Raw genomic sequence first — 69596 nt, forward strand, 5'->3', positions numbered from 1 at the left:
TCAGTTCCTGTCTTTGTTACTTATTGTAAGTGTGCTTCTGTGTTACTGGGTGTCAGTTTATGTCTTTGTTACTTGGTGTCAGTGTTTGTCTGTGTACTTGGTGTAAGTGTGTGTCATTGTTACTTGGTGTCAGTGTATGTCTTTGTTACTTGGTGTCAGTGTATGTCAAAATACTTGGTGTAAGTGTATGTCTTTGTTACTTGTTGTAATTGTCTGTCTTTGTTACTTGGTGTCCGTGTGTGTCTGTGTTACTTGGTGTCAGTGTATGTCTGTGTAACTTGGTGTAAGTGTGTGTCTTTGTTAGTTGGTGCAAGTGTATATCTTTGTTACTTGGTGTCAGTGTATGTCTGTGTTATTTGGTGTAAGTGTATGTATTTGTTACTTGGTGTCGGTTTATGTCTTTGTTACTTGGTGTAAGTGTTTGTCTGTGTTACTGGGTATCAGTGTATGTCTTTGTTACTTGGTGTCTGTGTATGTCTGTGATACTTGGTGGAAGTGTGTGTCTGTGTTACCGGGTATCAGTGTATGACTTTGTTACTTAGTGTCAGTGTATGTCTTTGTTACTTGGTGTAAGTCTATGTCTTTGTTACTTGGTGTCAGTGTATGTATTTGTTACTTGGTGTAAGTGTGTGTCTTTGTTACTGGGTATCAGTGTATGTCTTTGTTACTTGGTGTCAGTGTATGTATTTGTTACTTGATGTAAGTGTGTGTCTTTGTTACTGGGTATCAGTGTATGTCTTTGTTAATTTGTGTCTGTGGATGTCTTTGTTACTTGGTGTCAGTGTGTGCCCTTGTTACTGGGTGTCAGTGTATGTCTTTGTTACCTGGTGTAAGTGTATGTCTTTGTTACTTGGTGTCAGTGTATGTCTGTGTTACTTGGTGTAAGTGTATGTCTTTGTTACTTGGTGTAAGTGTGTGTCTGTGTTACTGGGTATCAGTGTATGTCTTTGTTACTTGGTGTCTGTGTATGTCTGTGATACTTGGTGTAAGTGTGTGTCTTTGTTACTGGGTATCAGTGTATGTCTTTGTTACTTGGTGTCTGTGGATGTCTTTGTTACTTGGTGTCAGTGTGTGCCCTTGTTACTGGGTGTCAGTGTATGTCTTTGTTACCTGGTGTAAGTGTATGTCTTTGTTACTTGGTGTCAGTGTATGTCTGTGTTACTTGGTGTAAGTGTATGTCTTTGTTACTTGGTGTAAGTGTGTGTCCGTGTTACTGGGTATCAGTGTATGTCTTCGTTACTTGGTGTCTGTGTATGTATTTGTTACTAGGTGACAGTGTGTGTCTTTGTTACTTTCTGTCAGTGTGTGTCTTTGTTACTGGGTGTCAGTGTTTGTCTTTGTTACTGTGTGTCAGTGTATGTCTTTGTGACTTGGTGTAAATGTGTGTCTGTGTTGCTGGGTATCAGTTCCTGTCTTTGTTACTTATTGTAAGTGTGCTTCTGTTTTACTGGGTGTCAGTGTATGTATTTGTTACTTGGTGTCAGTGTTTGTCTGTGTAAATGGTGTAAGTGTGTGTCATTGTTACTTGGTGTCAGTGTATGTCTGTGTTACTGGATATCAGTTTATGTCTTTGTTAGTTGGTGTCTGTGTATGTCTGTGATACTTGGTGTAAGTGTGTGTCTGTGTTACCGGGTATCAGTGTATGACTTTGTTACTTGGTGTCAGTGTATGTCTTTGTTACTTGGTGTAAGTGTATGTCTTTGTTACTTGGTGTCAGTGTATGTATTTGTTACTTGATGTAAGTGTGTGTCTTTGTTACTGGGTATCAGTGTATGTCTTTGTTAATTTGTGTCTATGGATGTCTTTGTTACTTGGTGTCAGTGTGTGTCCTTGTTACTTGGTGTCAGTGTATGTCTTTGTTACTGGGTGTCAGTGTATGTCTTTGTGACTTGGTGTAAGTGTGTGTCTCTGTTACTGGGTATCAGTGTTTGTCTTTGTTACTTGGTGTCAGTGTATGTCTGTTTTACTTGGTGTAAGTTTGCGTCTTTGTCACTTGGTGTCAGTGCATGTATTTGTTACTTGGTGTCAGTGTATGTATTTGTTACTTGATGTAAGTGTGTGTCTTTGTTACTGGGTATCAGTGTATACTTTGTTAATTTGTGTCTGTGGATGTCTTTGTTACTTAGTGTCAGTGTGTGCCCTTGTTACTGGGTGTCAGTGTATGTCTTTGTTACTTGGTGTAAGTGTATGTCTTTGTTACTTGGTGTCAGTGTATGTCTGTGTTGCTTGGTGTAAGTGTATGTCTTTGTTACTTGGTGTCAGTGTATGTCTTTGTTACTTGGTGTAAGTGTGTGTCTGTGTTACTGGGTATCAGTGTATGTCTTTGTTACTTGGTGTCTGTGTATGTCTGTGATACTTGGTGTAAGTGTGTTTCTTTGTTACTGGGTATCAGTGTATGTCTTTGTTACTTGGTGTAAGTGTGTGTCCGTGTTACTGGATATCAGTGTATGTCTTCGTTACTTGGTGTCTGTGTATGTCTTTGTTTCTTGGTGACAGTGTGTGTCTTTGTTACTTGCTGTCAGTGTGTGTCTTTGTTACTGGGTGTCAGTGTTTGTCTTTGTTACTGTGTGTCAGTGTATGTCTTTGTGACTTGGTGTAAGTGTGTGTCTGTGTTGCTGGGTATCAGTTCCTGTCTTTGTTACTTATTGTAAGTGTGCTTCTGTGTTACTGGGTGTCAGTTTATGTCTTTGTTACTTGGTGTCAGTGTTTGTCTGTGTACTTGGTGTAAGTGTGTGTCATTGTTACTTGGTGTCAGTGTATGTCTTTGTTACTTGGTGTCAGTGTATGTCAAAATACTTGATGTAAGTGTATGTCTTTGTTACTTGTTGTAATTGTCTGTCTTTGTTACTTGGTGTCCGTGTGTGTCTGTGTTACTTGGTGTCAGTGTATGTCTGTGTAACTTGGTGTAAGTGTGTGTCTTTGTTAGTTGGTGCAAGTGTATATCTTTGTTACTTGGTGTCAGTGTATGTCTGTGTTATTTGGTGTAAGTGTATGTATTTGTTACTTGGTGTCGGTTTATGTCTTTGTTACTTGGTGTAAGTGTTTGTCTGTGTTACTGGGTATCAGTGTATGTCTTTGTTAGTTTTTGTCTGTGTATGTCTGTGATACTTGGTGGAAGTGTGTGTCTGTGTTACCGGGTATCAGTGTATGACTTTGTTACTTAGTGTCAGTGTATGTCTTTGTTACTTGGTGTAAGTCTATGTCTTTGTTACTTGGTGTCAGTGTATGTATTTGTTACTTGGTGTAAGTGTGTGTCTTTGTTACTGGGTATCAGTGTATGTCTTTGTTACTTGGTGTCAGTGTATGTCTTTGTTAATTGGTGTAAGTGTATGTCTTTGTTTCTTGGTGTCAGTGTATGTATTTGTTACTTGATGTAAGTGTGTGTCTCTGTTACTGGGTATCAGTGTATGTCTTTGTTAATTTGTGTCTGTGGATGTCTTTGTTACTTGGTGTCAGTGTGTGCCCTTGTTACTGGGTGTCAGTGTATGTCTTTGTTACCTGGTGTAAGTGTATGTCTTTGTTACTTGGTGTCAGTGTATGTCTGTGTTACTTGGTGTAAGTGTATGTCTTTGTTACTTGGTGTAAGTGTGTGTCTGTGTTACTGGGTATCAGTGTATGTCTTTGTTACTTGGTGTCTGTGTATGTCTGTGATAATTGGTGTAAGTGTGTGTCTTTGTTACTGGGTATCAGTGTATGTCTTTGTTACTTGGTGTCTGTGGATGTCTTTGTTACTTGGTGTCATTGTGTGCCCTTGTTACTGGGTGTCAGTGTATGTCTTTGTTACCTGGTGTAAGTGTATGTCTTTGTTACTTGGTGTCAGTGTATGTCTGTGTTACTTGGTGTAAGTGTATGTCTTTGTTACTTGGTGTAAGTGTGTGTCCGTGTTAATGGGTATCAGTGTATGTCTTCGTTACTTGGTGTCTGTGTATGTATTTGTTACTAGGTGACAGTGTGTGTCTTTGTTACTTTCTGTCAGTGTATGTCTTTGTTACTGTGTGTCAGTGTATGTCTTTGTGACTTGGTGTAAATGTGTGTCCGTGTTGCTGGGTATCAGTTCCTGTCTTTGTTACTTATTGTAAGTGTGCTTCTGTGTTACTGGGTGTCAGTGTATGTATTTGTTACTTGGTGTCAGTGTTTGTCTGTGTAAATGGTGTAAGTGTGTGTCATTGTTACTTGGTGTCAGTGTATGTCTGTGTTACTGGATATCAGTGTATGTCTTTGTTAGTTGGTGTCTGTGTATGTCTGTGATACTTGGTGTAAGTGTGTGTCTGTGTTACCGGGTATCAGTGTATGACTTTGTTACTTGGTGTCAGTGTATGTCTTTGTTACTTGATGTAAGTGTATGTCTTTGTTACTTGGTGTCAGTGTATGTATTTGTTACTTGATGTAAGTGTGTGTCTTTGTTACTGGGTATCAGTGTATGTCTTTGTTAATTTGTGTCTATGGATGTCTTTGTTACTTGGTGTCAGTGTGTGTCCTTGTTACTTGGTGTCAGTGTATGTCTTTGTTACTGGGTGTCAGTGTATGTCTTTGTGACTTGGTGTAAGTGTGTGTCTCTGTTACTGGGTATCAGTGTTTGTCTTTGTTACTTGGTGTCAGTGTATGTCTGTTTTACTTGGTGTAAGTTTGCGTCTTTGTCACTTGGTGTCAGTGCATGTATTTGTTACTTGGTGTCAGTGTATGTCTGTGTTACGTGGTGTAATTGTATGTCTTTGTTACTGGGTGTCAGTGTATGTCTTTGTGACTTGGTGTAAGTGTGTGTCTCTGTTACTGGGTATCAGTGTTTGTCTTTGTTACTTGGTGTCAGTGTATGTCTGTTTTACTTGGTGTAAGTTTGCGTCTTTGTCACTTGGTGTCAGTGCATGTATTTGTTACTTGGTGTCAGTGTATGTCTGTGTTACGTGGTGTAAGTGTATGTCTTTGTTACTTGGTGTCAGTGTATGTCTTTGTTACTTGGTGTAAGTGTGTGTCTTTGTTACTTGGTGTAAGTGTGTGTCTTTGTTACTTGGTGAAAGTTTGTGTCTGTGTTACTGGGTTTCAGTGCATGTCTTTGTTACTTGGTGTTAGTGTATGTCTTTGTTACTTGGAGTCAGTGTGTGTCTGTGTTACTGTGTATCAGTGTATGTCTTTGTTACTTGGTGTTAGTGTATGTCTTTCTTACCTGGTGTCAGTGTGTGTCTGTGACACTAGGTGTCCGTATTTAGTTTAGTTTAGAGATACAGCACTGAAACAGACCCTCCGGCCCACCGAGTCAGTGCCGACCATCAACCAAACATTTATACTAATCCGACACGAATCCCATATTCCAATAACATCCCCACCGGTCCCTATATATTTCCCTACCACCTACCTATACAAGGGGCAATTTATGATGGCCAATTAACAGACCAACCTGCAAGTCTTTGGCATGTGGGAGGAAACCGGAGCACCCGGAGGAAACCCACGCAGACACAGGGAGAACTTGCAAACTCCGCACAGGCAGTACCCAGAATCGAACCCTGGTCCCTGGAGCTGTGAGGCTGCAGTGCTAACCACTGCGCCACTGTGCCGCCCAGTGTGTGTCTGTGTTACTGGGTGTCAGTGTGTTTGTTTGTGTTACTGGGTGTCAGTGTCTGTCTGTGTTACTTGGTGTAAGTGTGTGTCTTTGTTACTTGGTGTCCGTGTGTGTCTGTGTTACTGGGTGTCAGTTTATGTCTTTGTTACTGGATGTCAGTGTATGTCTTTGTTACTTGGTGTAAGTGTGTGTCTGTGTTACTGGGTATCAGTGTGTGTCTTTGTTACTGGGTATCAGTGTATGTCTTTGTGACTTGGTGTCAGTGTATGTCTTTGTTACTGGGTGTCAGTGTGTGTCTTTGTGACTTGGTGTCAGTGTATGTCTTTGTTACTTGGTGTAAGTGTGTGTCTGCTTTACTGGGTATCAGTGTATGTCTTTGTTACTTGGTGTCAGTGTATGTCTTTGTTACTGGGTGTCAGTGTGTGTCTTTGTGACTTGGTGTCAGTGTATGTCTTTGTTACTTGGTGTAAGTGTTTGTCTGTGTTACTGGGTATCAGTGTATGTCTTTGTTACTTGAGGTCAGTGTCTGTCAAAATACTTGGTGTAAGTGTATGTCTTTGTTACTTGTTGTAATTGTCTGTCTTTGTTACTTGGTGTCAGTGTATGTCTGTGTTACTTGGTGTAAGTGTGTGTCTTTGTTGCTTCTTGTCAGTGTATGTCTTTGTTACTTGGTGTAAGTGAGTTTTTTGTTACTTGGTGTCTATGTGTGTCTGTGTTACTGGGTGTCAGTGTATGTCTTTGTTACTGGATGTCAGTGTCTGTCTTTGTTACTTGGTGTAAGTGTGTGTCTGTGTTACTGGGTATCAGTGTGTCTCTTTGTTACTGGGTATCAGTGTATGTCTTTGTGACTTGGTTTCAGTGTATATCTTTGTTACTGGGTGTCAGTGTATGTCTTTGTTACTTGGTTTAAGTGTGTGTCTTTGTTACTTGGTGTAAGTGTGTGTGTTTGTTACTTGGTGAAAGTGTGTGTCTGTGTTACTGGGTATCAGTGTATGTCTTTGTTACTTGGTGTTAGTGTATGTATTTGTTACTTGGAGTCAGTGCGTGTCTGTGTTACTGTGTATCAGTGTATGTCTTTGTTACTTGGTGTTAGTGTATGTCTTTGTTACTTGGTGTCAGTGCGTGTCTGTGTTACTGGGTATCAGTGTATGTCTTTGTGACTTGGTGTCAGTGTATGTCTTTGTTACTGGGTGTCAGTGTGTGTCTTTGTGACTTGGTGTCAGTGTATGTCTTTGTTACTTGGTGTAAGTGTGTTTCTGTGTTACTGGGTATCAGAGTATGTCTTTGTTACTTCGTGTCTGTGTATGTCTTTGTTACTGGGTGTCAGTGTGTGTCTTTGTGGCTTGGTGTCAGTGTATGTCTTTGTTACTTGGTGTAAGTGTGTGTCTGTGTTACTGGGTATCAGAGTATGTCTTTGTTACTTGGTGTCAGTGTATGTCTTTGTCACTGGGTGTCAGTGTGTGTCTTTGTGACTTGGTGTCAGTGTATGTCTTTGTTACTTGGTGTAATTGTGTGTCTGTGTTACTGGGTATCAGTGTATGTCTTTGTTACTTGGTGTCAGTGTATGTCAAAATATTTGGTGTAAGTGTATGTCTTTGTTACGTGTTGTAATTGTCTGTCTTTGTTACTTGGTGTCAGTGTATGTCTGTGTTACTTGGTGTAAGTGAGTTTCTTTGTTACTTGGTGTCTGTGTGTGTCTGTGTTACTGGGTGTCAGTGTATGTCTTTCTTACTGGATGTCAGTGTCTGTCTTTGTTACTTGGTGTAAGAGTGTGTCTGTGTTACTGGGTATCAGTGTGTCTCTTTGTTACTGGGTATCAGTGTATGTCTTTGTGACTTGGTGTCAGTGTATATCTTTGTTACTGGGTGTCAGTGTGTGTCTTTGTTACTTGGTGTTAGTGTATGTCTCTGTTACTTGGTGTCGGTGTGTGTCTGTGTTACTGGGTGTCAGTGTATGTCTTTGTTACTTGGTGTCAGTGTATGTCTGTGTAACTTGGTGCAAGTGTATATCTTTGTTACTTGGTGTCAGTGTATGTCTGTGTTATTTGGTGTAAGTGTATGTATTTGTTACTTGGTGTCTGTGTATGTATGTGATACTTGGTGTAAGTGTGTGTCTGTGTTACCGGGTATCAGTGTATGACTTTGTTACTTGGTGTCAGTGTATGTCTTTGTTACTTGGTGTAAGTCTATGTCTTTGTTACTTGGTGTCAGTGTATGTATTTGTTACTTGGTGTAAGTGTGTGTCTTTGTAACTGGGTATCAGTGTATGTCTTTGTTAATTTGTGTCTGTGGATGTCTTTGTTACTTGGTGTCAGTGTGTGTCTTTGTTACTTGGTGTCAGTGTGTGTCTTTGTTACTGGGTGTCAGTGTATGTCTTTGTTACTGGGTGTCAGTGTATGTCTTTGTGACTTGGTGTAAGTGTGTGTCTCTGTTACTGGGTATCAGTGTCTGTCTTTGTTACTTGGTGTCAGTGTATGTCTTTGATACTTGGTTTCAGTGTATGTCTGTGTTACTTGGTGTAAGTTTGCGTCTTTGTTACTTGGTGTCAGTGCAAGTATTTGCTACTTGGTGTCAGTGCATGTCTGTGTTACTTGGTGTAAGTGTATGTCTTTGTTACTTGGTGTAAGTGTATGTCTTTGTTACTTGGTGTCAGTGTATGTCTGTGTTACTTGGTGTAAGTGTATGTCTTTGTTACTTGGTGTCAGTGTATGTCTTTGTTACTTGGTGTAAGTGTGTGTCTGTGTTACTGGGTATCAGTGTAGGTCTTTGTTACTTGGTGTCTGTGTATGTCTGTGATACTTGGTGTCAGTGTGTGTCTTTGTTACTGGGTATCAGTGTATGTCTTTGTTACTTGGTGTAAGTGTGTGTCCGTGTTACTGGGTATCAGTGTATGTCTTCGTTACTTGGTCTCTGTGTCTGTCTTTGTTACTTGGTGACAGTGTGTGTCTTTGTTACTTGCTGTCAGTATGTGTCATTGTTACTGGGTGTCATTGTTTGTCTTTGATACTGTGTGTCAGTGTATGTCTTTGTGACTTGGTGTAAGTGTGTGTCTGTGTTGCTGGGTCTCAGTTTCTGTTTTTGTTACTTATTGTAAGAGTGCTTCTGTGTTACTGGGTGTCAGTGTATGTCTTTGTTACTTGGTGTCAGTGTTTGTCTGTGTACTTGGTGTAAGTGTGTGTCATTGTTACTTGGTGTCAGTGTATGTCTGTGTTACTGGGTATCAGTGTATGTCTTTGTTAGTTGGTGTCTGTGTATGTCTGTGATACTTGGTGTAAGTGTGTGTCTGTGTTACCGGGTATCAGTGTATGTCTTTGTTACTTGGTGTAAGTGTATGTCTTTGTTACTTGGTGTCAGTGTATGTATTTGTTACTTGGTGTAAGTTTGCGTCTTTGTTACTTGGTGTCAGTGCATGTGTTTGTTACTTGGTGTCAGTGCATGTCTATGTTACTTGGTGTACTTGTATGTCTTTGTTACTTGGTGTCAGAGTATGTCTTTGTTACTTGGTGTAAGTGTGTGTCTTTGTTACTTGGTGTCAGTGTATGTCTTTGTTACTGGGTGTCAGTGTATGTCTTTGTGACTTGGTGTAAGTGTGTGTCTCTGTTACTGGGTATCAGTGTCTGTCTTTGTTACTTGTTGTCAATGTATGTCTTTAATACTTGGTGTCAGTGTATGTCTGCGTTACTTGGTGTAAGTTTGCGTCTTTGTTACTTGGTGTCAGTGCATGTATTTGTTACTTGGTGTCAGTGCATGTCTGTGTTACTTGGTGTAAGTGTATGTCTTTGTTACTTGGTGTCAGAGTATGTCTTTGTTACTTGGTGTAAGTGTGTGTCTTTGTTACTTGGTGTCAGTGTATGTCTGTGTTACCTGGTGTAAGTGTATGTCTTTGTTACTTGGTGTCAGTGTATGTCTTTGTTACTTGGTGGAAGTGTGTGTCTGTGTTACTGGGAATCAGTGTATGTCTTTGTGACTTGGTGTCAGTGTATGTCTTTGTTACTTGGTGTCAGTGGATGTCAAAATACTTGGTGTAAGTGTATGTCTTTGTTACTTGTTGTAATTGTCTGTCTTTGTTACTTGGTGTCAGTGTATGTCTGTGTTACTTGGTGTAAGTGTGTGTCTTTGTTACTTCTTGTCAGTGTATGTCTTTGTTACTTGGTGTAAGTGTGTGTCTTTGTTACTTGGTGTCAGTGTGTGTCTGTGTTCCTGGGTGTCAGTGTATGTCTTTGTTACTTGGTGTAAGTGTATGTCTTTGTTCCTTGGTGTCAGTGTATGTGTTTGTGACTTGTTGTCAGTGGATGTCTTTGTTACTGGGTGTCAATGTATGTCTTTGTTACTTGGTGTCAGTGTATGTGTTTGTGACTTGTTGTCAGTGGATGTCTTTGTTACTGGGTGTAAGTGTATGTCTGTGTTACTTGGTGTAAGTGTGCGTCTGTGTTACTGGCTATCAGTGTATGTCTTTGTTACTGGGTATCAGTGTATTTCTTTGCTACTTGGTGTCAGTGTATGCCTTTGTTACTGGGTGTCAGTGTGTGTCTTTGTGACTTGGTGTCAGTGTATGTCTTTGTTACTTGGTGCAAGTGTGTGTCTGTGTTACTGGGTATCAGTGTATGTCTTTGTTACTTGGTATAAGTGTGTGTCTTTGTTACTTGGTGTAAGTGTATGTCTTTGTTACTTGGTGTCATTGTATGTGTTTGTGACTTTTTGTCAGTGAATGTCTTTGTTACTGGGTGTCAGTGTATGTCTTTGTTACTTGGTGTAAGTGTGTGTCAAAATACTTGGTGTAAGTGTATGTCTGTGTTACTTGGTGTAACTGTATGTCTTTGTTACTTGCTGTACGTGTGCGTCTGTATTACTGACTATCAGTGTATGTCTTTGTTACTGGGTATCAGTGTATGTCTTTTTGACTTGCTGTCAGTGTATGTCTTTGTTACTGGGTGTCAGTGTGTGTCTTTGTGACTGGGTATCAGTGTATGTCCTTGTTACTTGGTGTTAGTGTATGTCTTTGTTACTTGGAGTCAGTGTGTGTCTGTGTTACTGTGTATCAGTGTATGTCTTTGTTACTTGGTGTTAGTGTATGTCTTTGATACTTGGTGTCAGTGTGTGTCTGTGTTGCTGGGTATCAGTGTTTGTCTTTGTTACTGTGTATCAGTGTGTGTTACTGGGTGTCAGTGTGTGTCTGTGACACTAGGTGTCAGTATTTAGTTTAGTTTAGAGAAACAGCACTGAAACAGGCCCTCCGGCCCACCGAGTCAGTGCCGACAATCAACCAGACATTTATACTAATCCTACACGAATCCCATATCCCAATAACATCCCCACCGGTCCCTATATATCTCCCTACCTCCTACCTATACTAGGGGCAATTTATAATGGTCAATTAAACTACCAACCTGCAAGTCTTTGGCATGTGGGAGGAAACCGGAGCATACGGAGGAAACCGACGCAGACACAGGGAGAACTTGCAAACTCCGCACAGGCAGTACACAGAATCGAACCCTGGTCCCTGGAGCTGTGAGGCAGCAGTGCTAAACACTGCGCCAATGTGCCGCCCAGTGTGTGTCTGTTTTACTGGGTGTCAGTGTATGTCTTTGTTACTTGGTGTCAGTGTGTGTCTGTGTTACTGGGTGTCAGTGTGTCTGTTTGTGTTACTGGGTGTCAGTGTCTGTCTGTGTTACTTGGTGTAAGTGTGTGTCTTTGTTACTTGGTGTAAGTATGTGTCTGGGTTACTGGGTATCAGTGTGTGTCTTTGTTACTGGGTATCAGTGTATGTCTTTGTTACTTGGTGTAAGTGTGTGTCTGTGTTACTGGGTATCAGTGTTTGTCTTTGTTACTTGGTGTGTGTGTGTCTGTGTTACTGGATATCAGTGTATGTCTTTGTTACTGGGTATCAGTGTATGTCTTTGCAACTTGGTGTCAGTGCATGGCTTTGTTACTTGGTGTAAGTGTGTGTCTGTGTTACTGGGTGTCAGTGTGTGTCTGTGTTACTTGGTGTAAGTGTGTGTCTTTATGACTTGGTGTCCGTATGTGTCTGTGTTACTGGGTGTCAGTGCATGTCTTTGTTACTGGGAGGAAGTGTATGTCTTTGTTACTTGGTGTAAGTGTGTGTCTGTGTTACTGGAAAGCAGTGTATGTCTTTGTTACTGGGTGTCAGTGTGTGTCTTTGCGACTTGCTGTCAGTGTATGGCTTTGTTACTTGGTGTAAGTGTGTGTCTGTGTTACTGGGTATCAGTGTGTGACTTTGTGACTTGGTGTCAGTGTATGTCTTTGTTACTTGGTGTAAGTGTGTGCCTGTGTTACTGGGTATCAGTGTATGTCTTTGTTACTTTGTGTTGGTGTATGTCTTTGTTACTTGGAGTCAGTTTGTGTCTGTGTTACTGGGTATCAGTGTATGTCTTTTTTACTTGGTGTCAGTGTGTGTCTGTGTTACCTGGTGTAAGTTTGTGTCTGTGTTACTGGGTGTCAGTGTCTGTCTGTGTTACTTGGTGTAAGTGTGTGTCTTTGTTACTTTGTGTCCGTGTGTGTCTGTTTTACTGTGTGTCATTGTATGACTTTGTTACTGGGTGTCAGTGTGTGTCTTTGTTACTTGGTGTAAGTGTGTGTCTAGTTACTGGGTATCAGTGTCTATCTTTGGTACTTGGTGTAAGCGTGTGTCTGTGTTACTGGGTATCAGTGTATGTCTTTGTTACTTGGTGTCAGTGTATGTCTTTGTTACTTGGTGTAAGTGTATGTCTGTGTTACTGGATATCAGTGTATGTCTTTGTCTGTCTGTGTTACTTGGTGTAAGTGTGTGTCTTTGTTACTTGGTGTCCGTGTGTGTCTGTTTTACTGGGTGTCAGTGTATGACTTTGTTACTGTGTGTCCGTGTGTGTCTTTGTTACTTGGTGTAAGTGTGTGTCTAGTTACTGGGTATCAGTGTCTGTCTTTGGTACTTGGTGTAAGCGTGTGTCTGTGTTACTGGGCATCAGTGTATGTCTTTGTTACTTCGTGTCAGTGTATGTCTGTGTTACTTGGTGTAAGTGTATGTCTGTGTTACTGGATATCAGTGTATGTCTTTGTTACTTGGTGCCAGTGTATGTCAAAATACTTGGTGTAAGTGTATGTATTTGTTACTTGGTGAAATTGTCTGTCTTTGTTACTTGGTTTCAGTGCATGTCTGGGTTACTTGGTGTAAGTGTGTGGCTTTGTTACTTGGTGTAAGTGTATGTCTTTGTTACTTGGTGACAGTGAATGTCTTTGTCACTTGGTGTCAGTGTATGTCTGTGTTACTTGTTGTAAGTGTGTGCCTGTGTTACTGCTATCAGTGTATGTCTTTGTTACTTGGTGTCAGTGTATGTCTGTGTTACATGGTGTAAGTGTGTGTCTGTGTTACTGGGTGTGTGTGTGTCTGTGTTACTGGGTGTCAGTGTATGTCTTTGTTACTGGGTATCAGTGTATGTCTTTGTTACTTGGTGTCAGTGTATGTCTGTGTTACTTAGTGTAAGTGTGTGTCTGTGTTTTGGGTATCAGTGTCTGTCTTTGTTACTTGGTGTAAATGTGTGTCTGTGTTGCTGGGTATCAGTGTATGTCTGTGTTACTTGGTGTAAGTGTGTGTCTGTGTTACTGGGTATCAGTGAATGTCTTTGTCACTTGGTGTTAGTGTATGTCTTTGTTACTTGGTGTAAGTGTGTGTCTGCGTTACCGGATATCAGTGTATGTCTTTGTTACTTGGTGCCAGTGTATGTCAAAATACTTGATGTAAGTGTCTGTATTTGTTACTAGGTGAAATTGTCTGTCTTTGTGACTTGGTGTCAGTGTATGTCTTTGTTACGTGGTGTCAGTGTATGTCTTTGTTACTTGGTGTGAGTGTGTGTCTGTGTTACTTGGTGTAAGTGTGTGCCTTTGTTACTGGGTATCAGTGTATGTCTTTGTTACTTGGTGTTAGTGTGTGTCTGTGTTACTGGGCATCAGTGTATGTCTTTGTTACTTCGTGTCAGTGTATGTCTGTGTTACTTGGTGTAAGTGTATGTCTGTGTTACTGGATATCAGTGTATGTCTTTGTTACTTGGTGCCAGTGTATGTCAAAATACTTGGTGTAAGTGTATGTATTTGTTACTTGGTGAAATTGTCTGTCTTTGTTACTTGGTTTCAGTGCATGTCTGGGTTACTTGGTGTAAGTGTGTGGCTTTGTTACTTGGTGTAAGTGTATGCCTTTGTTACTTGGTGACAGTGAATGTCTTTGTCACTTGGTGTCAGTGTATGTCTGTGTTACTTGTTGTAAGTGTGTGCCTGTGTTACTGCTATCAGTGTATGTCTTTGTTACTTGGTGTCAGTGTATGTCTGTGTTACATGGTGTAAGTGTGTGTCTGTGTTACTGGATGTGTGTGTGTCTGTGTTACTGGGTGTCAGTGTATGTCTTTGTTACTGGGTATCAGTGTATGTCTTTGTTACTTGGTGTCAGTGTATGTCTGTGTTACTTAGTGTAAGTGTGTGTCTGTGTTTTGGGTATCAGTGTCTGTCTTTGTTACTTGGCGTAAATGTGTGTCTGTGTTGCTGGGTATCAGTGTATGTCTGTGTTACTTGGTGTAAGTGTGTGTCTGTGTTACTGGGTATCAGTGAATGTCTTTGTCACTTGGTGTTAGTGTATGTCTTTGTTACTTGGTGTAAGTGTGTGTCTGCGTTACCGGATATCAGTGTATGTCTTTGTTACTTGGTGCCAGTGTATGTCAAAATACTTGATGTAAGTGTCTGTATTTGTTACTAGGTGAAATTGTCTGTCTTTGTGACTTGGTGTCAGTGTATGTCTTTGTTACGTGGTGTCAGTGTATGTCTTTGTTACTTGGTGTGAGTGTGTGTCTGTGTTACTTGGTGTAAGTGTGTGCCTTTGTTACTGGGTATCAGTGTATGTCTTTGTTACTTGGTGTAAGTGTGTGTCTGTGTTACTGGGTATCAGTGTATGTCTTTCTTACTTGGTGTCAGTGTATGTCTTTGTTACTTGGTGTCAGTGTATGTCTGTGTCAATTGGTGGAAGTGTGTTCATGTGTTACTGGGTATCAGTGTATGTCTTTGTTACTTGGTGTCAGGGTATGTCTTTGTTACTTGGTGTAAGTGTATGTCTTTGTTACTTGGTGTCAGTGTATGTCTTTGTTACTTGGTGTAAGTGTATGTCTTTGTTACTTGGTGTCAGTGTATGTCTTTGTTACTTGGTATCAGTGTATGTCTTTGTTACTTGGTGTAAGTGTGTGTCTGTGTTACTGGGTATCAGTGTATGTCTTTGTTACTTGGTGTCAGTGTATGTCAACATATTTGGTGCAAGTGTATGTCTTTGTTACTTGGTGTAATTATCTGTCTTTGTTACTTGGTTTCAGTGTTTGGCTGGTTTACTTGGTGTAAGTGTGTGTCTTTGTTACTTGGTGTAAGTGTATGTCTTTGTTATTTGGTGCCAGGGAATGTCTTTGTTACTTGGTGTCAGTGTATGTCTGTGTTACTTGGTGTAAGTGTGTGCCTGTGTTACTGGGTGTCAGTGTATGTCTTTTTTACTTGGTGTCAGTGTATGTCTGTGTTACCTGGTGTAAGTTTGTGTCTGTGTTACTGGGTGTCAGTGTCTGTCTGTGTTACTTGGTGTAAGTGTGTGTCTTTGTTACTTTGTGTCCGTGTGTGTCTGTTTTACTGTGTGTCAGTGTATGACATTGTTACTGGGTGTCAGTGTGTGTCTTTGTTACTTGGTGTAAGTGTGTGTCTAGTTACTGGGTATCAGTGTCTGTCTTTGGTACTTGGTGTAAGCGTGTGTCTGTGTTACTGGGTATCAGCGTATGTCTTTGTTACTTGTTGTCAGTGTATGTCTTTGTTACTTGGTGTAAGTGTATGTCTGTGTTACTGGATATCAGTGTATGTCTTTGTCTGTCTGAGTTACTTGGTGTAAGTGTGTGTCTTTGTTACTTGGTGTCCGTGTGTGTCTGTTTTACTGGGTGTCAGTTTATGACTTTGTTACTGGGTGTCAGTGTGTGTCTTTGTTACTTGTTGTAAGTGTGTGTCTAGTTACTGGGTATCAGTGTCTGTCTTTGGTACTTGGTGTAAGCGTGTGTCTGTGTTACTGGGCATCAGTGTATGTCTTTGTTACTTGGTGTCAGTGTATGTCTGTGTTACTTGGTGTAAGTGTATGTCTGTGTTACTGCTATCAGTGTATGTCTTTGTTACTTGGTGTCAGTGTATGTCTGTGTTACATGGTGTAAGTGTGTGTCTGTGTTACTGGGTGTCAGTGTGTGTCTGTGTTACTTGGTGTAAGTGTGTGTCTTTGTCACTTGGTGTCCGTGTGTGTCTGTGTTACTGGGTGTCAGTGTATGTCTTTGTTACTGGGTATCAGTGTATGTCTTTGTTACTTGGTGTCAGTGTATGTCTGTGTTACTTAGTGTAAGTGTGTGTCTGTGTTTTGGGTATCAGTGTCTGTATTTGTTACTAGGTGAAATTGTCTGTCTTTGTGAATTGGTGTCAGTGTATGTCTTTGTTACGTGGTGTCAGTGTATGTCTTTGTTACTTGGTGTGAGTGTGTGTCTGTGTTACTTGGTGTAAGTGTGTGCCTTTGTTACTGGGTATCAGTGTATGTCTTTGTTACTTGGTGTCAGTGTATGTCTGTGTTACTTGGTATAAGTGTGTGTCTTTGTTACTTGGTGCCAGTGTATGTCTTTGTTACTTGGTGTAAGTGTGTGTTTGTGTTACTTGGGGTATTTGAGTGTCTGTGTTACTTGGTGTCAGTGTATGTCTTTGTTACTTGGTGTCAGTGTATGTCTGTGTCACTTGGTGTCAGTGTGTTTGTTTGTGTTACTGCGTGTCAGTGTGTGTCTGTGTCACTTGGTGTAAGTAAGTGCCTTTGTTACTTGGTGTCCCTGTGTGTCTTTGTTAATGGGTGTCAGTGTCTGTCTGTGTTACTTGGTGTAAGTGTGTGTCTGTGTTACTTGGTGTAAGTGTGTGTCTGTGTTACTGGGTATCAGTGTATGTCTTTGTGACTTGGTTTGAGTGTATGTCTTTGTTACTGGGTGTCAGTGTGTTTTTGTTTGTCACTTGGTGTCAGTGTAAGTCTTTGTTACTTGGTGTAAGTGTGTGTCTGCGTTATTGGATATCAGTGTATGTCATTGTTCCTTGGTGCCAGTGTATGTCAAAATACTTGGTGTAAGTGTCTGTATTTGTTACTTGGTGAAATTGTCTGTCTTTGTGACTTGGTGTCAGTGTATGTCTTTGTTACTTGGTGTAAGTGTGTGTCTGTGTTACTTGGTGTAAGTGTGTGCCTTTGTTACTGGGTATCAGTGTATGTCTTTGTTACTTGGTGTCAGTGTATGTCTGTGTTACTTGGTGTAAGTGTGTGTTTGTGTTACTGGGTGTCAGAGTGAGTCTGTGTTACTTGGTGTAAGTGTGTGTCTTTGTTACTTGGTGTCCGTGTGTGTCTGTGTTACTGGGTGTCAGTGTATGACTTTGTTACTGGCTGTTAGTGTATGTCTTTGTTACTTGGTTTAAGTGTGTGTCTGTGTTACTGGGTATCAGTGTCTGCCTTTGTTACTTGGTGAAAGCGTGTGTCCGTGTTACTGGGTATCAGTGTATGACTTTGTTACTTGGTGTCAGTGTATGTCTGTGTTACTTGGTGTAAGTGTATGTCTTTGTAACTTGGTGTCAGTCTATGTCTGTGTTACTTGGTGTCAGTGTATGTCTTTGTTGCTTGTTGTCAGTGTATATCAGTGTCACTTGGGGTCAGTGTGTTTGTTTGTTTTACTGGGTGTCAGTGTGTGTCTGTGTTACTTGGTGTAAGTGTGCGTCTTTGTTACTTGGTGTCCGAGTGTGTCTGTGTTACTGGGTGTCAGTGTATGTCTTTGTTACTGGGTGTCAGTGTATGTCTTTGTTACTTGGTGTAATTGTGTGTCTGTGTTACTGGGTATCAGTGTCTGTCTTTGTTACTTGGTGTAAATGTGTGTCTGTGTTGCTGGGTATCAGTGTATGTCTTTGTTACTCGGTGTCAGTGAATGTCTGTGTTACTTGGTGTAAGTGTATGTCTTTGTTACTTGGTGTCAGTGTATGTCTTTGTTACTTGGTGTAATTGTGTGTCTGTGTTACTGGGTATCAGTGTATGTCTTTGTTACTTGGTGTCAGTGTGTGTCTGTGTTTTTGGGTATCATTGTCTTTCTTTGTTACTTGGTGTAAGCGTGTGTCTGTGTTACTGGGTATCAGTGTATGTCTTTCTTACTTGGTGTCAGTGTATGTCTTTGTTACTTGGTGTCAGTGTATGTCTGTGTCAATTGGTGGAAGTGTGTTCATGTGTTACTGGGTATCAGTGTATGTCTTTGTTACTTGGTGTCAGGGTATGTCTTTGTTACTTGGTGTAAGTGTATGTCTTTGTTACTTGGTGTCAGTGTATGTCTTTGTTACTTGGTGTAAGCGTATGTCTCTGTTACTTGGTGTCAGTGTATGTCTTTGTTATTTGGTATCAGTGTATGTCTTTGTTACTTGGTGTAAGTGTGTGTCTGTGTTACTGTGTATCAGTGTATGTCTTTGTTACTTGGTGTCAGTGTATGTCAACATATTTGGTGCAAGTGTATGTCTTTGTTACTTGGTGTAATTATCTCTCTTTGTTACTTGGTTTCAGTGTATGGCTGGTTTACTTGGTGTAAGTGTGTGTCTTTGTTACTTGGTGTAAGTGAATGTCTTTGTTATTTGGTGCCAGGGAATGTCTTTGTTACTTGGTGTCAGTGTATGTCTGTGTTACCTGGTGTAAGTGTGTGCCTGTGTTACTGGGTATCAGTGCATGTCTTTTTTACTTGGTGTCAGTGTATGTCTGTGTTCCCTGGTGTAAGTTTGTGTCTGTGTTACTGGGTGTCAGTGTCTGTCTGTGTTACTTGGTGTAAGTGTGTGTCTTTGTTACTTTGTGTCCGTGTGTGTCTGTTTTACTGTGTGTCAGTGTATGACTTTGTTACTGGGTGTCAGTGTGTGTCTTTGTTACTTGGTGTAAGTGTGTGTCTAGTTACTGGGTATCAGTGTCTGTCTTTGGTACTTGGTGTAAGCGTGTGTCTGTGTTACTGGGTATCAGTGTATGTCTTTGTTACTTGGTGTCAGTGTATGTCTGTGTTACTTGGTGTAAGTGTATGTCTGTGTTACTGGATATCAGTGTATGTCTTTGTCTGTCTGTGTTACTTGGTGTAAGTGTGTGTCTTTGTTACTTGGTGTCCGTGTGTGTCTGTTTTACTGGGTGTCAGTGTATGACTTTGTAACTGGGTGTCAGTGTGTGTCTTTGTTACTTGGTGTAAGTGTGTGTCTAGTTACTGGGTATCAGTGTCTGTCTTTGGTACTTGGTGTTAGCGTGTGTCTGTGTTACTGGGCATCAGTGTATGTCTTTGTTACTTGGTGTCAGTGTATGTCTGTGTTACTTGGTGTAAGTGTATGTCTGTGTTACTGGATATCAGTGTATGTCTTTGTTACTTGGTGCCAGTGTATGTCAAAATACTTGGTGTAAGTGTATGTATTTGTTACTTGGTGAAATTGTCTGTCTTTGTTACTTGGTTTCAGTGCATGTCTGGGTTACTTGGTGTAAGTGTGTGGCTTTGTTACTTGGTGTAAGTGTATGTCTTTGTTACTTGGTGACAGTGAATGTCTTTGTCACTTGGTGTCAGTGTATGTCTGTGTTACTTGTTGTAAGTGTGTGCCTGTGTTACTGCTATCAGTGTATGTCTTTGTTACTTGGTGTCAGTGTATGTCTGTGTTACATGGTGTAAGTGTGTGTCTGTGTTACTGGGTGTCAGTGTGTGTCTGTGTTACTTGGTGTAAGTGTGTGTCTTTGTCACTTGGTGTCCGTGTGTGTTTGTGTTACTGGGTGTCAGTGTGTGTCTTTGTTACTTGGTGTCAGTGTATGTCTGTGTTACTTAGTGTAAGTGTGTGTCTGTGTTTTGGGTATCAGTGTCTGTCTTTGTTACTTGGTGTAAATGGGAGTCTGTGTTGCTGGGTATCAGTGTATGTCTTTGTTACTCGGTGTCAGTGTATGTCTGTGTTACTTGGTGTAAGTGTGTGTCTGTGTTACTGGGTATCAGTGAATGTCTTTGTCACTTGGTGTTAGTGTATGTCTTTGTTACTTGGTGTAAGTGTCTGTCTGCATTACCGGATATCAGTGTATGTCTTTGTTACTTGGTGCCAGTGTATGTCAAAATACTTGATGTAAGTGTCTGTATTTGTTACTAGGTGAAATTGTCTGTCTTTGTGACTTGGTGTCAGTGTATGTCTTTGTTACGTGGTGTCAGTGTATGTCTTTGTTACTTGGTGTCAGTGTATGTCTGTGTTACCTGGTGTAAGTGTGTGCCTGTGTTACTGGGTATCAGTGCATGTCTTTTTTACTTGGTGTCAGTGTATGTCTGTGTTACCTGGTGTAAGTTTGTGTCTGTGTTACTGGGTGTCAGTGTCTGTCTGTGTTACTTGGTGTAAGTGTGTGTCTTTGTTACTTTGAGTCCGTGTGTGTCTGTTTTACTGTGTGTCAGTGTATGACTTTGTTACTGCATGTCAGTGTGTGTCTTTGTTACTTGGTGTAAGTGTGTGTCTAGTTACTGGGTATCAGTGTCTGTCTTTGGTACTTGGTGTAAGCGTGTGTCTGTGTTACTGGGTATCAGTGTATGTCTTTGTTACTTGGTGTCAGTGTATGTCTGTGTTACTTGGTGTAAGTGTATGTCTGTGTTACTGGATATCAGTGTATGTCTTTGTCTGTCTGTGTTACTTGGTGTAAGTGTGTGTCTTTGTTACTTGGTGTCCGTGTGTGTCTGTTTTACTGGGTGTCAGTGTATGACTTTGTAACTGGGTGTCAGTGTGTGTCTTTGTTACTTGGTGTAAGTGTGTGTCTAGTTACTGGGTATCAGTGTCTGTCTTTGGTACTTGGTGTTAGCGTGTGTCTGTGTTACTGGGCATCAGTGTATGTCTTTGTTACTTGGTGTCAGTGTATGTCTGTGTTACTTGGTGTAAGTGTATGTCTGTGTTACTGGATATCAGTGTATGTCTTTGTTACTTGGTGCCAGTGTATGTCAAAATATTTGGTGTAAGTGTATGTATTTGTTACTTGGTGAAATTGTCTGTCTTTGTTACTTGGTTTCAGTGCATGTCTGGGTTACTTGGTGTAAGTGTGTTGCTTTGTTACTTGGTGTAAGTGTATGTCTTTGTTACTTGGTGACAGTGAATGTCTTTGTCACTTGGTGTCAGTGTATGTCTGTGTTACTTGTTGCAAGTGTGTGCCTGTGTTACTGCTATCAGTGTATGTCTTTGTTACTTGGTGTCAGTGTATGTCTGTGTTACATGGTGTAAGTGTGTGTCTGTGTTACTGGGTGTCAGTGTGTGTCTGTGTTACTTGGTGTAAGTGTGTGTCTTTGTCACTTGGTGTCCGTGTGTGTGTGTGCTACTGGGTGTCAGTGTGTGTCTTTGTTACTTGGTGTCAGTGTATGTCTGTGTTACTTGGTGTAAATGGGTGTCTGTGTTGCTGGGTATCAGTGTATGTCTTTGTTACTCGGTGTCAGTGTATGTCTGTGTTACTTGGTGTAAGTGTGTGTCTGTGTTACTGGGTATCAGTGAATGTCTTTGTCACTTGGTGTTAGTGTATGTCTTTGTTACTTGGTGTAAGTGTCTGTCTGCGTTACCGGATATCAGTGTATGTCTTTGTTACTTGGTGCCAGTGTATTTCAAAATACTTGATGTAAGTGTCTGTATTTGTTACTAGGTGAAATTGTCTGTCTTTGTGACTTGGTGTCAGTGTATGTCTTTGTTACGTGGTGTCAGTGTATGTCTTTGTTACTTGGTGTGAGTGTGTGTCTGTGTTACTTGGTGTAAGTGTGTGCCTTTGTTACTGGGTATCAGTGTATGTCTTTGTTACTTGGTGTCAGTGTATGTCTGTGTTACTTGGTATAAGTGTGTGTCTTTGTTACTTGGTGCCAATGTATGTCTTTGTTACTTGGTGTAAGTGTGTGTTTGTGTTACTTGGGGTATTTGAGTGTCTGTGTTACTTGGTGTCAGTGTATGTCTTTGTTACTTGGTGTCAGTGTATGTCTGTGTCACTTGGTGTCAGTGTGTTTGTTTGTGTTACTGCGTGTCAGTGTGTGTCTGTGTTACTTGGTGTAAGTAAGTGCCTTTGTTACTTGGTGTCCCTGTGTGTCTTTGTTACTGGGTGTCAGTGTCTGTCTGTGTTACTTGGTGTAAGTGTGTGTCTGTGTCACTGGGTATCAGTGTATGTCTTTGTGACTTGGTTTCAGTGTATGTCTTTGTTACTGGGTGTCAGTGTGTTTTTGTTTGTCACTTGCTGTCAGTGTAAGTCTTTGTTACTTGGTGTAAGTGTGTGTCTGCGTTACTGGATATCAGTGTATGTCATTGTTCCTTGGTGCCAGTGTATGTCAAAATACTTGGTGTAAGTGTCTGTATTTGTTACTTGGTGAAATTGTCTGTCTTTGTGACTTGGTGTCAGTGTATGTCTTTGTTACTTGGTGTAAGTGTGTGTCTGTGTTACTTGGTGTAAGTGTGTGCCTTTGTTACTGGGTATCAGTGTATGTCTTTGTTACTTGGTGTCAGTGTATGTCTGTGTTACTTGGTGTAAGTGTGTGTTTGTGTTACTGGGTGTCAGAGTGAGTCTGTGTTACTTGGTGTAAGTGTGTGTCGTTGTTACTTGGTGTCCGTGTGTGTCTGTGTTACTGGGTGTCAGTGTATTACTTTGTTACTGGCTGTTAGTGTATGTCTTTGTTACTTGGTTTAAGTGTGTGTCTGTGTTACTGGGTATCAGTGTCTGCCTTTGTTACTTGGTGAAAGCGTGTGTCTGTGTTACTGGGTATCAGTGTATGACTTTGTTACTTGGTGTCAGTGTATGTCTGTGTTACTTGGTGTAAGTGTATGTCTTTGTAACTTGGTGTCAGTCTATGTCTGTGTTACTTGGTGTCAGTGTATGACTTTGTTGATTGGTGTCAGTGTATGTCAGTGTCACTTGGTGTCAGTGTGTTTGTTTGTTTTACTGGGTGTCAGTGTGTGTCTGTGTTGCCTGGTGTAAGTGTGCGTCTTTGTTACTTGGTGTCCGAGTGTGTCTGTGTTACTGGGTTTCAGTGTATGTCTTTGTTACTGGGTGTCAGTGTATGTCTTTGTTACTTGGTGTAATTGTGTGTCTGTGTTACTGGGCATCAGTGTCTGTCTTTGTTACTTGGTGTAAATGTGTGTCTGTGTTGCTGGGTATCAGTGTATGTCTTTGTTACTCGGTGTCAGTGAATGTCTGTGTTACTTGGTGTAAGTGTATGTCTTTGTTACTTGGTGTCAGTGTATGTCTTTGTTACTTGGTGTAATTGTGTGTCTGTGTTACTGGGTATCAGTGTCTGTCTTTGTTACTTGGTGTCAGTGTGTGTCTGTGTTATTGGGTATCATTGTCTTTCTTTGTTACTTGGTGTAAGCGTGTGTCTGTGTTACTGGGTATCAGTGTATGTCTTTCTTACTTGGTGTCAGTGTATGTCTTTGTTACTTGGTGTCAGTGTATGTCTGTGTCAATTGGTGGAAGTGTGTTCATGTGTTACTGGGTATCAGTGTATGTCTTTGTTACTTGGTGTCAGGGTATGTCTTTGTTACTTGGTGTAAGTGTATGTCTTTGTTACTTGGTGTCAGTGTTTGTCTTTGTTACTTGGTGTAAGTGTATGTCTTTGTTACTTGGTGTCAGTGTATGTCTTTGTTATTTGGTATCAGTGTATGTCTTTGTTACTTGGTGTAAGTGTGTGTCTGTGTTACTGTGTATCAGTGTATGTCTTTGTTACTTGGTGTCAGTGTATGTCAACATATTTGGTGCAAGTGTATGTCTTTGTTACTTGGTGTAATTATCTGTCTTTGTTACTTGGTTTCAGTGTATGGCTGGTTTACTTGGTGTAAGTGTGTGTCTTTGTTACTTGATGTAAGTGTATGTCTTTGTTATTTGGTGCCAGGGAATGTCTTTGTTACTTGGTGTCAGTGTATGTCTGTGTTACCTGGTGTAAGTGTGTGCCTGTGTTACTGGGTATCAGTGCATGTCTTTTTTACTTGGTGTCAGTGTATGTCTGTGTTACCTGGTGTAAGTTTGTGTCTGTGTTACTGGGTGTCAGTTTCTGTCTGTGTTACTTGGTGTAAGTGTGTGTCTTTGTTACTTTGTGTCCGTGTGTGTCTGTTTTACTGTGTGTCAGTGTATGACTTTGTTACTGGGTGTCAGTGTGTGTCTTTGTTACTTGGTGTAAGTGTGTGTCTAGTTACTGGGTATCAGTGTCTGTCTTTGGTACTTGGTGTAAGCGTGTGTCTGTGTTACTGGGTATCAGTGTATGTCTTTGTTACTTGGTGTCAGTGTATGTCTGTGTTACCTGGTGTAAGTGTATGTCTGTGTTACTGGATATCAGTGTATGTCTTTGTCTGTCTGTGTTACTTGGTGTAAGTGTGTGTCTTTGTTACTTGGTGTCCGTGTGTGTCTGTTTTACTGGGTTTCAGTGTATGACTTTGTTACTGGGTGTCAGTGTGTGTCTTTGTTACTTGGTGTAAGTGTGTGTCTAGTTACTGGGTATCAGTGTCTGTCTTTGGTACTTGGTGTAAGCGTGTGTCTGTGTTACTGGGCATCAGTGTATGTCTTTGTTACTTGGTGTCAGTGTATGTCTGTGTTACTTGGTGTAAGTGTATGTCTGTGTTACTGGATATCAGTGTATGTCTTTGTTTCTTGGTGCCAGTGTATGTCAAAATACTTGGTGTAAGTGTATGTATTTGTTACTTGGTGAAATTGTCTGTCTTTGTTACTTGGTTTCAGTGCATGTCTGGGTTACTTGGTGTAAGTGTGTGGCTTTGTTACTTGGTGTAAGTGTATGTCTTTGTTACCTGGTGACAGTGAATGTCTTTGTCACTTGGTGTCAGTGTATGTCTGTGTTACTTGTTGTAAGTGTGTGCCTGTGTTACTGGGTATCAGTGTGTGTCTTTGTTACTTGGTGTAAGTGTGTGTCTTTGTCACTTGGTGTCCGTGTGTGTCTGTGTTACTGTGTGTCAGTGTATGTCTATGTTACTGGGTATCAGTGTATGTCTTTGTTACTTGGTGTCAGTGTATGTCTGTGTTACTTAGTGTAAGTGTGTGTCTGTGTTTTGGGTATCAGTGTCTGTCTTTGTTACTTGGTGTAAGTGTGTGTCTGTGTTACTGGGTATCAGTGAATGTCTTTGTCACTTGGTGTTAGTGTATGTCTTTGTTACTTGGTGTAAGTGTGTGTCTGCGTCACCGGATATCAGTGTATGTCTTTGCTACTTGGTGCCAGTGTATGTCAAAATACTTGATGTAAGTGTCTGTATTTGTTACTAGGTGAAATTGTCTGTCTTTGTGACTTGGTGTCAGTGTATGTCTTTGTTACGTGGTGTCAGTGTATGTCTTTGTTACTTGGTGTGAGTGTGTGTCTGTGTTACTTGGTGTAAGTGTGTGCCTTTGTTACTGGGTATCAGTGTATGTCTTTGTTCCTTGGTGTCAGTGTATGTCTGTGTTACTTGGTATAAGTGTGTGTCTTTGTTACTTGGTGCCAGTGTATGTCTTTGTTACTTGGTGTAAGTGTGTGTTTGTGTTACTTGGGGTATTTGAGTGTCTGTGTTACTTGGTGTCAGTGTATGTCTTTGTTACTTGGTGTCAGTGTACGTCTGTGTCACTTGGTGTCAGTGTGTTTGTTTGTGTTACTGCGTGTCATTGTGTGTCTGTGTTACTTGGTGTAAGTAAGTGCCTTTGTTACTCGGTGTCCCTGTGTGTCTTTGTTACTGGGTGTCAGTGTCTGTCTGTGTTACTTGGTGTAAGTGTGTGTCTGTGTTACTGGGTATCAGTGTATGTCTTTGTGACTTGGTTTCAGTGTATGTCTTTTTTACTGGGTGTCAGTGTGTTTTTGTTTGTCACTTGGTGTCAGTGTATGTCTTTGTTACTTGGTGTAATTGTGTGTCTGCGTTACTGGATATCATTGTATGTCATTGTTCCTTGGTGCCAGTGTATGTCAAAATACCTGGTGTAAGTGTCTGTATTTGTTACTTGGTGAAATTGTCTGTCTTTGTGACTTGGTGTCAGTGTGTGTCTTTGTTACTTGGTGTAAGTGTGTGTCTGTGTTACTTGGTGTAAGTGTGTGCCTTTGTTACTGGGTATCAGTGTATGTCTTTGTTACTTGGTGTCAGTGTATGTCTGTGTTACTTGGTGTAAGTGTGTGTTTGTGTTACTGGGTGTCAGAGTGAGTCTGTGTTACTTGGTGTAAGTGTGTGTCTTTGTTACTTGGTGTCCTTGTGTGTCTGTGTTGCTGGGTGTCAGTGTATGACTTTGTTACTGGCTGTTAGTGTATGTCTTTGTTTCTTGGTTTAAGTGTGTGTCTGTGTTACTGGGTATCAGTGTCTGCCTTTGTTACTTGGTGAAAGCGTGTGTCTGTGTTACTGGGTATCAGTGTATGACTTTGTTACTTGGTGTCAGTGTATGTCTGTGTTACTTGGTGTAAGTGTATGACTTTGTAACTTGGTGTCAGTCTATGTCTGTGTTACTTGGTGTCAGTGTATGTCTTTGTTGCTTGGTGTCAGTGTATGTCAGTGTCACTTGGTGTCAGTGTGTTTGTTTGTTTTACTGGGTGTCAGTGAATGTCTGTGTTACTTGGTGTAAGTGTATGTCTTTGTTACTTGGTGTCAGTGTATGTCTTTGTTACTTGGTGTAATTGTGTGTCTGTGTTACTGGGTATCAGTGTATGTCTTTGTTACTTGGTGTCAGTGTGTGTCTGTGTTATTGGGTATCAGTGTCTGTCTTTGTTACTGGGAGTCAGTGTGCGTCTTTGTGACTTGGTGTAAGTGTGTGTCTGCATTACTGGGTATCAGTGTCTGTCTTTGTTACTTGGTGTAAGTGTGTGTCTGTGTTACTGGGTATCAGTGTATGTCTTTGTTACTTGGTGTCAGTGTAAGGCGGTGTTACTTGGTGTCAGTATCTGTCTTTGTTACTTGGTGTAAGTGTGTGTCTGTGTTACTGGGTATCAGTGTATGTCTGTCTTACTTGGTGCAAATGTATGTCTTTGTTACTTGGTGTCAGTGTATGTCTTTGCTACTTGGTGTAAGTGTTTGTCTTTGTTACTTGGTGTCAGTGTATGTCTTTGTTACTTGGTGTAAGTGTGTGCCTGTGTTACTGGATATCAGTGTATGTCATTGTTCCTTGGTGCCAGTGTATGTCAAAATACTTGGTGTAAGTGTCTGTATTTGTTACTTGGTGAAATTGTCTGTCTTTGTGACTTGGTGTCAGTGTATGTCTTTGTTACTTGGTGTAAGTGTGTGTCTGTGTTACTTGGTGTAAGTGTGTGCCTTTGTTACTGGGTATCAGTTTATGTCTTTGTTACTTGGTGTCAGTGTATGTCTGTGTTCTTTGGTGTAAGTGTGTGTTTGTGTTACTGGGTGTCAGAGTGAGTCTGTGTTACTTGGTGTAAGTGTGTATCTTTGTTACTTGGTGTCCGTGTGTGTCTGTGTTACTGGGTGTCAGTGCATGACTTTGTTACTGGGTGTCAGTGTGTGTCTTTGTTACTTGGTGTAAGTGTGTGTCTTTGTTACTTGGTTTAAGTGTGTGTTTGTGTTACTTGGTGTATTTGAGTGTCTGTGTTACTTGGTGTCAGTGTATGTCTTTGTTACTTGGTGTCAGTGTATGTCTGTGTCACTTGGTGTCAGTGTGTTTGTTTGTGTTACTGCGTGTCAGTGTGTGTCTGTGTTACTTGGTGTAAGTGTGTGTCTGTGTTACTGGGTATCAGTGTATGTCTTTGTGACTTGGTGTCCCTGTGTGTCTTTGTTACTGGGTGTCAGTGTCTGTCTGTGTTACTTGGTGTAAGTGTGTGTCTGTGTTACTGGGTATCAGTGTATGTCTTTGTGACTTGGTGTCAGTGTATGTCTTTGTTACTTGGTGTAAGTGTGTGACTGTGTTACTGGGTATCAGTGTATGTCTTTGTTACTTGGTGTCAGTGTATGTCTTTGTTACTTGGTGTAAGTGTGTGTCTGTTTTACTGGGTATCAGTGTATGTCTTTGTTAATTGGTGTCAGTGTCTGTCTTTGTTACTTGGTGTCAGTGTATGTCTTTGTGACTTGGTGTAATTGTGTGTCTGTGTTACTGGATGTCAGTGTCTGTCTTTGTTACTTGGTGTAAGTGTGTGTCTGTGTTATTGGGTATCAGTGTCTGTCTTTGTTACTGGGTGTCAGTGTGTGTCTTTGTGACTTGGTGTAAGTGTTTGACTGCATTACTGGGTATCAGTGTCTGTCTTTGTTACTTGGTGTAAGTGTGTGTCTGTGTTACTGGGTATCAGTGTATGACTTTGTTACTTGGTGTCAGTGTATGTCTGTGTTACTTGGTGTAAGTGTATGTCTTTGTAACTTGGTGTCAATCTATGTCTGTGTTACTTGGTGTCAGTGTATGTCTTTGTTGCTTGTTGTCAGTGTATGTCAGTGTCACTTGGTGTCAGTGTGTTTGTTTGTTTTACTGGGTGTCAGTGTGTGTCTGTGTTACTTGGTGAAGTGTGCGTCTTTGTTACTTGGTGTCCGAGTGTGTCTGTGTTACTGGGTGTCAGTGTAGGTCTTTGTTACTGGGTGTCAGTGTATGTCTTTGTTACTTGGTGTAAGTGTGTGTCTGTGTTACTGGGTATCAGTGTCTGTCTTTGTTACTTGGTTTACATGTGGGTCTGTGTTGCTGGGTATCAGTGTATGTCTTTGTTACTGGGAGTCAGTGTTCGTCTTTGTGACTTGGTGTCAGTGTGTGTCTGCATTACTGGGTATCAGTGTCTGTCTTTGTTACTTGGTGTAAGTGTGTGTCTGTGTTACTGGGTATCAGTGTATGTCTTTGTTACTTGGTGTCTGTGTAAGGCGGTGTTACTTGGTGTCAGTATCTGTCTTTGTTACTTGGTGTAAGTGTGTGTCTGTGTTACTGGGTATCAGTGAATGTCTGTCTTACTTGGTGCAAATGTATGTCTTCGTTACTTGGTGTCAGTGTATGTCTTTGCTACTTGGTGTAAGTGTTTGTCATTGTTACTTGGTGTCAGTGTATGTCTTTGTTACTTGGTGGAAGTGTATGTATTTGTTACTTGGTGTCAGTGTATGTCTTTGATTCTTGGTGTAAGTGTGTGTCTGTGTTACTGGGCATCAGTGTCTGTCTTTGTTACTTGGTGTAAGAGTGTGTCTGTGTTGCTGGGTATCAGTGTATGTCTTTGTTACTTGGTGTCAGTGTGTGTCTGTGTTACTTGGTGTAAGTTTGTGCCTGTGTTACTGGGTATCAGTGTATGTCTTTGTTACTTGGTGTCAGTGTATGTCTGTGTTACATGGTGTAAGTGTGTGTCTGTGTTACTGGGTGTCAGTGTGTGTCTGTGTTACTTGGTGTAAGTGTGTGTCTTTGTCACTTGGTGTCCGTGTGTGTCTGTGTTACTGGGTATCAGTGTATGTCTTTGTTACTTGGTGTCAGTGTATGTCTGTGTTACATGGTGTAAGTGTGTGTCTGTGTTACTGGGTATCAGTGTATGTCTTTGTGACTTGGTTTCAGTGTATGTCTTTGTTACTGGGTGTCAGTGTGTTTCTTTGTCACTTGGTGTTAGTGTATGTCTTTGCTACTTGGTGTAAGTGTGTGTCTGCGTTAACGGATATCAGTTTATGTCTTTGTTACTTGTTGCCAGTGTATGTCAAAATACTTGATGTAAGTGTCTGTATTTGTTACTTGGTGAAATTGTCTGTCTTTGTGACTTGGTGTCATTGTATGTATTTGTTACGTGGTGTCAGTGTATGTCTTTGTTACTTGGTGTGAGTGTGTGTCTGTGTTACTTGGTGTAAGTGTGTGCCTTTGTTACTGGGTATCAGTGTATGTCTTTGTTACTTGGTGTCAGTGTATGTCTGGGTTACTTGGTATAATTGTGTGTCTTTGTTACTTGGTGCCAGTGTATGTCTTTGTTACTTGGTGTAAGTGTGTGTTTGTGTTACTTGGTGTATTTGAGTGTCTGTGTTACTTGGTGTCAGTGTATGTCTTTGTTACTTGGTGTCAGTGTATGTCTGTGTCACTTGGTGTCAGTGTGTTTGTTTGTGTTACTGCGTGTCAGTGTGTGTCTGTGTTACTTGGTGTAAGTGTGTGTCTGTGTTACTGGGTATCAGAGTATGTCTTTGTGACTTGGTGTCCCTGTGTGTCTTTGTTACTGGGTGTCAGTGTCTGTCTGTGTTACTTGGTGTAAGTGTGTGTCTGTGTTACTATGTATCAGTGTATGTCTTTGTGACTTGGTTTCAGTGTATGTCTTTGTTACTTGGTGTAAGTGTGTGACTGTGTTACTGGGTATCAGTGTATGTCTTTGTTACTTGGTGTCAGTGTATGTCTTTGTTACTTGGTGTAAGTGTGTGTCTGTTTTACTGGGTATCAGTGTATGTCTTTGTTAATTGGTGTCAGTGTCTGTCTTTGTTACTTGGTGTCAGTCTATGTCTTTGTTACTTGGTGTAATTGTGTGTCTGTGTTACTGGGTATCAGTGTATGTCTTTGTTACTTGGTGTCAGTGTGTGTCTTTGTTACTGGGTGTCAGTGTATGTCTTTGTTACTGGGTGTCAGTGTGTGTCTTTGTGACTTGGTGTAACTGTGTGTCTGTGTTACTGGATGTCAGTGTCTGTCTTTGTTACTTGGTGTAATTGTGTGTCTGTGTTATTGGGTATCAGTGTCTGTCTTTGTTACTGGGTGTCAGTGTGTGTCTTTGTGACTTGGTGTAAGTGTTTGACTGCATTACTGGGTATCAGTGTCTGTCTTTGTTACTTGGTGTAAGTGTGTGTCTGTGTTACTGGGTATCAGTGTATGTCTTTGTTACTTGGTGTCAGTGTATGGCGGTGATACTTGGTTTAAGTGTGTGTCTTTGTTAATTGGTGTAAGTGTATCTCTGTCTCACTTGGTGTAAGTGTATGTCTTTGTTACTTGGTGTCAGTGTATGTCTTTGTTACTTGGTGTAAGTGTATGTCTTTGTTACTTGGTGTCAGTGTATGTCTTTGTTACTGGGTGTGAGTGTTTCTCTTTGTTACTGGGTGTAAGTGTGTGACTGTGTTACTGGGTATCAGTGTATGTCTTTGTTACTTGGTGTCAGTGTATGTCTTTGTTACTTGGTGTAAGTGTATGTCTTTGTTACTTGGTGTCAGTGTATGTCTTTGCTACTTGGTGTAAGTGTGTGTCTGTGTTACTTGGTATCAGTGTATGTCTTTGTTAATTGGTGTCAGTGTCTGTCTTTGTTACTTGGTGTCAGTCTATGTCTTTGTTACTTGGTGTAATTGTGTGTCTGTGTTACTGGGTATCAGTGTATGTCTTTGTTACTTGGTGTCAGTGTGTGTCTTTGTTACCGGGTGTCAGTGTATGTCTTTGTTACTGGGTGTCAGTGTGTGTCTATGTGACTTGGTGTAAGTGTGTGTCTGTGTTACTGGATGTCAGTGTCTGTCTCTGTTACTTGGTGTAAGTGTGTGTCTGTGTTATTGGGTATCAGTGTCTGTCTTTGTTACTGGGTGTCAGTGTGTGTCTTTGTGACTTGGTGCAAGTGTTTGACTGCATTACTGGGTATCAGTGTCTGTCTTTGTTACTTGGTGTAAGTGTGTGTCTGTGTTACTGGGTATCAGTGTATGTCTTTGTTACTTGGTGTCAGTGTATGGCGGTGATACTTGGTTTAAGTGTGTGTCTTTGTTAATTGGTGTAAGTGTATGTCTGTCTCACTTGGTGTAAGTCTATGTCTTTGGAACTTGGTGTCAGTGTATGTCTTTATTACTTGGTGTAAGTGTATGTCTTTGTTACTTGGTGTCAGTGTATGTCTTTGTTACTGGGTGTCAGTGTTTGTCTTTGTTACTGGGTGTCAGTGTATGTCTTTGTTACTTGGTGTAAGTGTGTGTCTGTGTTACTGGGTATCAGTGTAACTCTTTGTTACTTGGTGTCAGTGCATGTCTTTGTTACTTGGTGTAAGTGTATGTCTTTGTTACTTTATGTCAGTGTATGTCTTTGTTACTTGGTGTAAGTGTGTGTCTGTGTTACTGGGTATCAGTGTCTGTCTTTGTTACTTGGTGTCAGTGTATGTCTTTGTAACTGGGTGTCAGTGCGTGTCTGTGATACTGGGTATCAGTGTATGTCTTTGTTACTTGGTGTCAGTGTATGTCTGTGTTACTTGGTGTAAGTGTGTGTCTGTGTTACTGGGTTTCAGTGTATGTCTTTGTTACTTGGTGTAAGTCTAAGTCTTTGTTACTTGGTGTCAGTGTCAGTCTGTGTTACTTGGTGTAAGTGTATGTCTTTGTTACTTGGTGTCAGTGTATGTCTTTGTTACTGGGTGTCAGTGCGTGTCTGTGATACTGGGTATCAGTGTATGTCTTTGTTACTTGGTGTCAGTGTATGTCTGTGTTACTTGGTGTAAGTGTGTGTCTGTGTTACTGGGTTTCAGTGTATGTCTTTGTTACTTGGTGTAAGTCTATGTCTTTGTTACTTGGTGTCAGTGTCAGTCTGTATTACTTGGTGTAAGTGTATGTCTTTGTTACTTGGTGTCAGTGTATGTCTTTGTTACTTGGTGTAAGTGTATGTCTTTGTTACTTGGTAGTGTATGTCTTTGTTACTTGGTGTCAGTGCATGTCTTTGTTACTTGGTGTAAGTGTAGATCTTTGTTACTTGGTGTCAGTGTATGTCTCTGTTACTTGGTGTAAGTGTGTGTCTGTGTTACTGGGTATCAGTGTATGTCTTTGTTACTTGGAGTCATTGTCTGTCTGTGACTTGGTGTAAGTGTGTGTCTGTGTTACTGGGTAACAGTGTATGTCGTTGTTACTTGGTGTCAGTGTTTGTCTTTGTTACTGGGTGCCAGTGTATGTCTGTGTTACTTGGTGTAAGTGAATGTCTTTGTTTCTTGGTGTAAGTGTATGTCTGTGTTAGTTGGTGTAAGTGTATGTCTTTGTTACTTGGTGTCTTTGTATGTCTTTGTTACTTGGTGTAAGTGTATGTCTTTGTTACTTGGTGTCAGTGTATGTCTTTGTTACTTGGTGTAAGTGTATGTCTTTGCTACTTGGTGTCAGTGTATGTCTTTGATTCTTGGTGTAAGTGTATGTCTTAGTTACTGGGTATCAGTGTCTGTCTTTGTTACTTGATGTAAGTGTGTGTCTCTGTTACTTGGTGTAAGTGTGTGTCTGTGTTGCTGGGTATCAGTGTATGTCTTTGTTGCTTGGTGTCAGTGTGTGTCTGTGTTACTGGGTATCAGTGTCTGTTCATGTTACTTGGTGTCTGTGTATGTCTTTGTTACTTGGTGTCAGTGTGTGTCTTTGTTACTTGGTGTCAGTGTTTGTCTTTGTTACTGGGTGTCAGTGTATGTCTTTGTTACTTGGTGTCAGTGTATGTCTTTGTTACTTGGTGTCAGTGCATGTCTTTGTTACTTGGTGTAAGTGTAGGTCTTTGTACCTGGTGTCAGTGTATGTCTCTGTTACTTGGTGTAAGTGTGTGTCTGTGTTACTGGGTATCAGTGTATGTCTTTGTTACTTGGAGTCATTGTCTGTCTGTTACTTGGTGTAAGTGTGTGTCTGTGTTACTGGGTAACAGTGTATGTCTTTGTTACTTGGTATCAGTGTTTGTCTTTGTTACTGGGTGTCAGTGTATGTCTGTGTTACTTGGTGTAAGTGTGTGTCTGTGTTACTGGGTATCAGTGTATGTCTTTGTTTCTTGGTGTCAGAGTATGTCTTCGTTACTTGGTGTAAGTGAATGTCTTTGTTACTTGGTGTCAGTGTATGTCTGTATTACTTGGTGTAAGTGTATGTCATTGTTACTTGGTGTAAGTGTATGTCTTTGTTACTTGGTGTCAGTGTATGTCTTTGCTACTTGGTGTAAGTGTATGTCTTTGCTACTTGGTGTCAGTGTATGTCTTTGATTCTTGGTGTAAGTGTATGTCTTAGTTACTGGGTATCAGTGTCTGTCTTTGTTACTTGATGCAAGTGTGTGTCTGAGTTACTTGGTGTCAGTGTGTGTCTGTGTTACTGGGTATCAGTGTCTGTTCATGTTACTTGGTGTCTGTGTATGTCTTTGTTACTTGGTGTCAGTGTGTGTCTTTGTTACTTGGTGTCAGTGTGTGTCTTTGTTACTGGGTGTCAGTGTTTGTCTTTGTTACTGGGTGTCAGTGTATGTCTTTGTTACTTGGTGTAAGTGTGTGTCTGTGTTACTGGGTATCAGTGTATCTCTTTGTTACTTGTTGTCAGTGCATGTCTTTGTTACTTTATGTCAGTGTATGTATTAGTTACTTGGTGTAAGTGTGTGTCTGTTATACTGGGTATCAGTGTATGTCTTTGTTACTTGGTGTAAGTGTGTGTCTGTGTTACTGGGTATCAGTGTCTGTCTTTGTTACTTGGTGTAGTGTATGTCTTTGTTACTTGGTGTAAGTGTGTGTCTGTGTTACTGGGTATCAGTGTATCTCTTTGTTACTTGGTGTCAGTGCATGTCTTTGTTACTTGGTGCAAGTGTATGTCTTTGTTACTTTATGTCAGTGTATGTCTGTGTTACTTGGTGTAATTGTGTGTCTGTGTTACTGGGTATCAGTGTATGTCTTTGTTACTTGGTGTCAGTGTATGTCTTTGTTACTGGGTGTCAGTGTGTGTCTTTGTGACTTGGTGTAAGTGTGTGTCTGTGTTACTGGATGTCAGTGTCTGTCTTTGTTACTTGGTGTAAGTGTGTGTCTGTGTTATTGGGTATCAGTGTCTGTCTTTGTTACTGGGTGTCAGTGTGTGTCTTTGTGACTTGGTGTAAGTGTTTGACTGCATTACTGGGTATCAGTGTCTGTCTTTGTTACTTGGTGTAAGTGTGTGTCTGTGTTACTGGGTATCAGTGTATGACTTTGTTACTTGGTGTCAGTGTATGTCTGTGTTACTTGGTGTAAGTGTATGTCTTTGTAACTTGGTGTCAGTCTATGTCTGTGTTACTTGGTGTCAGTGTATGTCTTTGTTGCTTGTTGTCAGTGTATGTCAGTGTCACTTGGTGTCAGTGTGTTTGTTTGTTTTACTGGGTGTCAGTGTGTGTCTGTGTTACTTGGTGTAAGTGTGCGTCTTTGTTACTTGGTGTCCGAGTGTGTCTGTGTTACTGGGTGTCAGTGTAGGTCTTTGTTACTGGGTGTCAGTGTATGTCTTTGTTACTTGGTGTAAGTGTGTGTCTGTGTTACTGGGTATCAGTGTCTGTCTTTGTTACTTGGTTTACATGTGGGTCTGTGTTGCTGGGTATCAGTGTATGTCTTTGTTACTGGGAGTCAGTGTTCGTCTTTGTGACTTGGTGTCAGTGTGTGTCTGCATTACTGGGTATCAGTGTCTGTCTTTGTTACTTGGTGTAAGTGTGTGTCTGTGTTACTGGGTATCAGTGTATGTCTTTGTTACTTGGTGTCTGTGTAAGGCGGTGTTACTTGGTGTCAGTATCTGTCTTTGTTACTTGGTGTAAGTGTGTGTCTGTGTTACTGGGTATCAGTGAATGTCTGTCTTACTTGGTGCAAATGTATGTCTTCGTTACTTGGTGTCAGTGTATGTCTTTGCTACTTGGTGTAAGTGTTTGTCATTGTTACTTGGTGTCAGTGTATGTCTTTGTTACTTGGTGGAAGTGTATGTCTTTGTTACTTGGTGTCAGTGTATGTCTTTGATTCTTGGTGTAAGTGTGTGTCTGTGTTACTGGGCATCAGTGTCTGTCTTTGTTACTTGGTGTAAGAGTGTGTCTGTGTTGCTGGGTATCAGTGTATGTCTTTGTTACTTGGTGTCAGTGTGTGTCTGTGTTACTTGGTGTAAGTTTGTGCCTGTGTTACTGGGTATCAGTGTATGTCTTTGTTACTTGGTGTCAGTGTATGTCTGTGTTACATGGTGTAAGTGTGTGTCTGTGTTACTGGGTGTCAGTGTGTGTCTGTGTTACTTGGTGTAAGTGTGTGTCTTTGTCACTTGGTGTCCGTGTGTGTCTGTGTTACTGGGTATCAGTGTATGTCTTTGTTACTTGGTGTCAGTGTATGTCTGTGTTACATGGTGTAAGTGTGTGTCTGTGTTACTGGGTATCAGTGTATGTCTTTGTGACTTGGTTTCAGTGTATGTCTTTGTTACTGGGTGTCAGTGTGTTTCTTTGTCACTTGGTGTTAGTGTATGTCTTTGCTACTTGGTGTAAGTGTGTGTCTGCGTTAACGGATATCAGTTTATGTCTTTGTTACTTGTTGCCAGTGTATGTCAAAATACTTGATGGAAGTGTCTGTATTTGTTACTTGGTGAAATTGTCTGTCTTTGTGACTTGGTGTCATTGTATGTATTTGTTACGTGGTGTCAGTGTATGTCTTTGTTACTTGGTGTGAGTGTGTGTCTGTGTTACTTGGTGTAAGTGTGTGCCTTTGTTACTGGGTATCAGTGTATGTCTTTGTTACTTGGTGTCAGTGTATGTCTGTGTTACTTGGTATAAGTGTGTGTCTTTGTTACTTGGTGCCAGTGTATGTCTTTGTTACTTGGTGTAAGTGTGTGTTTGTGTTACTTGGTGTATTTGAGTGTCTGTGTGACTTGGTGTCAGTGTATGTCTTTGTTACTTGGTGTCAGTGTATGTCTGTGTCACTTGGTGTCAGTGTGTTTGTTTGTGTTACTGCGTGTCAGTGTGTGTCTGTGTTACTTGGTGTAAGTGTGTGTCTGTGTTACTGGGTATCAGAGTATGTCTTTGTGACTTGGTGTCCCTGTGTGTCTTTGTTACTGGGTGTCAGTGTCTGTCTGTGTTACTTGGTGTAAGTGTGTGTCTGTGTTACTGGGTATCAGTGTATGTCTTTGTGACTTGGTTTCAGTGTATGTCTTTGTTACTTGGTGTAAGTGTGTGACTGTGTTACTGGGTATCAGTGTATGTCTTTGTTACTTGGTGTCAGTGTATGTCTTTGTTACTTGGTGTAAGTGTGTGTCTGTTTTACTGGGTATCAGTGTATGTCTTTGTTAATTGGTGTCAGTGTCTGTCTTTGTTACTTGGTGTCAGTCTATGTCTTTGTTACTTGGTGTAATTGTGTGTCTGTGTTACTGGGTATCAGTGTATGTCTTTGTTACTTGGTGTCAGTGTGTGTCTTTGTTACTGGGTGTCAGTGTATGTCTTTGTTACTGGGTGTCAGTGTGTGTCTTTGTGACTTGGTGTAACTGTGTGTCTGTGTTACTGGATGTCAGTGTCTGTCTTTGTTACTTGGTGTAATTGTGTGTCTGTGTTATTGGGTATCAGTGTCTGTCTTTGTTACTGGGTGTCAGTGTGTGTCTTTGTGACTTGGTGTAAGTGTTTGACTGCATTACTGGGTATCAGTGTCTGTCTTTGTTACTTGGTGTAAGTGTGTGTCTGTGTTACTGGGTATCAGTGTATGTCTTTGTTACTTGGTGTCAGTGTATGGCGGTGATACTTGGTTTAAGTGTGTGTCTTTGTTAATTGGTGTAAGTGTATCTCTGTCTCACTTGGTGTAAGTGTATGTCTTTGTTACTTGGTGTCAGTGTATGTCTTTGTTACTTGGTGTAAGTGTATGTCTTTGTTACTTGGTGTCAGTGTATGTCTTTGTTACTGGGTGTGAGTGTTTCTCTTTGTTACTGGGTGTAAGTGTGTGACTGTGTTACTGGGTATCAGTGTATGTCTTTGTTACTTGGTGTCAGTGTATGTCTTTGTTACTTGGTGTAAGTGTATGTCTTTGTTACTTGGTGTCAGTGTATGTCTTTGCTACTTGGTGTAAGTGTGTGTCTGTGTTACTTGGTATCAGTGTATGTCTTTGTTAATTGGTGTCAGTGTCTGTCTTTGTTACTTGGTGTCAGTCTATGTCTTTGTTACTTGGTGTAATTGTGTGTCTGTGTTACTGGGTATCAGTGTATGTCTTTGTTACTTGGTGTCAGTGTGTGTCTTTGTTACCGGGTGTCAGTGTATGTCTTTGTTACTGGGTGTCAGTGTGTGTCTATGTGACTTGGTGTAAGTGTGTGTCTGTGTTACTGGATGTCAGTGTCTGTCTCTGTTACTTGGTGTAAGTGTGTGTCTGTGTTATTGGGTATCAGTGTCTGTCTTTGTTACTGGGTGTCAGTGTGTGTCTTTGTGACTTGGTGCAAGTGTTTGACTGCATTACTGGGTATCAGTGTCTGTCTTTGTTACTTGGTGTAAGTGTGTGTCTGTGTTACTGGGTATCAGTGTATGTCTTTGTTACTTGGTGTCAGTGTATGGCGGTGATACTTGGTTTAAGTGTGTGTCTTTGTTAATTGGTGTAAGTGTATGTCTGTCTCACTTGGTGTAAGTCTATGTCTTTGGAACTTGGTGTCAGTGTATGTCTTTATTACTTGGTGTAAGTGTATGTCTTTGTTACTTGGTGTCAGTGTATGTCTTTGTTACTGGGTGTCAGTGTTTGTCTTTGTTACTGGGTGTCAGTGTATGTCTTTGTTACTTGGTGTAAGTGTGTGTCTGTGTTACTGGGTATCAGTGTAACTCTTTGTTACTTGGTGTCAGTGCATGTCTTTGTTACTTGGTGTAAGTGTATGTCTTTGTTACTTTATGTCAGTGTATGTCTTTGTTACTTGGTGTAAGTGTGTGTCTGTGTTACTGGGTATCAGTGTCTGTCTTTGTTACTTGGTGTCAGTGTATGTCTTTGTAACTGGGTGTCAGTGCGTGTCTGTGATACTGGGTATCAGTGTATGTCTTTGTTACTTGGTGTCAGTGTATGTCTGTGTTACTTGGTGTAAGTGTGTGTCTGTGTTACTGGGTTTCAGTGTATGTCTTTGTTACTTGGTGTAAGTCTAAGTCTTTGTTACTTGGTGTCAGTGTCAGTCTGTGTTACTTGGTGTAAGTGTATGTCTTTGTTACTTGGTGTCAGTGTATGTCTTTGTTACTGGGTGTCAGTGCGTGTCTGTGATACTGGGTATCAGTGTATGTCTTTGTTACTTGGTGTCAGTGTATGTCTGTGTTACTTGGTGTAAGTGTGTGTCTATGTTACTGGGTTTCAGTGTATGTCTTTGTTACTTTGTGTAAGTCTATGTCTTTGTTACTTGGTGTCAGTGTCAGTCTGTGTTACTTGGTGTAAGTGTATGTCTTTGTTACTTGGTGTCAGTGTATGTCTTTGTTACTTGGTGTAAGTGTATGTCTTTGTTACTTGGTAGTGTATGTCTTTGTTACTTGGTGTCAGTGCATGTCTTTGTTACTTGGTGTAAGTGTAGATCTTTGTTACTTGGTGTCAGTGTATGTCTCTGTTACTTGGTGTAAGTGTGTGTCTGTGTTACTGGGTATCAGTGTATGTCTTTGTTACTTGGAGTCATTGTCTGTCTGTGACTTGGTGTAAGTGTGTGTCTGTGTTACTGGGTAACAGTGTATGTCGTTGTTACTTGGTGTCAGTGTTTGTCTTTGTTACTGGGTGCCAGTGTATGTCTGTGTTACTTGGTGTAAGTGAATGTCTTTGTTTCTTGGTGTAAGTGTGTGTTTGTGTTACTTGGTGTATTTGAGTGTCTGTGTGACTTGGTGTCAGTGTATGTCTTTGTTACTTGGTGTCAGTGTATGTCTGTGTCACTTGGTGTCAGTGTGTTTGTTTGTGTTACTGCGTGTCAGTGTGTGTCTGTGTTACTTGGTGTAAGTGTGTGTCTGTGTTACTGGGTATCAGAGTATGTCTTTGTGACTTGGTGTCCCTGTGTGTCTTTGTTACTGGGTGTCAGTGTCTGTCTGTGTTACTTGGTGTAAGTGTGTGTCTGTGTTACTGGGTATCAGTGTATGTCTTTGTGACTTGGTTTCAGTGTATGTCTTTGTTACTTGGTGTAAGTGTGTGACTGTGTTACTGGGTATCAGTGTATGTCTTTGTTACTTGGTGTCAGTGTATGTCTTTGTTACTTGGTGTAAGTGTGTGTCTGTTTTACTGGGTATCAGTGTATGTCTTTGTTAATTGGTGTCAGTGTCTGTCTTTGTTACTTGGTGTCAGTCTATGTCTTTGTTACTTGGTGTAATTGTGTGTCTGTGTTACTGGGTATCAGTGTATGTCTTTGTTACTTGGTGTCAGTGTGTGTCTTTGTTACTGGGTGTCAGTGTATGTCTTTGTTACTGGGTGTCAGTGTGTGTCTTTGTGACTTGGTGTAACTGTGTGTCTGTGTTACTGGATGTCAGTGTCTGTCTTTGTTACTTGGTGTAATTGTGTGTCTGTGTTATTGGGTATCAGTGTCTGTCTTTGTTACTGGGTGTCAGTGTGTGTCTTTGTGACTTGGTGTAAGTGTTTGACTGCATTACTGGGTATCAGTGTCTGTCTTTGTTACTTGGTGTAAGTGTGTGTCTGTGTTACTGGGTATCAGTGTATGTCTTTGTTACTTGGTGTCAGTGTATGGCGGTGATACTTGGTTTAAGTGTGTGTCTTTGTTAATTGGTGTAAGTGTATCTCTGTCTCACTTGGTGTAAGTGTATGTCTTTGTTACTTGGTGTCAGTGTATGTCTTTGTTACTTGGTGTAAGTGTATGTCTTTGTTACTTGGTGTCAGTGTATGTCTTTGTTACTGGGTGTGAGTGTTTCTCTTTGTTACTGGGTGTAAGTGTGTGACTGTGTTACTGGGTATCAGTGTATGTCTTTGTTACTTGGTGTCAGTGTATGTCTTTGTTACTTGGTGTAAGTGTATGTCTTTGTTACTTGGTGTCAGTGTATGTCTTTGCTACTTGGTGTAAGTGTGTGTCTGTGTTACTTGGTATCAGTGTATGTCTTTGTTAATTGGTGTCAGTGTCTGTCTTTGTTACTTGGTGTCAGTCTATGTCTTTGTTACTTGGTGTAATTGTGTGTCTGTGTTACTGGGTATCAGTGTATGTCTTTGTTACTTGGTGTCAGTGTGTGTCTTTGTTACCGGGTGTCAGTGTATGTCTTTGTTACTGGGTGTCAGTGTGTGTCTATGTGACTTGGTGTAAGTGTGTGTCTGTGTTACTGGATGTCAGTGTCTGTCTCTGTTACTTGGTGTAAGTGTGTGTCTGTGTTATTGGGTATCAGTGTCTGTCTTTGTTACTGGGTGTCAGTGTGTGTCTTTGTGACTTGGTGCAAGTGTTTGACTGCATTACTGGGTATCAGTGTCTGTCTTTGTTACTTGGTGTAAGTGTGTGTCTGTGTTACTGGGTATCAGTGTATGTCTTTGTTACTTGGTGTCAGTGTATGGCGGTGATACTTGGTTTAAGTGTGTGTCTTTGTTAATTGGTGTAAGTGTATGTCTGTCTCACTTGGTGTAAGTCTATGTCTTTGGAACTTGGTGTCAGTGTATGTCTTTATTACTTGGTGTAAGTGTATGTCTTTGTTACTTGGTGTCAGTGTATGTCTTTGTTACTGGGTGTCAGTGTTTGTCTTTGTTACTGGGTGTCAGTGTATGTCTTTGTTACTTGGTGTAAGTGTGTGTCTGTGTTACTGGGTATCAGTGTAACTCTTTGTTACTTGGTGTCAGTGCATGTCTTTGTTACTTGGTGTAAGTGTATGTCTTTGTTACTTTATGTCAGTGTATGTCTTTGTTACTTGGTGTAAGTGTGTGTCTGTGTTACTGGGTATCAGTGTCTGTCTTTGTTACTTGGTGTCAGTGTATGTCTTTGTAACTGGGTGTCAGTGCGTGTCTGTGATACTGGGTATCAGTGTATGTCTTTGTTACTTGGTGTCAGTGTATGTCTGTGTTACTTGGTGTAAGTGTGTGTCTGTGTTACTGGGTTTCAGTGTATGTCTTTGTTACTTGGTGTAAGTCTAAGTCTTTGTTACTTGGTGTCAGTGTCAGTCTGTGTTACTTGGTGTAAGTGTATGTCTTTGTTACTTGGTGTCAGTGTATGTCTTTGTTACTGGGTGTCAGTGCGTGTCTGTGATACTGGGTATCAGTGTATGTCTTTGTTACTTGGTGTCAGTGTATGTCTGTGTTACTTGGTGTAAGTGTGTGTCTATGTTACTGGGTTTCAGTGTATGTCTTTGTTACTTGGTGTAAGTCTATGTCTTTGTTACTTGGTGTCAGTGTCAGTCTGTGTTACTTGGTGTAAGTGTATGTCTTTGTTACTTGGTGTCAGTGTATGTCTTTGTTACTTGGTGTAAGTGTATGTCTTTGTTACTTGGTAGTGTATGTCTTTGTTACTTGGTGTCAGTGCATGTCTTTGTTACTTGGTGTAAGTGTAGATCTTTGTTACTTGGTGTCAGTGTATGTCTCTGTTACTTGGTGTAAGTGTGTGTCTGTGTTACTGGGTATCAGTGTATGTCTTTGTTACTTGGAGTCATTGTCTGTCTGTGACTTGGTGTAAGTGTGTGTCTGTGTTACTGGGTAACAGTGTATGTCGTTGTTACTTGGTGTCAGTGTTTGTCTTTGTTACTGGGTGCCAGTGTATGTCTGTGTTACTTGGTGTAAGTGAATGTCTTTGTTTCTTGGTGTAAGTGTATGTCTGTGTTACTTGGTGTAAGTGTATGTCTTTGTTACTTGGTGTCTTTGTATGTCTTTGTTACTTGGTGTAAGTGTATGTCTTTGTTACTTGGTGTCAGTGTATGTCTTTGTTACTTGGTGTAAGTGTATGTCTTTGCTACTTGGTGTCAGTGTATGTCTTTGATTCTTGGTGTAAGTGTATGTCTTAGTTACTGGGTATCAGTGTCTGTCTTTGTTACTTGATGTAAGTGTGTGTCTCTGTTACTTGGTGTAAGTGTGTGTCTGTGTTGCTGGGTATCAGTGTATGTCTTTGTTGCTTGGTGTCAGTGTGTGTCTGTGTTACTGGGTATCAGTGTCTGTTCATGTTACTTGGTGTCTGTGTATGTCTTTGTTACTTGGTGTCAGTGTGTGTCTTTGTTACTTGGTGTCAGTGTGTGTCTTTGTTACTGGGTGTCAGTGTATGTCTTTGTTACTTGGTGTCAGTGTATGTCTTTGTTACTTGGTGTCAGTGCATGTCTTTGTTACTTGGTGTAAGTGTAGGTCTTTGTACCTGGTGTCAGTGTATGTCTCTGTTACTTGGTGTAAGTGTGTGTCTGTGTTACTGGGTATCAGTGTATGTCTTTGTTACTTGGAGTCATTGTCTGTCTGTTACTTGGTGTAAGTGTGTGTCTGTGTTACTGGGTAACAGTGTATGTCTTTGTTACTTGGTATCAGTGTTTGTCTTTGTTACTGGGTGTCAGTGTATGTCTGTGTTACTTGGTGTAAGTGTGTGTCTGTGTTACTGGGTATCAGTGTATGTCTTTGTTTCTTGGTGTCAGAGTATGTCTTCGTTACTTGGTGTAAGTGAATGTCTTTGTTACTTGGTGTCAGTGTATGTCTGTATTACTTGGTGTAAGTGTATGTCATTGTTACTTGGTGTAAGTGTATGTCTTTGTTACTTGGTGTCAGTGTATGTCTTTGCTACTTGGTGTAAGTGTATGTCTTTGCTACTTGGTGTCAGTGTATGTCTTTGATTCTTGGTGTAAGTGTATGTCTTAGTTACTGGGTATCAGTGTCTGTCTTTGTTACTTGATGCAAGTGTGTGTCTGAGTTACTTGGTGTAAGTGTGTGTCTGTGTTGCTGGGTATCAGTGTATGTCTTTGTTACTTGGTGTCAGTGTGTGTCTGTGTTACTGGGTATCAGTGTCTGTTCATGTTACTTGGTGTCTGTGTATGTCTTTGTTACTTGGTGTCAGTGTGTGTCTTTGTTACTTGGTGTCAGTGTGTGTCTTTGTTACTGGGTGTCAGTGTTTGTCTTTGTTACTGGGTGTCAGTGTATGTCTTTGTTACTTGGTGTAAGTGTGTGTCTGTGTTACTGGGTATCAGTGTATCTCTTTGTTACTTGTTGTCAGTGCATGTCTTTGTTACTTTATGTCAGTGTATGTATTAGTTGCTTGGTGTAAGTGTGTGTCTGTTATACTGGGTATCAGTGTATGTCTTTGTTACTTGGTGTAAGTGTGTGTCTGTGTTACTGGGTATCAGTGTCTGTCTTTGTTACTTGGTGTAGTGTATGTCTTTGTTACTTGGTGTAAGTGTGTGTCTGTGTTACTGGGTATCAGTGTATCTCTTTGTTACTTGGTGTCAGTGCATGTCTTTGTTACTTGGTGCAAGTGTATGTCTTTGTTACTTTATGTCAGTGTATGTCTGTGTTACTTGGTGTAAGTGTGTGTCTGTTATACTGGGTATCAGTGTATGTCTTTGTTACTTGGTGTAAGTGTGTGTCTGTGATACTGGGTATCATTGTTTGTCTTTGTTACTTGGTGTCAGTGTATGTCCTTGTACTTGCTGTAAGTGGATGTCTTTGTAACTTGGTGTCAGTGTATGTCTGTGTTACTTGGTGTCAGTGTGTGTCTTTGTTACTTGGTGTCAGTGTTTCTCTGTGTTACTGGGTGTCACTGTGTATCTGTGTTCCTGCGTGTCAGTGTATGTCTTTGTTACTTGGTGTCAGTGTATGTCTGTGTTACTTGGTGTAAGTGTGTGTCTGTCTTACTTGGTGTAAGTGTGTGTCTGTGCTACTGGGTATCAGTGTATGTCTTTGTTACTTGGTGTCAGTGTATGTCTTTGTTACTTGATGAAAGTGTATGTCTTTGTTACTTGGTGTAAGTGTGTGTCTGTGTTACTGGGTATCAGTGTATGACTTTGTTACTTGGTGTAAGTATGTGACCTTGTTACTGGGTATCTGTGTATGTCTTTGTTACTTGGTGTCAGTGTATGTCTTTGTTACTTGGTGTAAGTGTATGTCTTTGTTGCTTGGTGTCAGTGTATGTCTTTGTTACTTGGTGTAAGTGTCTGTCTGTGTTACTGGGTATCAGTGTATGTCTTTGTTAATTGGTGTCAGTGTCTGTCTTTGTTACTTGGTGTCAGTGCATGTCTTTGTTACTTGGTGTAATTGTGTGTCTGTGTTACTGGGTATCAGTGTATGTCTTTGTTACTTGGTGTCAGTGTGTGTCTTAGTTACTGGGTGTCAGTGCATGTCTTTGTTACTGGGTGTCAGTGTGTGTCTTTGTGACTTGGTGTAAGTGTGTGTCTGTGTTACTGGATGTCAGTGTCTGTCTTTGTTACTTGGTGTACATGCGTGTCTGTGTTATTGGGTATCAGTGTCTGTCTTTGTTACTGGGTGTCAGTGTGTGTCCTTGTGACTTCGTGTAAGTGTTTGACTGCATTACTGGGTATCAGTGTATGTCTTTGTTACTTGGTGTAACTGTATGTGTTTGTTACTTGGTGTCAGTGTATGTCTTTGATACTTGGTGTAAGTGTATGTCTTAGTTACTGGGTATCAGTGTCTGTCTTTGTTACTTGGTGTAAGTGTTTGACTGCATTACTGGGTATCAGTGCCTGTCTTTGTTACTTGGTGTCAGTGTATCTCTTTGTTACTTGGTGTAAGTGTATGTCTTTGTTACTTGGTGTCAGTGTATGTCTTTGTTACTTGTTGTAAGTGTATGTCTTTGTTACTTGGTGTCAGTGTATGTCTTTGTTACTTGGTGTCAGTGTATGTCTTTGATTCTTGGTGTAAGTGTGTGTCTGTGTTACTGGGTATCAGTGTATGTCTTTGTTACTTGGTGTCAGTGTATGTCTTTGTTACTTGGTGTAAGTGTGTGTCTGTGTTACTGGGTATCAGTGTATGTCTTTGTTACTTGGTGTCAGTGTATGTCAACATATTTGGTGCAAGTGTATGTCTTTGTTACTTGGTGTAATTATCTGTCTTTGTTACTTGGTTTGAGTGTATGGCTGGTTTACTTGGTGTAAGTGTGTGTCTTTGTTACTTGGTGTAAGTGTATGTCTTTGTTATTTGGTGCCAGGGAATGTCTTTGTTACTTGGTGTCAGTGTATGTCTGTGTTACTTGGTGTAAGTGTGTGCCTGTGTTACTGGGTATCAGTATATGTCTTTTTTACTTGGTGTCAGTGTATGTCTGTGTTACCTGGTGTAAGTTTGTGTCTGTGTTACTGGGTGTCAGTGTCTGTCTGTGTTACTTGGTGTAAGTGTGTGTCTTTGTTACTTGGTGTCCGTGTGTGTCTGTTTTACTGTGTGTCAGTGTATGACTTTTTTACTGGGTGTCAGTGTGTGTCTTTGGTACTTGGTGTAAGCGTGTGTCTGTGTTACTGGGTATCAGTGTATGTCTTTGTTACTTGGTGTCAGTGTATGTCTGTGTTACTTGGTGTAATTGTATGTCTGTGTTACTGGATGTCAGTGTATGTCTTTGTCTGTCTGTGTTACTTGGTGTAAGTGTGTGTCTTTGTTACTTGGTGTCCGTGTGTGTCTGTTTTACTGGGTGTCAGTGTATGACTTTGTTACTGGGTGTCAGTGTGTGTCTTTGTTACTTGGTGTAAGTGTGTGTCTAGTTACTGGGTATCATTGTCTGTCTTTGGTACTTGGTGTAAGCGTGTGTCTGTGTTACTGGACATCAGTGTATGTCTTTGTTACTTGGTGTCAGTGTATGTCTGTGTTATTTGGTGTAAGTGTATGTCTGTGTTACTGGATATCAGTGTATGTCTTTGTTACTTGGTGCCACTGTATGTCAAAATACTTGGTGTAAGTGTATGTATTTGTTACTTGGTGAAATTGTCTGTCTTTGTTACTTGGTTTCAGTGCATGTCTGGGTTACTTGGTGTAAGTGTGTGGCTTTGTTACTTGGTGTAAGTGTATGTCTTTGTTACTTGGTGTCAGTGAATGTCTTTGTCACTTGGTGTCAGTGTATGTCTGTGTTACATGGTGTAAGTGCGTGTCTGTGTTACTGGGTGTCAGTGTGTGTCTGTGTTACTTGGTGTAAGTGTGTGTCTTTGTCACTTGGTGTCCGTGTGTGTCTGTGTTAATGGGTGTCAGTGTATGTCTTTGTTACTGGGTATCAGTGTATGTCTTTGTTACTTGGTGTCAGTGTATGTCTGTGTTATTGGGTATCAGTGTCTGTCTTTGTTACTGGGAGTCAGTGTGCGTCTTTGTGACTTGGTGTAAGTGTGTGTCTGCATTACTGGGTATCAGTGTCTGTCTTTGTTACTTGGTGTAAGTGTGTGTCTGTGTTACTGGGTATCAGTGTATGTCTTTGTTACTTGGTGGAAGTGTATGTCTTTGTTACTTGGTGTCAGTGTATGTCTTTGATTCTTGGTGTATGTGTGTGTCTGTGTTACTGGGCATCAGTCTCTGTCTTTGTTGCTTGGTGTAAGAGTGTGTCTGTGTTGCTGGGTATCATTGTATGTCTTTGTTACTTGGTGTCAGTGTGTGTCTGTGTTACTTGGTGTAAGTGTGTGCCTGTGTTACTGGGTATCAGTGTATGTCTTTGTTACTTGGTGTCAGTGTATGTCTGTGTTTCATGGTGTAAGTGTGTGTCTGTGTTACTGGGTGTCAGTGTGTGTCTGTGTTACTTGGTGTAAGTGTGTGTCTTTGTCACTTGGTGTCCGTGTGTGTCTGTGTTACTGGGTGTCAGTGTATGTCTTTGCTACTGGGTATCAGTGTATGTCTTTGTTACTTGGTGTCAGTGTATGTCTGTGTTACTTTGTGTAAGTGTGTGTCTGTCTTTTGGGTATCAGTGTCTGTCTTTGTTACTTGGTGTAAATGTGTGTCTTTGTTGCTGGGTATCAGTGTATGTCTTTGTTACTCGGTGTCAGTGTATGTCTGTGTTACTTGGTGTAAGTGTGTGTCTGTGTTACTGGGTATCAGTGTATGTCTTTGTGACTTGGTTTCAGTGTATGTCTTTGTTACTGGGTGTCAGTGTGTTTCTTTGTCACTTGGTGTTAGTGTATGTCTTTGTTACTTGGTGTAAGTGTGTGTCTGCGTTACCGGATATCAGTGTATGTCTTTGTTACTTGGTGCCAGTGTATGTCAAAATACTTGATGTAAGTGTCTGTATTTGTTACTTGGTGAAATTGTCTGTCTTTGTGACTTGGTGTCAGTGTATGTCTTTGTTACGTGGTGTCAGTGTATGTCTTTGTTACTTGGTGTGAGTGTGTGTCTGTGTTACTTGGTGTAAGTGTGTGCCTTTGTTACTGCGTATCAGTGTATGTCTTTGTTACTTGGTGTCAGTGTATGCCTGTGTTACTTGGTATAAGTGTGTGTCTTTGTTACTTGGTGCCAGTGTATGTCTTTGTTACTTGGTGTAAGTGTGTGTTTGTGTTACTTGGTGTATTTGAGTGTCTGTGTTACTTGGTGTCAGTGTATGTCTTTGTTACTTGGTGTCAGTGTATGTCTGTGTCACTTGGTGTCAGTGTGTTTGTTTGTGTTACTGCGTGTCAGTGTGTGTCTGTGTTACTTGGTGTAAGTAAGTGCCTTTGTTACTTGGTGTCCCTGTGTGTCTTTGTTACTGTGTGTCAGTGTCTGTCTGTGTTACTTGGTGTAAGTGTGTGTCTGTGTTACTGGGTATCAGTGTATGTCTTTGTGACTTGGTTTCAGTGTATGTCTTTGTATTTGGGTGTCAGTGTGTTTTTGTTTGTCACTTGGTGTCAGTGTATGTCTTTGTTACTTGGTGTAAGTGTGTGTCTGCGTTACTGGATATCAGTGTATGTCATTGTTCCTTGGTGCCAGTGTATGTCAAAATACTTGGTGTAAGTGTCTGTATTTGTTACTTGGTGAAATTGTCTGTCTTTGTGACTTGGTGTCAGTGTATGTCTTTGTTACTTGGTGTAAGTGTGTGTCTGTGTTACTTGGTGTAAGTGTGTGCCTTTCTTACTGGGTATCAGTGTATGTCTTTGTTACTTGGTGTCAGTGTATGTCTGTGTTACTTGGTGTAAGTGTGTGTTTGTGTTACTGGGTGTCAGAGTGAGTCTGTGTTATTTGGTGTAAGTGTGTGTCTTTGTTACTTGGTGTCCGTGTGTGTCTGTGTTACTTGGTGTCAGTGTATGACTTTGTTACTGGCTGTTAGTGTATGTCTTTGTTACTTGGTTTAAGTGTGTGTCTGTGTTACTGGGTATCAGTGTCTGCCTTTGTTACTTGGTGAAGGCGTGTGTCTGTGTTACTGGGTATCAGTGTATGACTTTGTTACTTGGTGTCAGTGTATGTCTTTGTGACTTGGTGTAAGTGTGTGTTTGTGTTACTTGGTGTATTTGAGTGTCTGTGTTACTTGGTGTCAGTGTATGTCTTTGTTGCTTGGTGTCAGTGTATGTCAGTGTCACTTGCTTTCAGTGTTTTTGTTTGTTTTACTGGGTGTCAGTGTGTGTCTGTGTTACTTGGTGTAAGTGTGCGTCTTTGTTACTTGGAATCCGAGTGTGTCTGTGTTACTGGGTGTCAGTGTATGTCTTTGTTACTGGGTGTCAGTGTATGTCTTTGTTACTTAGTGTAAGTGTGTGTCTGTGTTACTGGGTATCAGTGTCTGTCTTTGTTACTTGGTGTAAATGTGTGTCTGTGTTGCTGGGTATCAGTGTATGTCTTTGGTACTCGGTGTCAGTGAATATCTGTGTTACTTGGTGTCAGTGTATGTATTTGTTACTTGGTGTCAGTGTATGTCTGTGTTACTTGGTGTAAGTGTATGTCTTTGTTACTTGGTGTCAGTGTATGTCTTTGTTACTTGGTGTAATTGTGTGTCTGTGTTACTCGGTATCAGTGTATGTCTTTGTTACTTGGTGTCAGTGTGTGTCTGTGTTATTGGGTATCAGTGTCTGTCTTTGTTACTGGGAGTCAGTGTGCGTCTTTGTGACTTGGTGTAAGTGTGTGTCTGCATTACTGGGTATCAGTGTCTGTCTTTGTTACTTGGTGGAAGTGTGTGTCTGTGTTACTGCGTATCAGTGTATGTCTTTGTTACTTGGTGTCAGTGTAAGGCGGTGTTACTTGGTGTCAGTATCTGTCTTTGTTACTTGGTGTAAGTGTGTGTCTGTGTTACTGGGTATCAGTGTATGTCTGTCTTACTTGGTGCAAATGTAAGTCTTTGTTACTTGGTGTCAGTGTATGTCTTTGCTACTTGGTGTAAGTGTTTGTCTTTGTTACTTGGTGTCAGTGTATGTCTTTGTTACTTGGTGTAAGTGTATGTCTTTGTTACTTGGTGTCAGTGTATGTCTTTGATTCTTGGTGTAAGTGTGTGTCTGTGTTACTGGGCATCAGTGTCTGTCTTTGTTACTTGGTGTAAGAGTGTGTCTGTGTTGCTGGGTATCAGTGTATGTCTTTGTTACTTGGTGTCAGTGTGTGTCTGTGTTACTTGGTGTAAGTGTGTGCCTGTGTTACTGGGTATCAGTGTATGTCTTTGTTACTTGGTGTCAGTGTATGTCTGTGTTACATGGTGTAAGTGTGTGTCTGTGTTACTGGGTGTCAGTGTGTGTCTGTGTTACTTGGTGTAAGTGTGTGTCTTTGTCACTTGGTGTCCGTGTGTGTCTGTGTTACTGGGTGTCAGTGTATGTCTTTGCTGCTGGGTATCAGTTTATGTCTTTGTTACTTGGTGTCAGTGCATGTAGTGTTACTTAGTGTAAGTGTGTGTCTGTGTTTTGGGTATCAGTGTCTGTCTTTGTTACTTGGTGTAAATGTGTGTCTGTGTTGCTGGGTATCAGTGTATGTCTTTGTTACTCGGTGTCAGTGTATGTCTGTGTTACTTGGTGTAAGTGTGTGTCTGTGTTACTGGGTATCAGTGTATGTCTCTGTGACTTGGTTTCAGTGTATGTCTTTGTTACTGGGTGTCAGTGTGTTTCTTTGTCACTTGGTGTTAGTGTATGTCATTGTTACTTGGTGTAAGTGTGTGTCTGCGTTACCGGATATCAGTGTATGTCTTTGTCACTTGGTGCCAGTGTATGTCAAAATAATTGATGTAAGTGTCTGTATTTGTTACTTGGTGAAATTGTCTGTCTTTGTGACTTGGTGTCAGTGTATGTCTTTGTTACGTGGTGTCAGTGTATGTCTTTGTTACTTGGTGTGAGTGTGTGTCTGTGTTACTTGGTGTAAGTGTGTGCCTTTGTTACTGGGTATCAGTGTATGTCTTTGTTACTTGGTGTCAGTGTATGTCTGTGTTACTTGGTATAAGTGTGTGTCTTTGTTACTTGGTGCCAGTGTATGTCTTTGTTACTTGGTGTAAGTGTGTGTTTGTGTTACTTGGTGTACTTGAGAGTCTGTGTTACTTGGTGTCAGTGTATGTCTTTGTTACTTGGTGTCAGTGTATGTCTGTGTCACTTGGTGTCAGTGTGTTTGATTGTGTTACTGCGTGTCAGTGTGTGTCTGTGTTACTTGGTGTAAGTAAGTGCCTTTGTTACTTGGTGTCCCTGTGTGTCTTTGTTACTGGGTGTCAGTGTCTGTCTGTTTTACTTGATGTAAGTGTGTGTCTGTGTTACTGGGTATCAGTGTGTGTCTTTGTGACTTGGTTTCACTGTATGTCTTTGTTACTGGGTGTCAGTGTGTTTTTGTTTGTCACTTGGTGCCAGTGTATGTCTTTGTTACTTGGTGTAAGTGTGTGTCTGCGTTACTGGATATCAGTGTATGTCATTGTTCCTTGGTGCCAGTGTATGTCAAAATACTTGAAGTTAATGTCTGTACTTGTTACTTGGTGAAATTGTCTGTCTTTGTGACTTGGTGTCAGTGTATGTCTTTGTTACTTGGTGTCAGTGTATGTCTTTGTTACTTGGTGTAAGTGTGTGTCTGTGTTACTTGGTGCAAGTGTGTGCCTTTGTTACTGGGTATCAGTGTATGTCTTTGTTACTTGGTGTCAGTGTATGTCTGTGTTACTTGGTGTAAGTGTGTGTTTGTGTTACTGGGTGTCAGAGTGAGTCTGTGTTACTTGGTGTAAGTGTGTGTCTTTGTTACTTGGTGTCCGTGTGTGTCTGTGTTACTGGGTGTCAGTGTATGACTTTGTTACTGGCTGTTAGTGTATGTCTTTGTTACTTGGTTTAAGTGTGTGTCTATGTTACTGGGTATCAGTGTCTGCCTTTGTTACTTGGTGAAAGCGTGTGTCTGTGTTACTGGGTAACAGTGTATGACTTTGTTACTTGGTGTCAGTGTATGTCTGTGTTACTTGGTGTAAGTGTATGTCTTTGTAACTTGGTGTCAGTCTATGTCTGTGTTACTTGGTGTCAGTGTATGTCTTTGTTGCTTGGTGTCAGTGTATGTCAGTGTCACTTGGTGTCAGTGTGTTTGTTTGTTTTACTGGGTGTCAGTGTGTGTCTGTGTTACTTGGTGTAAGTGTGCGTCTTTGTTACTTGGTGTCCGAGTGTGTATGTGTTACTGGGTGTCAGTGTATGTCTTTGTTACTGGGTGTCAGTGCATGTCTTTGTTACTTGGTGTAAGTGTGTGTCTGTGTTACTAGGTATCAGTGTCTGTCTTTGTTACTTGGTGTAAATGTGTGTCTGTGTTGCTGGGTATCAGTGTATGTCTTTGTTACTCGGTGTCAGTGAATGTCTGTGTTACTTGGTGTCAGTGTATGTATTTGTTACTTGGTGTCAGTGTAAGTCTGTGTTACTTGGTGTAAGTGTATGTCTTTGTTACTTGGTGTCAGTGTATGTCTTTGTTACTTGGTGTAATTGTGTGTCTGTGTTACTGGGTATCAGTGTATGTCTTTGTTACTTGGTGTCAGTGTGTGTCTGTGTTATTGGGTATCAGTGTCTGTCTTTGTTACTGGGAGTCAGTGTGCGTCTTTGTGACTTGGTGTAAGTGTATGTCTGCATTACTGTGTATCAGTGTCTGTCTTTGTTACTTGGTGTAAGTGTGTGTCTGTGTTACTGGGTATCAGTGTATGTCTTTGTTACTTGGTGTCAGTGTAAGGCGGTGTTACTTGGTGTCAGTATCTGTCTTTGTTACTTGGTGTAAGTGTGTGTCTGTGTTACTGGGTATCAGTGTATGTCTGTCTTACTTGGTGCAAATGTATGTCTTTGTTACTTGGTGTCAGTGTATGTCTTTGCTACTTGGTGTAAGTGTTTGTCTTTGTTACTTGGTGTCAGTGTATGTCTTTGTTACTTGGTGGAAGTGTATGTCTTTGGTACTTGGTGTCAGTGTATGTCTTTGATTCTTGGTGTAAGTGTGTGTCTGTGTTACTGGGCATCAGTGTCTGTCTTTGTTACTTGGAGTAAGAGTGTGTCTGTGTTGCTGGGTATCAATGTATGTCTTTGTTACTTGGTGTCAGTGTGTGTCTGTGTTACTTGGTGTAAGTGTGTGTCTTTCTTACTTGGTGTAAGTTCATGTCTTTGTTAATTGGTGTCAGTGTATGTCTGTGTTACTTGGTGTAAGTGTGTGTCTTTGTTAGTTGGTGTAAGTGTATGTCTTTGTTAATTGGTGTCAGTGTATGCCTGTGTTATTTGCTGTAAGTGTATGTCTTTGTTACTTGGTGTCAGTGTATGTCTTTGTTACTTGGTGTCAGTGTATGTCTTTGTTGCTTGGTGTAATTGTGTGTCTGTGTTACTGGGTATCAGTGTATGTCTTTTTTACTTGGTGTCAGTGTGTGTCTGTGTTATTGGGTATCAGTGTGTTTGTTTGTTTTACTGGGTGTCAGTGTATGTCTTTGTTACTTGGTGTCAGTGTGTGTCTGTGTTACTTGGTGTAAGTGTGTGTCTTTCTTACTTGGTGTAAGTTCATGTCTTTGTTAATTGGTGTCAGTGTATGTCTGTGTTACTTGGTGTAAGTGTGTGTCTTTGTTAGTTGGTGTAAGTGTATGTCTTTGTTAATTGGTGTCAGTGTATGCCTGTGTTATTTGCTGTAAGTGTATGTCTTTGTTACTTGGTGTCAGTGCATGTCTTTGTTACTTGGTGTCAGTGTATGTCTTTGTTGCTTGGTGTAATTGTGTGTCTGTGTTACTGGGTATCAGTGTATGTCTTTGTTGCTTGGTGTCAGTGTATGTCAGTGTCACTTGGTGTCAGTGTGTTTGTTTGTTTTACTGGGTGTCAGTGTGTGTCTGTGTTACTTGGTGTAAGTGTGCGTCTTTGTTACTTGGTGTCCGAGTGTGTCTGTGTTACTGGGTGTCAGTGTATGTCTTTGTTACTGGGTGTCAGTGCATGTCTTTGTTACTTGGTGTAAGTGTGTGTCTGTGTTACTGGGTATCAGTGTATGTCTTTGTTACTCGGTGTCAGTGAATGTCTGTGTTACTTGGTGTCAGTGTATGTATTTGTTACTTGGTGTCAGTGTATGTCTGTGTTACTTGGTGTAAGTGTATGTCTTTGTTACTTGCTGTCAGTGTATGTCTTTGTTACTTGGTGTAATTGTGTGTCTGTGTTACTGGATATCAGTGTATGTCTTTGTTACTTGGTGTCAGTGTGTGTCTGTGTCATTGGGTATCAGTGTCTGTCTTTGTTACTGGGTGTCAGTGTGCGTCTTTTTGACTTGGTGCAAGTGTGTGTCTGCATTACTGGGTAGCAGTGTCTGTCTTTGTTTCTTGGTGTAATTGTGTGTCTGTGTTACTGGATATCAGTGTATGTCTTTGTTACTTGGTGTCAGTGTAAGGCGGTGTTACTTGGTGTCAGTATCTGTCTTTGTTACTTGGTGTAAGTGTGTGTCTGTGTTACTGGGTATCAGTGTATGTCTGTCTTACTTGGTGTAAGTGTATGTCTTTGTTACTTGGTGTCAGTGTATGTCTTTGTTACTTGGTGTAAGTGCATGTCTTTGTTACTTGGTGTCAGTGTATGTCTTTGTTACTAGGTGGAAGTGTATGTCTTTGTTACTTGGTGTCAGTGTATGTCTTTGATTCTTGGTGTAAGTGTGTGTCTGTGTTACTGGGTATCAGTGTATGTCTTTGTTACTTGGTGTCAGTGTAGGTCTGTGTTACTTGGTGTAAGTGAGTGTCTTTCTTACTTGGTGTAAGTGCATGTCTTTGTTAATTGGTGTCAGTGTATGTCTGTGTTTCTTGGTGTAAGTGTGTGTCTTTGTTAGTTGGTGTAAGTGTATGACTTTGTTACTGGCTGTTAGTGTATGTCTTTGTTACTTGGTTTAAGTGTGTGTCTATGTTACTGGGTATCAGTGTCTGCCTTTGTTACTTGGTGAAAGCGTGTGTCTGTGTTACTGGGTAACAGTGTATGACTTTGTTACTTGGTGTCAGTGTATGTCTGTGTTACTTGGTGTAAGTGTATGTCTTTGTAACTTGGTGTCAGTCTATGTCTGTGTTACTTGGTGTCAGTGTATGTCTTTGTTGCTTGGTGTCAGTGTATGTCAGTGTCACTTGGTGTCAGTGTGTTTGTTTGTTTTACTGGGTGTCAGTGTGTGTCTGTGTTACTTGGTGTAAGTGTGCGTCTTTGTTACTTGGTGTCCGAGTGTGTATGTGTTACTGGGTGTCAGTGTATGTCTTTGTTACTGGGTGTCAGTGCATGTCTTTGTTACTTGGTGTAAGTGTGTGTCTGTGTTACTAGGTATCAGTGTCTGTCTTTGTTACTTGGTGTAAATGTGTGTCTGTGTTGCTGGGTATCAGTGTATGTCTTTGTTACTCGGTGTCAGTGAATGTCTGTGTTACTTGGTGTCAGTGTATGTATTTGTTACTTGGTGTCAGTGTAAGTCTGTGTTACTTGGTGTAAGTGTATGTCTTTGTTACTTGGTGTCAGTGTATGTCTTTGTTACTTGGTGTAATTGTGTGTCTGTGTTACTGGGTATCAGTGTATGTCTTTGTTACTTGGTGTCAGTGTGTGTCTGTGTTATTGGGTATCAGTGTCTGTCTTTGTTACTGGGAGTCAGTGTGCGTCTTTGTGACTTGGTGTAAGTGTATGTCTGCATTACTGGGTATCAGTGTCTGTCTTTGTTACTTGGTGTAAGTGTGTGTCTGTGTTACTGGGTATCAGTGTATGTCTTTGTTACTTGGTGTCAGTGTAAGGCGGTGTTACTTGGTGTCAGTATCTGTCTTTGTTACTTGGTGTAAGTGTGTGTCTGTGTTACTGGGTATCAGTGTATGTCTGTCTTACTTGGTGCAAATGTATGTCTTTGTTACTTGGTGTCAGTGTATGTCTTTGCTACTTGGTGTAAGTGTTTGTCTTTGTTACTTGGTGTCAGTGTATGTCTTTGTTACTTGGTGGAAGTGTATGTCTTTGGTACTTGGTGTCAGTGTATGTCTTTGATTCTTGGTGTAAGTGTGTGTCTGTGTTACTGGGCATCAGTGTCTGTCTTTGTTACTTGGAGTAAGAGTGTGTCTGTGTTGCTGGGTATCAATGTATGTCTTTGTTACTTGGTGTCAGTGTGTGTCTGTGTTACTTGGTGTAAGTGTGTGTCTTTCTTACTTGGTGTAAGTTCATGTCTTTGTTAATTGGTGTCAGTGTATGTCTGTGTTACTTGGTGTAAGTGTGTGTCTTTGTTAGTTGGTGTAAGTGTATGTCTTTGTTAATTGGTGTCAGTGTATGCCTGTGTTATTTGCTGTAAGTGTATGTCTTTGTTACTTGGTGTCAGTGTATGTCTTTGTTACTTGGTGTCAGTGTATGTCTTTGTTGCTTGGTGTAATTGTGTGTCTGTGTTACTGGGTATCAGTGTATGTCTTTTTTACTTGGTGTCAGTGTGTGTCTGTGTTATTGGGTATCAGTGTGTTTGTTTGTTTTACTGGGTGTCAGTGTATGTCTTTGTTACTTGGTGTCAGTGTGTGTCTGTGTTACTTGGTGTAAGTGTGTGTCTTTCTTACTTGGTGTAAGTTCATGTCTTTGTTAATTGGTGTCAGTGTATGTCTGTGTTACTTGGTGTAAGTGTGTGTCTTTGTTAGTTGGTGTAAGTGTATGTCTTTGTTAATTGGTGTCAGTGTATGCCTGTGTTATTTGCTGTAAGTGTATGTCTTTGTTACTTGGTGTCAGTGTATGTCTTTGTTACTTGGTGTCAGTGTATGTCTTTGTTGCTTGGTGTAATTGTGTGTCTGTGTTACAGGGTATCAGTGTATGTCTTTGTTGCTTGGTGTCAGTGTATGTCAGTGTCACTTGGTGTCAGTGTGTTTGTTTGTTTTACTGGGTGTCAGTGTGTGTCTGTGTTACTTGGTGTAAGTGTGCGTCTTTGTTACTTGGTGTCCGAGTGTGTCTGTGTTACTGGGTGTCAGTGTATGTCTTTGTTACTGGGTGTCAGTGCATGTCTTTGTTACTTGGTGTAAGTGTGTGTCTGTGTTACTGGGTATCAGTGTATGTCTTTGTTACTCGGTGTCAGTGAATGTCTGTGTTACTTGGTGTCAGTGTATGTATTTGTTACTTGGTGTCAGTGTATGTCTGTGTTACTTGGTGTAAGTGTATGTCTTTGTTACTTGGTGTCAGTGTATGTCTTTGTTACTTGGTGTAATTGTGTGTCTGTGTTACTGGATATCAGTGTATGTCTTTGTTACTTGGTGTCAGTGTGTGTCTGTGTCATTGGGTATCAGTGTCTGTCTTTGTTACTGGGTGTCAGTGTGCGTCTTTTTGACTTGGTGCAAGTGTGTGTCTGCATTACTGGGTAGCAGTGTCTGTCTTTGTTTCTTGGTGTAATTGTGTGTCTGTGTTACTGGATATCAGTGTATGTCTTTGTTACTTGGTGTCAGTGTAAGGCGGTGTTACTTGGTGTCAGTATCTGTCTTTGTTACTTGGTGTAAGTGTGTGTCTGTGTTACTGGGTATCAGTGTATGTCTGTCTTACTTGGTGTAAGTGTATGTCTTTGTTACTTGGTGTCAGTGTATGTCTTTGTTACTTGGTGTAAGTGCATGTCTTTGTTACTTGGTGTCAGTGTATGTCTTTGTTACTAGGTGGAAGTGTATGTCTTTGTTACTTGGTGTCAGTGTATGTCTTTGATTCTTGGTGTAAGTGTGTGTCTGTGTTACTGGGTATCAGTGTATGTCTTTGTTACTTGGTGTCAGTGTAGGTCTGTGTTACTTGGTGTAAGTGAGTGTCTTTCTTACTTGGTGTAAGTGCATGTCTTTGTTAATTGGTGTCAGTGTATGTCTGTGTTTCTTGGTGTAAGTGTGTGTCTTTGTTAGTTGGTGTAAGTGTATGTCTTTGTTACTTGGTGTCAGTGTATGTCTTTGTTACTTGCTGTAAGTGTTTGCCTGTGCTACTGGGTATCAGTGTATGTCTGTGTTACTTGGTGTAAGTGTATGTCTTTGTTACTTGGTGTCAGTGTATGTCTTTGTTACTTGGTGTAATTGTGTGTCTGTGCTACTGGGTATCAGTGTATGTCTGTGTTACTTGGTGTAAGTGTGTGTCTTTGTTACTTGGTGTCAGTGTATGTCTTTGTTACTTGGTGTAATTGTGTGTCTGTGTTATTGGGTATCAGTGTCTGTCTTTGTTACTGGGTGTCAGTGTCTGTCTTTGTTACTTGGTGTAAGTGTTTGTCTGTGTTGCTGGGTATCGGTGTATGTCTTTGTTACTTGGTGTAAGTGTATGTCTTTGTTACTTGGTGTCAGTGTATGTCTGTGTTACTTGGTGTAAGTGTGTGTTTGTGTTACTGGGTGTCAGTGTGTGTCTGTGTTACTTGGTGTAAGTGTGTGTCTTTGTTACTTGGTGTCAGTGTAGGTCTGTGTTACTTGGTGTAAGGGTGTGTTTTTCTTACTTGGTGTAAGTGCATGTCTTTGTTAATTGGTGTCAGTGTATGTCTGTGTTACTTGGTGTAAGTGTGTGTCTTTGTTAGTTGGTGTCAGTGTATGTCTTTGTTACTTGCTGTAAGTGTTTGCCTGTGTTACTGGGTATCAGTGTATGTCTGTGTTACTTGGTGTAAGTGTATGTCTTTGTTACTTGGTGTCAGTGTATGTCTTTGTTACTTGGAATAATTGTGTGTCTGTGTTACTGGGTATCAGTGTATGTCTTTGTTACTTGGTGTCAGTGTGTGTCTGTGTTATTGGGTATCAGTGTCTGTCTTTGTTACTGGGTGTCAGTGTGTGTCTTTGTGAATTGGTGTAAGTGTGTGTCTGCATTACTGGGTATCAGTGTCTGTCTTTGTTACTTGGTGTAAGTGTTTGTCTGTGTTGCTGGGTATCAGTGTATGTTTTTGTTACTTGGTGTAAGTGTGTGTCTGTGTTACTGGGTATCAGTGTCTGTTCATGTTACTTGGTGTCTGTCTATGTCTTTGTTACTTGGTGTCAGTGTGCGTCTTTGTGACTTGGTGTCAGTGTGTGTCTTTGTTACTGGGTGTCAGTGTTTGTCTTTGTTACTGGGTGTCAGTGTATGTCTTTGTTACTTGGTGTAAGTGTGTGTCTGTGTTACTGGGTATCAGTGTATCTCTTCGTTACTTGATGTCAGTGCATGTCTTTGTTACTTGGTGTAAGTGTATGTCTTTGTTACTTGGTGTCAGTGTATGTCTGTGTTACTTAGTGTAAGTGTGTGTTTGTGTTACTGGGTGTCAGTGTGTGTCTGTGTTACTTGGTGTAAGTGTGTGTCTTTGTTACTTGGTGTCAGTGCAGGTCTGTATTACTTGGTGTAAGTGTGTGTATTTCTTACTTGGTGTAAGTGCATGTCTTTGTTAATTGGTGTCAGTGTATGTGTGTGTTACTTGGTGTAAGTGTGTGACTTTGTTAGTTGGTGTAAGTGTATGTCTTTGTTAATTGGTGACAGTGTATGTCTGTGTTATTTTCTGTAAGTGTATGTCTTTGTTACATGGTGTCAGTGTATGTCTTCGTTACTTGCTGTAAGTGTTTGCCTGTGTTACTGGGTATCAGTGTATGTCTGTGTTACTTGGTGTAAGTGTATGTCTTTGTTACTTGGTGTCAGTGTATGTCTTTGTTACTTGGTGGAAGTGTATGTCTTTGATTCTTGGTGTAAGTGTGTGTCTGTGTTACTGGGTATCAGTGTCTGTCTTTGTTACTTGGTGTATGAGTGTGTCTGTGTTGCTGGGTATCAGTGTATGTCTTTGTTACTTGGAGTCAGTGTAGGTCTGTGTTACTTGGTGTAAGTGTGTGTCTTTCTTACTTGGTGTAAGTGCATGTCTTTGTTAATTGGTGTCAGTGTATGTCTGTGTTACTTGGTGTAAGTGTGTGTCTTTCTTACTTGGTGTAAGTGCATGTCTTTGTTAATTGGTGTCAGTGTATGTCTGTGTTACTTGGTGTAAGTGTGTGTCTTTGTTAGTTGGTGTAAGTGTATGTCTTTGTTAATTGGTGTCAGTGTATGTCTGTGTTATTTGCTGTAAGTGTATGTCTTTGTTACTTGGTGTCAGTGTATGTCTTTGTTACTTGCTGTAAGTGTTTGCCTGTGCTACTGGGTATCAGTGTATGTCTGTGTTACTTGGTGTAAGTGTATGTCTTTGTTACTTGGTGTCAGTGTATGTCTTTGTTACTTGGTGTAATTGTGTGTCTGTGCTACTGGGTATCAGTGTATGTCTGTGTTACTTGGTGTAAGTGTGTGTCTTTGTTACTTGGTGTCAGTGTATGTCTTTGTTACTTGGTGTAATTGTGTGTCTGTGTTATTGGGTATCAGTGTCTGTCTTTGTTACTGGGTGTCAGTGTGTGTCTTTGTGACTTGGTGTAAGTGTGTGTCTGCATTACTGGGTATGAGAGTCTGTCTTTGTTACTTGGTGTAAGTGTTTGTCTGTGTTGCTGGGTATCAGTGTATGTCTTTGTTACCTGGTGTCAGTGTATGTCTTTGTTACTTGGTGTCAGTGTATGTCTTTGTTACTTGGTGTAAGAGTTTGTCTGTGTTACTTTGTGTAAGTGTGTGCCTTTGTTCCTGGGTATCAGTGTATGTCTTTGTTACTTGGTGTCAGTGTATGTCTGTGTTACTTAGTGTAACTGTGTGTTTGTGTTACTGGGTGTCAGTGTGTGTCTGTGTTACTTGGTGTAAGTGTGTGTCTTTGTTACTTGGTGTCAGTGTAGGTCTGTATTACTTGGTGTAAGTGTGTGTCTTTCTTACTTGGTGTAAGTGCATGTCTTTGTTAATTGGTGTCAGTGTATGTGTGTGTTACTTGGTGTAAGTGTGTGTCTTTGTTAGTTGGTGTAAGTGTATGTCTTTGTTAATTGGTGACAGTGTATGTCTGTGTTATTTTCGGTAAGTGTATGTCTTTGTTACATGGTGTCAGTGTATGTCTTCGTTACTTGCTGTAAGTGTTTGCCTGTGTTACTGGGTATCAGTGTATGTCTGTGTTACTTGGTGCAAGTGTATGTCTTTGTTACTTGGTGTCAGTGTATGTCTTTGTTACTTGGTATAATTGTGTGTCTGTGTTACTGGGTATCAGTGTATGTCTTTGTTACTTGGTGTCAGTGTGTGTCTGTGTTATTGGGTATCAGTGTCTGTCTTTGTTACTGGGTGTCAGTGTGTGTCTTTGTGACTTGGTGTAAGTGTGTGTCTGCATTACTGGGTATCAGTGTCTGTCTTTGTTACTTGGTGTAAGTGTTTGTCTGTGTTGCTGGGTATCAGTGTATGTCTTTGTTACTTGGTGGAAGTGTGTGTCTGTGTTACTGGGTATCAGTGTCTGTTCATGTTACTTGGTGTCTGTCTATGTCTTTGTTACTTGGTGTCAGTGTGCGTCTTTGTTACTTGGTGTCAGTGTGTGTCTTTGTTACTGGGTGTCAGTGTTTGTCTTTGTTACTGGGTGTCAGTGTATGTCTTTGTTACTTGGTGTAAGTGTGTGTCTGTGTTACTGGGTATCAGTGTATCTCTTCGTTACTTGGTGTCAGTGCATGTCTTTGTTACTTGGTGTAAGTGTGTGTCTGTTATACTGGGTATCAGTCTTTGTCCTTGTTACTTGGTGTAAGTGTGTGTCTGTGTTACTGGGTATCTGTGTCTGACTTTGTTACTTGGTGTCAGTGTATGTCTTTGTTACTTGGTGTAAGTGTGTGTCTGTGTTACTGGGTATCAGTGTATCTCTTTGTTACTTGGTGTCAGTGCATGTCTTTGTTACTTGGTGTAAGTGTATGTCTTTGTTACTTTATGTCAGTGTATGTCTTTGTTACTTGGTGGAAGTGTATGTCTTTGTTACATGGTGTCAGTGTATGTCTTCGTTACTTGCTGTAAGTGTTTGCCTGTGTTACTGGGTATCAGTGTATGTCTGTGTTACTTGGTGCAAGTGTATGTCTTTGTTACTTGGTGTCAGTGTATGTCTTTGTTACTTGGTATAATTGTGTGTCTGTGTTACTGGGTATCAGTGTATGTCTTTGTTACTTGGTGTCAGTGTGTGTCTGTGTTATTGGGTATCAGTGTCTGTCTTTGTTACTGGGTGTCAGTGTGTGTCTTTGTGACTTGGTGTAAGTGTGTGTCTGCATTACTGGGTATCAGTGTCTGTCTTTGTTACTTGGTGTAAGTGTTTGTCTGTGTTGCTGGGTATCAGTGTATGTCTTTGTTACTTGGTGTAAGTGTGTGTCTGTGTTACTGGGTATCAGTGTCTGTTCATGTTACTTGGTGTCTGTCTATGTCTTTGTTACTTGGTGTCAGTGTGCGTCTTTGTTACTTGGTGTCAGTGTGTGTCTTTGTTACAGGGTGTCAGTGTTTGTCTTTGTTACTGGGTGTCAGTGTATGTCTTTGTTACTTGGTGTAAGTGTGTGTCTGTGTTACTGGGTATCAGTGTATCTCTTCGTTACTTGGTGTCAGTGCATGTCTTTGTTACTTGGTGTAAGTGTGTGTCTGCTATACTGGGTATCAGTCTTTGTCCTTGTTACTTGGTGTAAGTGTGTGTCTGTGTTACTGGGTATCTGTGTCTGACTTTGTTACTTGGTGTCAGTGTATGTCTTTGTTACTTGGTGTAAGTGTGTGTCTGTGTTACTGGGTATCAGTGTATCTCTTTGTTACTTGGTGTCAGTGCATGTCTTTGTTACTTGGTGTAAGTGTATGTCTTTGTTACTTTATGTCAGTGTATGTCTTTGTTACTTGGTGGAAGTGTATGTCTTTGTTACATGGTGTCAGTGTATGTCTTCGTTACTTGCTGTAAGTGTTTGCCTGTGTTACTGGGTATCAGTGTATGTCTGTGTTACTTGGTGCAAGTGTATGTCTTTGTTACTTGGTGTCAGTGTATGTCTTTGTTACTTGGTATAATTGTGTGTCTGTGTTACTGGGTATCAGTGTATGTCTTTGTTACTTGGTGTCAGTGTGTGTCTGTGTTATTGGGTATCAGTGTCTGTCTTTGTTACTGGGTGTCAGTGTGTGTCTTTGTTACAGGGTGTCAGTGTTTGTCTTTGTTACTGGGTGTCAGTGTATGTCTTTGTTACTTGGTGTAAGTGTGTGTCTGTGTTACTGGGTATCAGTGTATCTCTTCGTTACTTGGTGTCAGTGCATGTCTTTGTTACTTGGTGTAAGTGTGTGTCTGCTATACTGGGTATCAGTCTTTGTCCTTGTTACTTGGTGTAAGTGTGTGTCTGTGTTACTGGGTATCTGTGTCTGACTTTGTTACTTGGTGTCAGTGTATGTCTTTGTTACTTGGTGTAAGTGTGTGTCTGTGTTACTGGGTATCAGTGTATCTCTTTGTTACTTGGTGTCAGTGCATGTCTTTGTTACTTGGTGTAAGTGTATGTCTTTGTTACTTTATGTCAGTGTATGTCTTTGTTACTTGGTGGAAGTGTATGTCTTTGTTACATGGTGTCAGTGTATGTCTTCGTTACTTGCTGTAAGTGTTTGCCTGTGTTACTGGGTATCAGTGTATGTCTGTGTTACTTGGTGCAAGTGTATGTCTTTGTTACTTGGTGTCAGTGTATGTCTTTGTTACTTGGTATAATTGTGTGTCTGTGTTACTGGGTATCAGTGTATGTCTTTGTTACTTGGTGTCAGTGTGTGTCTGTGTTATTGGGTATCAGTGTCTGTCTTTGTTACTGGGTGTCAGTGTGTGTCTTTGTGACTTGGTGGAAGTGTGTGTCTGCATTACTGGGTATCAGTGTCTGTCTTTGTTACTTGGTGTAAGTGTTTGTCTGTGTTGCTGGGTATCAGTGTATGTCTTTGTTACTTGGTGTAAGTGTGTGTCTGTGTTACTGGGTATCAGTGTCTGTTCATGTTACTTGGTGTCTGTCTATGTCTTTGTTACTTGGTGTCAGTGTGCGTCTTTGTTACTTGGTGTCAGTGTGTGTATTTGTTACTGGGTGTCAGTGTTTGTCTTTGTTACTGGGTGTCAGTGTATGTCTTTGTTACTTGGTGTAAGTGTGTGTCTGTGTTACTGGGTATCAGTGTATCTCTTCGTTACTTGGTGTCAGTGCATGTCTTTGTTACTTGGTGTAAGTGTGTGTCTGTTATACTGGGTATCAGTCTTTGTCCTTGTTACTTGGTGTAAGTGTGTGTCTGTGTTACTGGGTATCTGTGTCTGACTTTGTTACTTGGTGTCAGTGTATGTCTTTGTTACTTGGTGTAAGTGTGTGTCTGTGTTACTGGGTATCAGTGTATCTCTTTGTTACTTGGTGTCAGTGCATGGCTTTGTTACTTGGTGTAAGTGTATGTCTTTGTTACTTTATGTCAGTGTATGTCTTTGTTACTTGGTGGAAGTGTGTGTCTGTTATACTGGGTATCAGTCTTTGTCCTTGTTACTTGGTGTAAGTGTGTGTCTGTGTTACTGGGTATCAGTGTCTGTCTTTGTTACTTGGTGTCAGTGTATGTCCATGTTACTTGGTGTAAGTGTGTGTCTGCGTTACTGGGTATCAGTGCATGTCTGTTATACTGGGTATCAGTCTTTGTCCTTGTTACTTGGTGTAAGTGTGTGTCTGTGTTACTGGGTATCAGTGTCTGTCTTTGTTACTTGGTGTCAGTGTATGTCCATGTTACTTGGTGTAAGTGTGTGTCTGCGTTACTGGGTATCAGTGTATCTCTTTGTTACTTGGTGTCAGTGCATGTCTTTGTTCCTTGGTGTAAGTGTATGTCTTTGTTACTTTATGTCAGTGTATGTCTGTGTTACTTGGTGTAAGTGTGTGCCTGTTATACTGGGTATCAGTGTATGTCTTTGTTACTTGGTGTAAGTGTGTGTCTGTGATACTGGGTATCATCGTTTGTCTTTGTTACCTGGTGTCAGTGTATGTCCTTGTTCTTGCTGTAAGTGTATATCTGTGTTACTTGGTGTCAGTGTGTGTCTTTGTTACTTGGTGTCAGTGTTTCTCTGTGTTACTGGGTGTCACTGTGTATCTGTGTTCCTGCGTGTCAGTGTATGTCTTTGTTACTTGGTGTCAGTGTCTGTCCTTGTTACTTGGTGTAAGTGTGTGTCTGTGTTACTTGGTGTCAGTGTGTGTCTGTGCTACTGGGTATCAGTGTATGTCTTTGTTACTTGGTGTCAGTGTATGTCTTTATTACTTGGTGAAAGTGTATGTCTTTGTTACTTGGTGTCAGTGTATGTCTGTGTTACTTGGTGTAACTGTATGTCTTTGTTACTTGGTGTCAGTGTATGTCTTTGTTACTTGGTGTAAGTGTGTGTCTGTGTTACTGGGTATCAGTGTATGTCTTTGTTACTTGGTGTAAATGTGTGACTGTGTTACTGGGTATCAGTGTATGTCTTTATTACTTGGTGTCAGTGTATGTCTTTGTTACTTGGTGTAATTGTATGTCTTTGTTACTTGGTATAATTGTGTGTCTGTGTTACTGGGTATCAGTGTATGTCTTTGTTACTTGGTGTCAGTGTGTGTCTGTGTTATTGGGTATCAGTGTCTGTCTTTGTTACTGGGTGTCAGTGTGTGTCTTTGTGACTTGGTGTAAGTGTGTGTCTGCATTACTGGGTATCAGTGTCTGTCTTTGTTACTTGGTGTAAGTGTTTGTCTGTGTTGCTGGGTATCAGTGTATGCCTTTGTTACTTGGTGTAAGTGTGTGTCTGTGTTACTGGGTATCATTGTCTGTTCATGTTACTTGGTGTCTGTCTATGTCTTTATTACTAGGTGAAAGTGTATGTCTTTGTTACTTGGTGTCAGTGTATGTCTGTGTTACTTGGTGTAACTGTATGTCTTTGTTACTTGGTGTCAGTGTATGTCTTTGTTACTTGGTGTAAGTGTGTGTCTGTGTTACTGGGTATCAGTGTATGTCTTTGTTACTTGGTGTAAATGTGTGACTGTGTTACTGGGTATCAGTGTATGTCTTTGTTACTTGGTGTCAGTGTATGTCTTTGTTACTTGGTGTAAGTGTATGTCTTTGTTACTTGGTATAATTGTGTGTCTGTGTTACTGGGTATCAGTGTATGTCTTTGTTACTTGGTGTCAGTGTGTGTCTGTGTTATTGGGTATCAGTGTCTGTCTTTGTTACTGGGTGTCAGTGTGTGTCTTTGTGACTTGGTGCAAGTGTGTGTCTGCATTACTGGGTATCAGTGTCTGCCTTTGTTACTTGGTGTAAGTGTTTGTCTGTGTTGCTGGGTATCAGTGTATGCCTTTTTTACTTGGTGTAAGTGTGTGTCTGTGTTACTGGGTATCATTGTCTGTTCATGTTACTTGGTGTCTGTCTATGTCTTTGTTACTTGGTGTCAGTGTGCGTCTTTGTTACTTGGTGTCAGTGTGTGTCTTTGTTACTGGGTGTCAGTGTTTGTCTTTGTTACTGGGTGTCAGTGTATGTCTTTGTTACTTGGTGTTAGTGTGTGTCTGTGTTACTGGGTATCAGTGTATCTCTTCGTTACTTGGTGTCAGTGCATGTCTTTGTTACTTGGTGGAAGTGTGTGTCTGTTATACTGGGTATCAGTCTTTGTCCTTGTTACTTGTTCTAAGTGTGTGTCTGTGTTACTGGGTATCAGTGTCTGTCTTTGTTACTTGGTGTCAGTGTATGTCCATGTTACTTGGTGTAAGTGTGTGTCTGCGTTACTGGGTATCAGTGTATGTCTGTTATACTGGGTATCAGTCTTTGTCCTTGTTACTTGGTGTAAGTGTGTGTCTGTGTTACTGGGTATCAGTGTCTGTCTTTGTTACTTGGTGTCAGTTTATGTCCATGTTACTTGGTGTAAGTGTGTGTCTGCGTTACTGGGTATCAGTGTATCTCTTTGTTACTTGGTGTCAGTGCATGTCTTTGTTCCTTGGTGTAAGTGTATGTCTTTGTTACTTTATGTCAGTGTATGTCTGTGTTACTTGGTGTAAGTGTGTGTCTGTTATACTGGGTATCAGTGTATGTCTTTGTTACTTGGTGTTAGTGTGTGTCTGTGATACTGGGTATCATCGTTTGTCTTTGTTACTTGGTGTCAGTGTATGTCCTTGTTCTTGCTGTAAGTGTATATCTGTGTTACTTGGTGTCAGTGTGTGTCTTTGTTACTTGGTGTCAGTGTTTCTCTGTGTTACTGGGTGTCACTGTGTATCTGTGTTCCTGCGTGTCAGTGTATGTCTTTGTTACTTGGTGTCAGTGTCTGTCCTTGTTACTTGGTGTAAGTGTGTGTCTGTGTTACTTGGTGTAAGTGTGTGTCTGTGCTACTGGGTATCAGTGTATGTCTTTGTTACTTGATGTCAGTGTATGTCTTTATTACTTGGTGAAAGTGTATGTCTTTGTTACTTGGTGTCAGTGTATGTCTGTGTTACTTGGTGTAACTGTATGTCTTTGTTACTTGGTGTCAGTGTATGTCTTTGTTACTTGGTGTAAGTGTGTGTCTGTGTTACTGGGTATCAGTGTATGTCTTTGTTACTTGGTGTAAATGTGTGACTGTGTTACTGGGTATCAGTGTATGTCTTTGTTACTTGGTGTCAGTGTATGTCTTTGTTACTTGGTGTAAGTGTATGTCTTTGTTACTTGGTGTAAGTGTGTGTCTGTGTGACTGGGTATCAGTGTATGTCTTTGTTAATTGGTGTCAGTGTCTGTCTTTGTTACTTTGTGTCAGTGTATGTCTTTGTTACTTGGTGTAATTGTGTGTCTGTGTTACTGGGTATCAGTGTATGTCTTTGTTACTTGGTGTCAGTGTGTGTCTTTGTTACTGGGTGTCAGTGTATGTCTTTGTTACTGGGTGTCGGTGTTTGTCTTTGTGACTTGGTTTAAGAGTGTGTCTGTGTTACTGGATGTCAGTGTCTGTCTTTGTTACTTGGTGTAAGTGTGTGTCTGTGTTATTGGGTGTCAGTGTGTGTCTTTGTGACTTGGTGTAAGTGTTTGTCTGCATTACTGGGTATCTGTGTCTGTCTTTGTTACTGGGTATCAGCGTATGTCTTTGTTACTTGGTGCCAGTGTATGGCGGTGATACTTGGTTTAAGTGTGTGTCTTTGTTAATTGGTGTAAGTGTATGTCTGTCTCACTTGGTGTAAGTGTATGTCTTTGTTACTTGGTGTCAGTGTATGTCTTTGTTACTTGGTGCAAGTGTATGTCTTTGTTACTTGGTGTCAGTGTATGACTTTGTTACTTGGTGTAAGTGTATGTCTTTGTTACTTGGTGTCAGTGTCTGTCTTTGATTCTTGGTGTAAGTGTGTGTCTGTGTTAGTGGGTATCATTGTCTTTCTTTGTTACTTGGTGTAAGTGTGTGTCTCTGTTACTGGGTATCAGTGTATGTCTTTCTTACTTGGTGTCAGTTTATGTATTTCTTACTTGGTGTCAGTGTATGTCTGTGTCACTTGGTGGAAGTGTGTTCATGTGTTACTGGGTATCAGTGCATGTCTTTGTTACTTGGTGTAAGTGTATGTCTTTGTTACTTGGTGTCAGTGTATGTCTTTGTTACTTGGTGTAAGTGTACGTCTTTGATACTTGGTGTCAGTGTATGTCTCTGTTACTTGGTGTAAGTGTATGTCTTTGTTACTTGGTGTCAGTGTATGTCTTTGTTACTTGATATCAGTGTATGTCTTTGTTACTTGGTGTAAGCGTGTGTCTGTGTTACTGGGTATCAGTGTATGTCTTTGTTACTTGGTGTCAGTGTATGTCAAAATATTTGGTGCAAGTGTATGTCTTTGTTACTTGTTGTAATTATCTGTCCTTGTTACTTGGTTTCAGTGTATGGCTGGTTTACTTGGTGTAAGTGTGTGTCTTTGTTACTTGGTGTAAGTGTATGTCTTTGTTATTTGGTGTCAGTGTATGTCTTTGTTACTTGTTGTCAGTGTATGTCTGTGTTACTTGGTGTAAGTGTGTGCCTTTGTCACTGGGTATCAGTGTATGTCTTTTTTACTTGGTGTCAGTGTATGTCTGTGTTACCTGGTGTAAGTTTGTGTCTGTGTTACTGGGTGTCAGTGTGTGTCTGTGTTACTTTGTGTAAGTGTGTGTCTTTGTTACTTGGTGTCCGTGTGTGTCTGTTTTACTGGGTGTCAGTGTATGACTTTGTTACTGGGTGTCAGTGTATGTCTTTGTTACTTGGTTTAAGTGTGTGTCTGTGTTACTGGGTATCAGTTTATGTCTTTGTTACTTGGTGTCAGTGTATGTCTTTGTTACTTGGTGTAAGTGTGTGTCTGTGTTACTGGGTATCAGTGTATGTCTTTGTTACTTGGTGTCAGTGTATGTCTGTGTTACTTGGTGTAAGTGTATGTCTGTGTTACTGGATATCAGTATATGTATTTGTTACCTGGTGCCAGTGTATGTCAAAATACATGGTGTAAGTGTATGTATTTGTTACTTGGTGAAATTGTCTGTCTTTGTTACTTGGTTTCAGTGCATGTCTGGGTTACTTGGTTATAAGTGTGTGGCTTTGTTACTTGGTGTAAGTGTATGTCTTTGTTACTTGGTGTAAGTGTGTGTCTTTGTCACTTGGTGTCCGTGTGTGTCTGTGTTACTGGGTGTCAGTGTATGTCTTTTTTACTGGGTATCAGTGTATGTCTTTGTTATTTGGTGTCAGTGTATGTCTGTGTTACTTGGTGTAAGTGTGTGTCTGTGTTTTGGTTATCAGTGTCTGTCTTGGTTACTTGATGTAAATGTGTGTCTGTGTTGCTGGGTATCAGTGTATGTCTTTGTTACTCGGTGTCAGTGTATGCCTGTGTTACTTGGTGTAAGTGTGTGTCTGTGTTACTGGGTATCAGTGCATGTCTTTGTGACTTGGTTTCAGTGTATGTCTTTGTTACTGGGTGTCAGTGCGTTTCTTTGTCACTTGGTGTCAGTGTATGTCTTTGTTACTTGGTGTAAGTGTGTGTCTGCGTTACTGGATATCAGTGTATGTCTTTGTTACTTGGTGCCAGTGTATGTCAAAATACTTGTTGTAAGTGTCTGTATTTGTTACTTGGTGAAATTGTCTGTCTTTGTGACTTGGTGTCAGTGTATGTCTTTGTTACTTGGTGTGAGTGTGTGTCTGTGTTACTTGGTGTAAGTGTGTGCGTTTGTTACTGGGTATCAGTGTATGTCTTTGTTACTTGGTGTCAGTGTATGTCTGTGCTACTTGGTGTAAGTGTGTGTCTTTGTTACTTGGTGCCAGTGTATGTCTTTGTTACTTGGTGTAAGTGTGTGTTTCTGTTATTTGGTGTATTTGAGTGTCTTTGTTACTTGGTGTCAGTGTATGTCTTTGTTACTTGGTGTCAGTGCATGTCTGTGCCACTTGGAGTCAGTGTGTTTGTTTGTGTTACTGGGTGTCAGTGTGTGTCTGTGTTACTTGGTATAAGTAAGTGCCTTTGTTACTTGGTGTCCCTGTGTGTCTTTGTTACAGGGTGTCAGTGTATGTCTGTGTTACTTGGTGTAAGTGTGTGTCTGTGTT

Source organism: Heterodontus francisci, unplaced genomic scaffold, assembly GCF_036365525.1.
Source record: "Heterodontus francisci isolate sHetFra1 unplaced genomic scaffold, sHetFra1.hap1 HAP1_SCAFFOLD_52, whole genome shotgun sequence".
NCBI lineage: Eukaryota > Metazoa > Chordata > Chondrichthyes > Heterodontiformes > Heterodontidae > Heterodontus > Heterodontus francisci.